Raw genomic sequence first — 72,089 nt, 5'->3', positions numbered from 1 at the left:
TGTCAAGCAATTCAATATCAAAAATCAGTATGTGGTAGATATGTATTTGTGGAGTAGTACTGTATATGTTTGGCTCGTATCTAAAAATTTAATAATCAATGGTTTATGAAGAATAAGGCTTATGGCTCAAGATCAATCAGAATCAGGGTTCAAAGTTGAATAGTTCAAAGCGCTTGCAATATAAAACAAGAGTTATTTTGAAATAGCAACATGTTATGAGAGAGTTTGAAAATATTTGCAATATATCTTGAACAAAGGTTCAGAAGTACTTGCCATATCACCGATGATTTCCAACTTAACTTGTACCCATCTAACAGTTTTACTTTTCCATCACTTTTTTCTTTTTTTATGCCTTGCTTCTATTCATAAATCACTTGCTTTCTTTTTCCACACTTCAGTTCTATTTATTGATCACTGACTTCCTTTTCTATGTCTCGCTTACTCTGCTAGGTATCACAAGTATCTATCAATACTCAATCTCATATCATTCTAATCGTCACATAGACGTCATAGGTTTTCATCTACCCTTCGTTTTACCCAAATTCGTACGGATTGAAAGTTATGAATAAAATAGTCAAATAATACACGAACGTAAGATATTCAATTACGCATCAATCAGATCACATATAACATGTAGAATGTAAGATATTCAATTAAAATAATTATTCAAAGAAGATTCGGGGTTAAAATAATTTTCCAGATATTTATTACAAATTTTTGAACATTTTTCGGAATTAAAATTGGACTCCGAATCATTTTATAATTAAATAATAGGGTTCCAACACCCGAATCTGACTTTAATATAATTTTAAAATAATTATCGAGGCTAAATAATATTTTAAATCTCGAAACTATTTTTCGGAATTTTTAAATCAAAATAAATAATTAAATCTAATTAATTAATCAATTAAAATTAATTAATGACTAATTACATTAACTAATAAATTAATATTTAAATTAATTGAATAATTAAATAATTAATTATCAATTAAAATAAATTAATTAAATAATGAAGATTTATTTTTAAATTAAAAATAATATTCAGAAATTAAAAATATTGATTTTTATAATTTAAAATAAATAAAAACATTTTCTGAAAATAATTATATAAAGGGAATACCATTCTTGTAAATAATTAGAACAGCAATATAGTTTTTGAATTTTCTGGAAAAGCTAGGGATAAAAATGTAAAGTTTTGCAATATAGGGGGGTGAAATGCTAATTCACCGTCCCCCCCTTCTTCTCCACCAGCCGATCGGAACTCCATGGCCGCCGCCATGGAGCTTTTCCGGCAACTCCCCGGATTGCCCAGAAACACACCCTAGCAACAGGAAACGCTCCTTGGCGATCCAGAAGAACGATTCTACCATTTATTCGTCCAAATCACCAACGATAAGCCCGGAAAACAGGCCGGAACTCTCCGCCGCCGCCATGCCCGACTTCCCGGCCGACAGGAACCATTCACCCTCCGGTTAATTCATTTACACCAATGAATTGTTGGTTCAACGATCTATCTAATAACATGAACGAATTAAACTAATAATCCTTATTTCAAAAATATCCAAAAATTATTCAAGAACAATCAAGAACATAAACCTTAGTTTTTAATCCCGAGAATCAATCCACAATTTGGACATGTTATTGAACTCGGTTTTTGACATATAATATACCAAAATGACCAGGAATAAAATATCTACATGATTATGCCCTCAAATCACATCAAAAACATCAAGAACAAAAATTAATATTTTAATTCATAAATAATTTGATATAAAATAATTAAATCAGAAAAATACCTTGATTTGTGCACCAAATGTGATGGTTGATTCAGAAAGGTCTTTTTGAGAGCTTAGATTTGATATATTACACGCCCGAATCGGAGTTCGATAACGCCTTCGTTCGTGCGTTTGATTTTCAAGAACGCGGTTTTAATTCGATGTCTTCTCTGTATTTTACGGGATTTTACTGACTGATTATGATTATACGAATCAAATGAAATAATAAAAGGGTTATATATTTATGGAATATTGGTTCATGTTGGATCATTTTGGATCGATAAATTAGTTACTTAGCCACTAAGTGCAAAAACGATCCGATTTGATACCCGTATTGGATAATTATCCAAACCGGGCTTCTTATAAAACACTTTATATGAAAATAATGTAATAATATCTCGTATTTCGAGAATACGGGTTTTGTTGATTCACCGATATGATTATCGTATCGAAAATCTTGCGCCGGGCCGCGCACGGCTCAAACCGTAATCCGGATTCAAAAAGTCAAAACACGGAAAATGTCTGGAATTACCAAATTATGTTAGGAAGGAATTTTCGGAAGAGTTTCGGGTTGTAAAAACGTAAAAACGGTTGAAGTCGGACGATTCCCGGCTTTATAAAATAATTTTGTAATTATTCTGAAAATAATTAATAAATTCATAAATCAATATAAAATCCGCTAATACTTCAAAAATTACTAAAAAAACTTTAATTATCTGTATTTTATTCTGGACATAATAAAATTAACATACGTATACTTTACCACATATCAACATCCACAAAATAACACCAATCTTCAAATAATTCACCAAAAATCACATAATAATCATATAATAAATATTTATCGATAAAAATAATTTCACGCAATATCCCGGATATTACAACTAGGCACAAAGTCCCCTAAGAACTTAATAACTCGAGTGTTAAAGAGCCCACTCGTGATCAACTATGCACAAACACATTACTTTTTTTCCTTTTTTCTTTTCTTTTTTTTTTAATTTTTTCACAAATTTCTGAACGAGTGTGTTTCGCTCCATCTCGCTCAACGCTAGACTACTCATATAAAATGAGCTGGCTACTACTCATTTGACACCTAGCCATAACAACTAGCAATGAAAATATGGTATAATAAACGTAGTCTTTATACTGAATAAATAATAAACCAAATATGTAACAAGAGTATAGGTTCACAAATAAGAAAACTAGCATCCAAGATTACTACTTAGAACAAAGAATCACGAGAATAAACTAAGGTTTCTTTGCCTTCGTTGAATTGTGCTATACGGTTTTCTTACGCCTTCTCCTTAAGCTCTGGAACGTCTTGTTATTGAAAAACGATCATAAGTCATCAATATATAGCAGTCCAATTAATCCAGGAGTCCAGGAAACAGAATTATAGTAGACTCGGGATTTTATTATCCCGACACGGTGCGGCCGCGCGCTTCACCACTACGGGCGCGCTGTCTTCCTGCTCTCTGGCGCGGTCGCGCGCTACCACAACGCGGGCGCGCTGACCTTCTAGAAAATCTTCTTTTTTATTTTCTTTCATGGTTTGAGATGACAATCCTCGAGCAATAATCCTGAGCACCATCCTAATACCAATTTAGCACCGAAATAATGTTAAATCTCCCGATTCTTTTATATATGCCTGAAATGCAAAAACACTACAAAAATACATAAAATACACAAATAACTCGAGTACAAAACATCAATTCAAACCTTTATAGAGCATTCTAAGTGGACATAAATGCCACTTAACAGTGTGTTGCTCTATTATTAATTATGTGCAGCTTATTGGTGTTCGAAAATTATTGGTATAATTAAATTACTGAGCTCTATTGTTTTGTTTTCGCTTATACAGGTGATTTTATTGAAGATCTATTTTTATAAATATTGTAATTGTCTCTAAAATTATTTTTATGATTTTATAATGTCAATAATTATTTTTTGGGAATTTATAAAATTTAGAAATCAATATTTTATCAAATATTTACCCCAAAATATTTTTATGATTGCATTTAAGTGTAAATTCAATATTAAATTCCATAATGCTTCAAAAATTATGAAATTTATATTTTTTTTTAAGTTTGGAAAATTTAGAGAATTTTAAAATTATTTCGGAGATTTTTCGGATTAAATTCACCCGCACGTTTGTTCGTTAAATCGTAAAATGTAATACTTTAAAAATCCTGAAAATTTTATTTTATTGGTTTTTAATTATTCCTAGAATTTTAAAATTATTTTGATAATTTTCTAAGGTTTATTCAATTGCAAATCTATTCGTTAAATTGCGAAATGCGGAACAAAAATTAGGCTATTCGAGTGGAAAGTGTATGTGTCAAATTTTCATATCATTTCATCCACATGTTAGTTGCTGGGATTTTTCGGTAAAAAAAAAACAAAACACAAAAAAAATATACTACATACCCCTGTACCCCTTTCCCCTCTCATCTCTCTCATTTTCTCTCTCATATCTCTCTCGTCTTCTCTCTCTCTATTTTCTCTCTCTTGCATCTCTCTTTCTCTCCCTTTCTCTCCCTTTCTCTCTTTTCTCACCCTCCCACTCCGTCTCATTCCTGCATCTCTTCCCCTGTGTTCCCGATTTCTCCCCCGTTACCCCTGTTTTGGTGCCACTGGTTGTTTTCCGGTAATGGTCGCCTTGATTCCTTGTTTCGTGGCCTATTATCTACTTGTAATTGTATTATTTACGGATGTTATTGTGCTGCGTTTCTTTTCTGGTTGTTACCTTATTTTTTGATTGCATGTTCGGTTGGTCCGTGCGTGTAATAATTTGGAATTGTTGGGATTTTTCTGCCATAAATTATTTGATTAATTTTCATGAAATAAATTTATTTTCAGATAGGAAAATTTTTATTTTATTGGTGAAACCCGTGACTGGAATCCAAGTCGGGTACCTCCGGGAATTACCGTCGTCAGCGATGAATTTTGATGAGCTGACGGTAGATGGTGATGAATTATTTCTGAGTCCTACAATTATTAAAATAATATTTATATGTAAAATTAATTTTCAAAACGAAAATTTGTTATGTTATATCGAAGTCGGGTAGATAATTTGGATTGTGAATTGTGATAGTTGGGTTGATTGCGTCGATTATGTTTCGACTGGTAGTCTGATAAATAGAAGAAACGCTGCCCGATTTTTGAGAAAATTTATTTCGGAAATACGGGAACGCATCCTGTAATTATTGGGAATATAAATCAGATATATAATTGAGTATTTATGTTAGGTCACACACACTGTAGAGGGGGTGAATACAGTGTATAATACAATCAAATCGAACTTTAATATCTTAAGTAACAGAAAACAAACTTTATTGAAACAATAAACTCTGTTACAGTATGGAACTGTTACCTCTCAGTGATGAACAAATATCACGAGAGCTGCTAGGGTTACAATGAATAATCTTCTCGAATATTATAACACTTATAGTGTAAACCCTATGTCTGTGTTTATATACTACACAGTTACAAGATAATCGCTAATTGATATGGAATATAATTCTGCTTCCTAAAATATATCAATCAGATATCTTTTCTTCCAAGTATTCCATTCTTCACGGAACTCCTTCTTCATGCATATCTCTTCTTATGTTTATCTTGATCTTCTTTCCTTTAATCAGCTACTGTCCTTATCTGATCGTCCTTCAGCACTTAAGTTCTGATATCTAACTTTTGATGATTATCTCCTGATAATATAAAAACTGATATCCTTAAGTCCTGACTTCCAGTATAAGTACTGATCAATGGTTAAGTACTGATTTGTCCTGTTAAGTAAGATCTGAAATCTAAACATAAATTATATTAGCCATGACATTATCAAATATATCTAACAATCTCCCCCAACTTGTAAATTAGCATAATATACAAGTTTAACAGATATTTGATGATGTCAAAAACATTAAGTACAAATGCATGAGAATTAGACTAGATAACTACAACTTACAGTCCTTAAAGCTTTACCAATATTCAACTTCTGATAACAACTTCAGTCTGTACAAATATCAGAATTTAAGCAGTTATAGATCTTCGACTTGGCTTCATCATCTGATCTCTCTGATGTCAGGAGTTGTTCTGAGATAATTCTTCAACAAACATCTCTCAGCATATCTGAGTTCATCAATCATTCTCCTTTTGGCATCTTTAAGCTCTGCAGTATCTTCACCAATTTGAAAGATTGCAGCTCTGAGATCATTGATCTTTGCTTTTCTTATATCCTGATCCAGTCTGATCAAATAAGCTTTATCAGACTCAAGATTGAATTCAACAGCCCTGTACCCCAGAAAGGTAGTTATAATCTTAGCAGTGTTGGGCTTCATTTCAACTATATCACCATTGTGATCTATGTACTTTGGAACGTATGTGCTGTCAGACTTAATAGAATAAAGCCTTTTCTGTCTCTGAATCTGTTCTTTCAAATAGTTTGCAGCAGTTCCTGTTATTCTGTCATCCACTTGAAGTAAGAATAGTACATGCTCCAATTCTTCAAAATACTTCAATGGAATGGCATTTTGTCTTATATGATAAACCCTACCATCTGTCATGAAATACAACAAGATGTATTCTTTCAAGTAGGTATGGTAAACCATCTGTACAGATTCCAGTTGATTCAATCTCTCAGGAGTTGCTCCAATACCTGGTTCACTCAAGGAAGTTGGATCATTGGTAGTGTTATGTATTCTTCTTTCATCAGCACTTCCCAATCCAGTTTTATCTCTTGCTTCCTTTCCAGTAACTACTCTTGCTTCAAAACCACTTGCAGTAGTCTTCAAAGATTGAGTCTATTTTACTTTAGTGAATCCTGGTAATAGTGTCTTTGGTCTATCTTCTGATATCAAGTTAACTTGAGCTATGTCAGAGGTTACTTGCTTCTTCTGAATATCAGAACTTACAATTTCTTGACTCTAAACAACTTGAGCCATGTCAGAGGTTGTTTTAAGAACTTTTCTTGAAGTCAGAGCAAGATTATCCTTTTCATCAGTAATTTCTTCATCCTTAGGAGGCACATAAACCTTGATAGGTTCACCAACCTTTTCTTTACCCTTGGATCTTGGATCTATCTGCGGTTGTGATCTAGCCAATGTTGCTTCAGAATGTGTCCTTTCTTTGATCACAATGCCTTTAAGTTTTGGAAGTGGCTTTTTACTAGAAGCTTCAGATTTAGATGTGACTTTCTCTGATTTAAGCCTGGCTTCTTCTTCCATTAAACTTTCCAAGTCCATTCCTGGATTTTCCTGAAGAAATAACTGTCTTGACATTTCCTCATCAAGATCTAAAAGTTCATCAGAACTTATCCTTTTACCAGTAGCAGAACTTATTATTCTCCCGGTATCAGAACTTGTCCTGTGACTAGCTTGTCTTGATGTGAATCCTCTACCTTGACTATGACCTCTACCCATTCCAGGGTTTCCTTGATCATCTTTTTCATCATCCTTCCCTGTCAGTGTCTTGTCAGTCTTGCATTTGGACTTAATTACTTTCTCCCCCTTTTTGGCATTAGCAGGTAGTAGAAGAGAGATAAGCAATTCCACTGAGGATTGGATTTGAGTCAGTTGTGATTGCTGAGAAGCTTGATTTTTCAGAATATCATCAATCTGAGCTTGTTGATGATCTTGAGTCTTCTCAATATAAGCAATCCTGTCAAAGGTAGGTTGGAAGAACTTTTTCTTATCAATTTTCCAAACTTGTTCATGTTTGATAAATTCTTCCTGAATCTTGTGTAGCTCTGCATGAGTAGTTGAGTGAAGACCTTGTAGATGTTTAGTACTCAATGCAGTGACTCTAAGCTGGGTTTTAAAATCATCAGAATTTAACATTTCATCAGCTTTAGTCAAGTGCTCAGCAAGATGCTTTTCAGTTGGAACACATGAAACTGAATTCCATTCCTTAGTCCACTCCTGTCTTGCAGGAGTTTCACTCCAAGGTACTGGTGCTTCTCTGGTAACAAACTTCTTAATAAGTTCAGACTTAAGAATAGTTTGTTGAGGAACATGTCCTGAAGGACCTGCTGCATCAGCATCCGCAGGTGGAGCAGCATCACCAGTATCTCCAGCATTTGCAGCATCAGAACTTACAGAATCAGTATCCTCTGATAAAATAACAATGTGAGTAGTAATGGAGGCTTCAGCATCCTCTAATTGCTGATCTGGTTCTAAGTTCTGATCAACAGCCATATCCTGATGCTCACCTAAAGTCTGATCATCAGTATCTTGATGCAGAGAAGGTGTTGTAGATAACTCTGGAGTTTGAACAGCATCAGTAACAGGTGTTGTGGAAGGATTAGTTGTTGTTGGAGCTTCTAAGAGAATTACTTCAGGCACAACCAAGTTTTGAACATCAATATCAGCACTTGTGCCTGGATGAACAGGAGACACAGAAGGTGTGTTAGCCTTTTCAGAAACAGCTTTCTTAGATGGAGTTGATGGAGAAGAAGTGACTGGAGCAAATTCCTTTTCTTGTGAGATCAGAGATTCCTGATCCCCTTCCTTAGCTGCTTCCTCTGCATCATCTGAAACTGGCCTTTTTGCCCTCTGTTTCTTGTATCTCGTTGTTGATTTGGATTCCTTGGGAGTTTCAGGAACTGTCATTCTTCTAAGCCTTTTGAGAAGCCTAGATCCCCCAATTCCAGAATCCTTCTGAGAAGTCTCTTTCTTAGCTTCACCTACAACAGGTTCTGAAGAAGGAACCTAGTCCTCAGTATCAGATTCATCTCTCAAGGCAATCCTCCTTCTCTTTTGAGGTGTTTGAGGAACAGTCTTTATCCTCTTTGGCTTGGAGTATGAAGGCTTCACAGTAGGTGCTGAGGATGAGGGTTGATCAGTCTGTGAAGTGGAGAGATATGATTTGAGATATTTCCTGAGGGTAGGTTGAGTAGAATGAGTGGTGGGTGCTGAGGATGATGGGTTTTGAGTGTTTGTTGTTGGTTGGACATCAGAGTAAACAGATCTATAAGTATCAGGATCAGCATTTACTACGATCTGTTTTACAGACTGAGGAATCTGTAATGGTCTAACCACTGATTTCTTAGTGTCAGCATTTACCAGGTCATTAAAGTAGCGTTTTGCAACTTTAAAAGGTGGGGTTGAGGAACTGACTAATTGAGGTTCATCAGTACAAAAAGTATAAATAAGTTGACAGAATCTAGCAAAATAGACAACATTCCTATCCTCTGTCATCCTATCCCCAATAAAACCAATTATACCAGTTGCTAAATCAAAATGAGTTTGATGTATAATAGCATACCCGATGTGCTGACTCAGAATTGGGATAGCATCAAAATTCGAACATTTATTCCCAAAAGCTTTAGTGATGCAGTCGAAGAAGAAGCTCCATTCTCGTCTGATATGAGCCCGTTTCAACTGCCCAAGTTTTTCCAAACTCTTTTCATACTCCAAATTTGCCATTAACTCCTGAAGAGCTGATTCTTCTGGAATTAAAAAGGTGCAACCTTCTGGGAGATGTAGAGCCTTGCGTATTGTACCAGGAGTAACTGTATAAGAAGAATCACCCACTTCAAAAACAATACTAGGAGTGCCATGTCTACCACCATCATCAAAGTGCCCAGTCCGCCAAAACGTCAGAACTTGTTGGCTCGAAAAGACTGAAGGCTGAGTTAATGTATACCCAATCTCACTGTGTGCAAGAAGATCTTGCACAAAATGCAATTCAGATGGAGCTTCAGCATGATCAAGAATTGCAGCATAGTTGTTTGGAACAAACTTAGCTCCATCAATGATTAAATCCTTAGGTGCCATGTGAAAAATTGAGATAAATACGGTTGCCTGTATTGTGTTTGATAAAATGTTTGTATGAAAAATTGTCAGTAGATGAGAAAGGATGAAAGTAAAGAGAGAAAGATAAAAGAGAAAAGTAAATAAAAGATTTGACAATCTTTTCTCTCTGTTACTTATACACAAAAAGTAACCGTTGGGACACCTGTCAGACATGCAGTAATAACGGATAGTTACTGGGCGCGAGAAAACAGTAATCATTACTTGCCCACTTGCCTGTTGTCAAGGAAAAACCCTTCCACTTACCCAGATATTCCATTAATCAAGGTGAAACAGTTGTAATTCAAAATTGAAACCGTTCCCACTGATTTAATTAATTTTCACTGTAACATTAATATTCTAAGAATATGCAACCAGAACTTGTCCTCAGAATTAGTGCAAGGTGACACAATGACTGTTTATCTAAAACAACATAGACCACCACAGTAATTTTCATCATTCAGATGGAGTGATTAGTGTGTGCATCAAGCTAAATTTCAAACAAGGAGTAAAGTCTGATTCACTTCAGTACATCTTAGAAATAAACCATAACTAAAATTTTGCTAAAGAGCTGTCATTATCCTGAAACCTAATGATGAATGAGTTCATGTTTGAGTCAACCTCAACTGTTTTGTGCTAATTTTATGCATCTTTTTAAATTCTATTTTACAGTGGCTTCTCAGTGTAAGTGAGTCACGACTGCTTATCAGAATTGATGCTATTATCAGAGTATTTCTCCAGTAATCATAGAGTGTGAAAAGTCACCAAGAAAATATTTTGCTTTTCTAATGCATATTTACTTAATACCAGCAATGCACTTGGGTCGTCCATTCCACATGTTTACTCTAGATCTCAAAAGAGTACCTGATTTTATTCTTTGATCTTTTTGCTTTTTCTTTTGATAATTGAGGTTTATCAGCACTTAGTACATTCAGCAGATTTACTAGTATCAGAACTTAACAGATGAGTAGCATTATTTTAATTTGTGACCTAGTAATAAGATAAACGAAGTAAACTCAACTAAGCTCAATTATCAGAATTTGCTTGTGTCATAAGATTTCCACAGAAATAATTACTTCTTACATGGGATCATTTGTTTATTGAAGACTACTAGGTCAGTATCTAGCACAGTTATCCTCATAGGATTGAATAGTTACTTAAACAGACATATCACTTATCAGAGTTTAGAAATATATATTAGACAACAATCAGTACTTGAACGCATATTTCAATTAATCACAGAATACACAAAGAGATTACATTCTGTAAATACTGATCATAAAGTCTAATGGAACAGAACAAAACTAGACAGATTTAGAAAAAGAACCTGAAACCATTCCAAGTTCATTTACCAATCTTGTAAAAGTGGCTTCACACAGTGGTTTTATGAAGATATCTGCTAGTTGTTGATCTGTTGGAACAAAGTGCAATTCCACTGTACCTTCATCCACATGTTCCCTTATGAAGTGGTACCTGATGCTGATGTGCTTTGTCATAGAGTGTTGAACTGGATTACCTGTCATAGCAATAGCACTTTGATTATCACAGTAAATAGGGATTTTGAAATATGTTAACCCATAATCCAGTAACTGATTCTTCATCCAAAGAATCTGTGCACAACAGCTTCCTTCAGCAATATACTCTGCTTCTGTAGTTGATGTGGAAATTGACTTTTGTTTCTTGCTGAACCAAGAAACCAATCTGCCTCCAAGAAATTGGCAGCTTCCACTTGTGCTTTTTCTGTCAATTTTGCAACCTGCAAAATCTGCATCTGAGTAACCTATTAGTTTAAAATCTGATTCTCTAGGATACCACAATCCCAGATCAGCTGTTCCTTTAAGATACTTAAAAAAAAAATTCACAGCTGTTAAGTGAGGTTCTCTTGGATCTGCTTGAAATCTTGCACAAAGACAGGTAGCATACATGATATCAGGTCTACTAGCAGTTAGATAGAGTAGAGAGCCAATCATACCTCTGTAATCAGTAATATCTACTGATTTACCAGTATCCTTATCCAGTTTTGTTGCAGTGGCCATGGGAGTGGATGCACTTGAACAATCTTGCATTCCGAATTTCTTTAGCAAGTTTCTGGTGTACTTAGTTTGACAAATAAAAGTGCCTTCTTCATTCTGCTTGACTTGAAGGCCCAGAAAATAGCTAAGTTCCCCCATCATACTCATCTGATATCTTGACTGCATCAGTTTGGAAAACTTCTTGCAAAGTCTGTCATTTGTAGACCCAAAAATGATATCATCAACATAAATCTGGACGAGAAGTAAGTCTTTTCCATGGTTGAGGTAGAACAGTGTTTTGTCTATTGTTCCTCTGTTGAATCCACTTTCCAGAAGAAACTGAGCTAAAGTCTCATACCATGCTCTAGGAGCTTGCTTAAGTCCATAAAGTGCTTTATCAAGCCTGTAGACATAATCTGGATGTTTGGAATCTACAAAGCCTGGAGGTTGTTCAACATATACTTCCTCCTCCAATTCTCCATTGAGAAAAGCACTTTTCACATCCATTTGAAAGACAGTAAACTTTTTGTGAGCAACATAAGCCAAAAATATCCTTATGGCTTCTAACCTAGCAACTGGTGCAAATGTTTCATCATAGTCAATTCCCTCCTGTTGAGAATATCCTTTTGCAACCAGCCTTGCCTTATTCCTTGTAATTATGCCATCATTGTCATTTTTGTTTCTGAATACCCACTTTGTACCAACAACAGATCTATTCTTTGGTCTTGGCACTAGGGTCCAGACTTTGTTTCTTTCAAATTCATTTAACTCTTCCTGCATTGCTTGCACCCAATTAGCATCTTGAAGAGCTTCTTCCACTTTCTTTGGCTCAGTCTGAGAGAGAAAAGAATTGTAAAGACATTCATTTGAAGTACTTGTTCTAGTTCTGACACCTGCATCAGGATTTGCAATTATCAAATCAGGTGTATATGACTTTGTCCACTTCCTTACAGATGGAAGGTTTTCTCTAGAACTGGATGCTCCCCCATGATCCATGTTGTCTTCATTTTCATTTTCTGATGCTCCCCCTGAAACTATGCTCTCTGAGTTGGATTCTTCAGAATTTAGATTTTCAGCACTATCAGAACTTGGCTTATCAGAACTTGACGAATCAGAACTTGAAGAGCCAGATGTATGTTCTGATGTTTCTTGAGATGTGGTAGGATCTTGAGTATGCTCCCCCTGCATTGGTGCATCTTCCTTTGACGTAGTCACCACAGTTTCAATAACATCAGAGTTTAATCCATCAGAGTTTACAGTATCAGGACTTAGACTGTCAGGATTTTCAGTATCAGAATTTGAGTCTTCATTTTCAAATCTCAGTTGATCATGATCAATGAAATCTTCAAGACTAGTAATCTTCTTGTCATCAAAAGAGACATTGATAGATTCCATGACCACTTTTGTTCTCAAATTATAGACTCTGAAGGCTTTTGTGGAAAGTGGATATCCAACAAAGATTCCTTCATCAGCTTTTAGATCAAACTTGGATAGCTGTTCAGGATGAGTCTTGAGAACAAAACACTTGCATTCAAATACATGAAAGTACTTCAGATTTGGCTTCTTTTTCTTCACCATCTCATATGGTGTTTTTCCATGCTTGTTAATAAGTGTTGCATTTTGAGTAAAACAAGCAGTCTGCACAGCTTCAGCCCAGAAATAAGTTGGAAGCTTTGCTTCTTCAAGCATAGTTCGTGCAGCTTCAATGAGAGTTCTATTCTTCCTTTCAACAACTCCATTTTGCTGTGGAGTTCCAGGAGCAGAAAATTCCTGCTTTATTCCATGGTTTTTACAGAACTCTTCCATTATCAAATTCTTGAACTCAGTGCCATTATCACTCCTTAAGATTTTCACAGAATCTTTGACCAATTTATCCAGATGTTTGACATGATCAATCAAGATAGATGCAGTTTCACTTTTTGTGTGCAAGAAATACACCCATGTGTATCTGGTGAACTCATCCACTATGTCCAACGCATATTTTTTCTTTGCAATAGACATGACATTTACTGGACCAAATAGATCAACATGTAGTAGATGATAAGGCTCAAGAATTGATGATTCAGTCTTGCTCTTGAAGGAAGATTTTCTTTGTTTGGCCTTCTGACATGAATCACAAAGACCATCAGGAGCAAATACTGACTTTGGCAATCCTCTCACAAGATCTTTCTCGACCAGTTCATTTATATTGTTGAAATTTAAATGAGAGAGTTTCTTGTGCCAATTCCAGCTTTCTTCAATTGATGCTCTACTCATCAGACAAATTGCAGAACCATCAGTACTTGTTGAAAGCTTAGCTTCATAAATGTTACCACGCCTGTATCCTTTCAGAACAACTTTGCCTTTAGATTTACTCACAATTTCACAGTATTCTTCAAAGAAATCAACATGATAACCTCTGTCACAGATTTGACTTATACTCAGCAGATTGTGTTTAAGTCCTGAGACCAGAGCTACATCTTTAATCATGACATTCCCAAGATTGATATTGTCATATCCCAATGTTTTTCCAATATTTCCATCTCCATAGGAAACACTTGGGCCAGCTTTCTCCACAAAGTCTGATAGCAGGGCCTTATTTCCAGTCATATATCCTGAACATCCATTGTCCAGAACTAGAATATTTTTCCTGTTGCCCTGCAATCACAAAGACCACTAATTATTAGTTTTAAGGACCCAGACTTGCTTGGATCCATTGGTCTTATTAAGTTTGTTAACATTTGCAGCGGATTTAGCATCAGAGTTTATGTTAACATTTTTCTCTGAAACTTCCGTTCTTCCCAGAATTTGTTAGAATTTACATTGTCAGACTTTGAATCAGAATTTACACTAGAAGGAACAATGGAAACTTTCTTCAAAGAAGGTTTTATTTGATAATAATCATAGTACAAGCTATGATATTCCTTACAAGTATAAATGGAATGCCATAAACTACCACAATGAAAACAAGGATTTTGTGGTTTTTATCTAATAGACTGACTCTTAACTCCTGATTTTGAAGGTAAGGAGTTAATATTCTTATTCTTCCTGCAAAAAGAAGCCAGATGATTAGAACTTCCACAGTTATGACATGTTTTCCTAGGAGCATCAGGAATAGGTTTATAATCATTGCTTTTATTCACACCTTCCTTTCCATTCCTATTTTTCCTAGGTGATTTTACCTTGTTTGCATTCTTAACATCTTTCAGCTTATGCTTAAGCTGCTTCTTTGTCATTAAGCCTATGTTTACTTCAGCTGTCTTTTCCTGTTTTAGTTTGTCAGAAGTTAATTCCTCTTTAACTTCTGATTTCTTATTTTCAGACTTTACAGTTACAAACTTAACAGGTTTTAACTTTGGCTTTTGCTTAACAACAGGCTTAATTTCTTCAGTTCCTTTATCATTCTTATCATCTCCATATCCTAAGCCCTCTTTCCAGTTTCCACTACTTAGCAGATTTTGAGTTATTTAGCCAGAGTTAGTCCAAGTCCTGATAATTTCTCTTTCCTTTTCTATCTCAGTTTGTAGAGATTCATTCATTTTTAGCACTTCATCCCTAACAGAAAATGCATCATCTCTATCCTTCTGAGTTTGATGGAACATGACTAACTCTTTTTCTAAGAAATCATTTCTTTTCTTAAAAGCAAGATTTTCAGAAGTTAATCTTTCACATGTTAAAGTTTGATCTCTATAACTAATAAACATGGTTTTAAGATATCTTCTCAACTCATTAATATCATCAGTATGAAAAGCATAAGTAGTCTGAGGTACCTTTGTTTCAGCAGCTTCAGAACTGCTCTCAGTACTTTCTTTATCAGCATTTGCCATCAATGCATAGTTTTCCTCACTTTCAGAGTCTGAGGTGTCTGTCCAGCTTTTCTGCTTTGTGACAAGAGCCTTGCCTTTGTCACCCTTTACCTTCTTGCAATCAGGAGATATGTGGCCTTTCTCAGCACAGTTATAGCATTTAACATTGGTATAATCTCCTCTGTCAGACTTTCCTCCTCTGCCTTCAGATCTTCTGAAATTCTTCTTATCAGAACTTATGCCTTTCTTGGAAAACTTCTTTCCCTTCCTGAACTTCCTGTATGCAATCTTTGTGATTCGTTTCACCATAAGAGCACATAGCTTCATCATCTCCTCATCAGCATCAGTCTCAGGCAAGCTTTCAGAATCTGAGTCATCATCACTTTCAGAACTTGATGACTCAGTATCAGACTTTATGAAAAGAGCTTTACCCTTGTCTTTCCTTGAGGAAGCTGCTTTGGGGGATTCTTCTTCAGCCTTAAGAGCAACTGTCCTTGACTTTCCTCCTTTCCTCTTGCTTCTTTGTTCCATCTCAAGTTCATGAGTCTTGAGCATTCCATAGATTTCATCAAGAGTTGTTTCATCAAGATTGTAGTTGTCTCTTATTGTCGTTGCCTTCAAATCCCAGCATTCAGGAAGAGCTAACAGGAATTTAAGGTTTGAATCTTCAAGATCATACTCTTTATCAACCAATGACAAATCATTCAAAAGTTTGACAAATCTATCATATAAATCATTCAATGACTCATTAGCCTTTGAGTCAATGTGTTCATACTCTTGAGTGAGTATTGTCTTCATGTTCTTCTTAATTGTGTCAGTTCCCTGACACCTTGTTTCCAGAGCATCCCATATCTCCTTAGCAGTCCTGCAGTTGATTACCCTGTTTGACATTACATTATCAATGGCACTATGCAGTAAGTGTCGTACCTTAGCATCCTTAGCAATTGATGCTATATCTTCAGCAGTATAATCACTCTTTTCCTTTGGTACAGTCTTTGCTGCTTCACCTGCAACTGCAACAGCAAGCTTGGTTGGTTTGTGAGGCCCTTCCTTGATTCTATCAAGGTATTCTGGATCTGTTGCTTCCAGGAACATGGTCATTCTCACCTTCCATATGGGATATTCAGATGGTCTCAGTATGGGAACTCTGATGGTCTCATACCGACTCTGAATTTGTGTCTTTGGTGGTTCCTCAGTTTTGGTAGGCTTAGTTGGAGTTTCTGTGTCAGACATGATTGTGTTTGGATCTTTAACTGTATGTGTGTTAACAGATAGGCTCTGATACCACTTATTAGGTCACACACACTGTAGAGGGGGTGAATACAGTGTATAATACAATCAAATCGAACTTTAATATCTTAAGTAACTGAAAACAAACTTTATTGAAACAATAAACTCTGTTACAGTATGGAATTGTTACCTCTCAGTGATGAACAAATATCACGAGAGCTGCTAGGGTTATAATGAATAATCTTCTCGAATATTATAACACTTATAGTGTAAACCCTATGTCTGTGTTTATATACTACACAGTTACAAGATAATCGCTAATTGATATGGAATATAATTCTGCTTCCTAAAATATATCAATCAGATATCTTTTCTTCCAAGTATTCCATTCTTCACGGAACTCCTTCTTCATGCATAACTCTTCTTATGTTTATCTTGATCTTCTTTCCTTTAATCAGCTACTGTCCTTATATAATCGTCCTTCAGCACTTAAGTTCTGATATCTAACTTCTGATGATTATCTCCTGATAATATAAGTACTGATATCCTTAAGTCCTGACTTCCAGTATAAGTATTGATCAACGGTTAAGTACCGATTTGTCCTGTTAAGTAAGATCTGAAATCTAAACATAAATTATATTAGCCATGACATTATCAAATATATCTAACAATTTATAAATAGTTACGGGAAACTACTTTCATATCGTGGTGAGGTATTTTGTAGAATAATTCAGTGAACCTACTTTCCTAAAACGACGATTATACGTATTTTATGAAAACAGATACCAAACCGAGTTTTGAGTATGTGGACCTTAGCTGTTATGTGTATTATTGTAATATGTATAGTTACGAGTCGAGAATCGTGATCGTCGGGGTAAAGCAAATAGTGATGATATGTCAAGCATAGCGGGTCTTCTAACGTAGGGTATTTCTAATCTGTAGGTTATAGTCAGAGGACCCGAGGGTTGACGTCAGACTAAAGATAGCCTATTGGTCAGTCGACAAGCTCAACAAGGTTCCAATAGAAGGGCCTGAGTGTTAAAGTCGGTTCCAGGATTATCTAAGAGTAAGGTGATAAAGCCCGAGCATCCAGATCGGTCCAAGGTCAATCAGTAATAGTTGTAAAGCTCTGCAAGGCAAGTACCCCTAGCCATTCTTTTATGGTTCAGCGTATATGAATAAACTGTTATTTTATTTTTCGAACAGGAACCGAAATGTTTTAAGTTACGTATCCACCGTAGTTATAACTAATTGTTTTAAATCTGTTTTGGGGAAAAGTAACTTCGAAAAGGTACCTATCTCCAAATGAAAATGATTGTGAACCAACTTCATGTGTGCTGTTAAATGAACAGTTTTAAACTAAGATAGGTACAAGTGATTTGAAAACTGGATAAAAATGATCAGATATTGGATACATAAGGGCCAGAGTGGCCTATTGAGGTTGCGTAAGCGGCTAACTCGGTTGCGTGCACTATTTAACCGATTAGTCCAGCAGGTCAGAGACCTAGCTAGTCTATGAGATAGCCTATTGGTCAGTCGACAAGCTCAGCAAGGTTCCAATAGAAGGGCCTGAGTGTTAAAGTCGGATCCAGGATTATCTAATAGTAAGGCGATAAAGCCCGAGCGTCCAGATCGGTCCAAGGTCAATCAGTAATAGTTGTAAAGCTCTGCAAGGCAAGTACCCCTGACCATTCTTTTATGGTTCAGCTTATATGAATAAACTGTTATTTTATTTTTCGAATAGGAATCGAAACGTTTTAAGTTACGTATCCACCGTAGTTATAACTAACTATTTTAAATCTGTTTTGGGGAAAAGTAACTTCAAAAAGGTACCTATCTCCGAATGAATTGTGAACCAACTTCATGTGTGATGTTAAATGAACGGTTTTAAACTAAGATAGGTACATGTGATTTGAAAACTGGATAAAAATGATCAGATATTGGATACATAAGGGCCAGAGTGGCCTATTGAGGTTGCGTAAGCGGCTAACTCGGTTGCGCACACTATTTAACCGATTAGTCCAGCAGGTCAGAGACCTAGCTAGTCTATGAGTTCCGGAACAGGTTTATGGGATGGAAGATGGAGTCATCTGGTATTGATAGCCTAATCAGCTGTCTTCACATATCCATTACATATCTAATTTGGTTTTGTGATTTCCGTAATGGAACAGGTGATTTTATACAGTTGAATTACAAATGTAAATAGCAATGCTAAAATTGGACTCTGGTATTTACACAGCACACAACTACGTTATTTTATTAAGAGCATGCTAGTCAGTGATATCCAGTTTTAATGTTGTTTTATTTTGGCAGAGAGTTGCCATGATTTACAGATTCCTGCTTTATAATTCTATTCCTGTAACTGTTTTATCATAAACTGTTTTCCTTGTTATTCATATAGTGGTACTGCTGAGCAATTGCTCACCCTTACAGAATATTTTTTATATATGTTACAGATGCCTAGGAGACAATTATGTCATAGTCAGGGCAGAGTTCTAGTTCCTTCTGTACCAGGCTCCTCTAAGATAGTTGTGTTCAGACCAGATGTGGTCTGTTGAGTTGTTATATAAAGTTAGTTGTGTCAGGATTGTTTGAATTAAGTTGGTTTGTAATAAAAGTTGTAGCCTAAATCATACTTAAACCTAGAAAATATTTTGGGAAGAAAGGGCTCGTGTTTATGTATTAATATTGACTTGGAATATATTATGTTTGTTGATATAGTTGTTAGTGACGTCAACTCCTGACCCCGGGGTTGAGGCTGTCACAATGTCCATTATCTTCATTAATATAATTTCATGCCTCGCTATCATGTCTTGCCTCATCATCAGCCTCTACAACCACTAGGTCTTTAGTGTGCTCCCCATTAATTCCCTCAAACTCTAATTAATTTTTTAGTTCTTCCTTTTCAAACTCTGCACTCTTAGGGTCCAAGAAATCAAAATTGAACCAATTTGAATTGGGAACATACTCAACACTCTCTTGGCTCTCTATGGGCTTATTATCACAATACACATACATGATCCTACTACTGTTAATATGGCCACACATTGCCACTACATCAGAATCAGACACAAAAGGAAATAAAGCTACATCCATTTTAAAACAGGGCCTTTTGTTGAACATCTAACCTAGACTAAGTTCTCTAGCCTCATTAAGCATGCTACAACACCTAATACATTTAAACTCGTTGCCCTTCTATTATGCTCGGTTGATCTACATCATAGTTATCAACATATCTAACTTATCCATCCACGTAAACTTTAGGATATGTTTCAAATTGACCATTAATATATAGTTTAATGGTAAAATTATCGGGGGCACCTGCATAATTAATGACATTTAAAGTGACTTGCATGTAAACAAAACTATCTCATGCATACTAGCATAACCAAACACAAAAATAGAACATCACTATAATTTTAGGTCAAGAAACATGAAACAAATTGAAAACAATTATAATATAATACAAACATATACCAAGAACATACACCTTTAACATCTAAACACAACAAAAACATTAATGGACATTATGTATGTATGAATAAGGAAGAATAATGCACGACTATAATCTAGATATTCATTCGGTAAATATTCAAGGTGATCTGCGAAATCTCTCAACAAATGAGGTATCCTTTTAACATAAGATCAAGAACAGTTAAGTATGTCAAGTTTAAGATATACACATGAGTTGTATGTGAGGGAGAGAAGAAATAACACTTACATTAAGACATTAATTGATTGAATTGGAGGGAGGTTGGGGGTGTTAATGGCCCCTGATTTCCAAGTAATGAAAAGATAAGAAAGCCCCACATGTTAGCTTTTTTAACAGCCAGGGGAGGAACCACGAATCTAATATGGGGGGGCAAATTGATAAAAGTAGAAAATATACCGGTCTATTTGATGTGCGAGTGCCTTTCTTTTATCAACAAACCTAAAAACAATGGCCAGTTGCTCCCTTTTAGAGATATCTCTAGATTCATCCACAATCAAACAATATTTGGCATCATCAATCTCTCCACGAATTAAACTTTGCGCTTCCAGGCAAAAACATGTAAAAGTTCTTTTTGGATTTTTGGTGAAGTATATTTGACATTTTTTGGGACTTTGTCTAAAATGATTTCTTCTACTTGAGAATTGTAAGAAGCCAAAAGTCTAAGCATCTCAAGAAAATTACCTTGATTTTTTGAGTTGTAATTTTATCATGCCCTTAGAATGCACAAGCTTGGAATGTCAACCACTTGATTGCATCTATTGATGTTTTAAAACGCATTCGTTTTTGTATGATTTCTTTTACACTTTATTTCTGTACTATCTTCTCCAAGTGACATGGCTGATTTTTGAGATTATAATAACATTTGGCCGCAATATTATGAGCTTAATTGGGACCATCTCCTTCCCAACATGACATCTAAAAGCACAATCTTTTCCATTATTTACTTTCCTCCAAGTGTTAAACCCCTTGACAGTAAATGTATTGGAACCACACCTTCCTGATGGATATTTAGCCAAAAAACAATAAAAATAGTATGCTGCATCTTTTTCTGTTGAGTACTCTAACCAAGGAAATTTCTCAAACCAACATTTATAAAATCGACGAGGATGATGTTCTGGACCGAGAAAGGATAAACTTGCACAGGTTAATATAGACCAAGATCAATATATGCCCTCCTAAATCTTTTTTATTTGGATCATAAGTCTCAATTTATTTTCGCAAACCAGGATCACGTTACAATGAACTAAAATCAATATTTTCATCAATATTCTTAGAATTAATACCTTTATTAACATCATGGTGCTTAGAGCTCTTGTTTGTCCGGGGAAAAATTTGAGGCTCAACTCCATAATATACATCTCTAATGACTTCAACCGAGATAGCAGTAGAAGTAGGTTGTGTTTTATTTTCGCAAATAGTTTGCTTCTTCTTGGGTTGAAAATATGATCGTGATTTCTTTTCTCTTGCTCATATCTCCTGATCAGATTCAAAGGGAGAGAAGAGATAGAGAGGTGAAATTAGGGATTGTAAATATGTGTCTATTAGGGATTTTTGGGGTTCAAAGAAGGTGTTTTGTTTTTGATACTTAATCGATATATTTTTTTTATCTCAAATTGTACTATCTTACATGTTTATTTTATTTACAATTAAGTAACTAAGATTAAATGAATAAATTCACTAATTTCCATGTAACGCATATTATTTTAGATAAAATATTTAACAAAATCAATAAAATTTGTTTAGCCAATTCTCAATTTCAATTTTTTTATATTTAGGGGAACCGAAAGAAAAAATCTTAATAATTTTAAAAAAATTATATTGAAAATTTGGGATAATTTCGGATTTGGCCGATATCGGGGCTCCCTTTGGCCCCCAAGTTCCTCCCATGTTAACAACAACTTCATAATTATACATATCTTGCATTATTTCTTAAAGCAGGCACATGTTTTACATTGTTAAAACTTCAGGTACACACATTGCGGATTGTTAAAACTACGTGTACACACCTTTCATTTTACTCTCTTATAAGCCATTGGTCTTCCGTTAAACAAGGCAAAGGGGTTGGTATGTCAAGCAATTCATTATCAGGAATCAGTATGTGTTAGATATGTATTTATGGAGTAGTATCGTATATGTCTGGCTCGTATCTGAGAATTCAACAATCAATGATTTATGAAGAATAAGGCTTATGGCTCAAGATCAATAAGAATCAGGGTTCAAGGTTGAATATTTTAGAGCGCTTGCAATATAAAACAGGATTTATTTTAAATACTAGCAACATGTTATGAGAAAGCTTAGATATATTTGCAATATATCTCGAAGAAAAGTTCAGAAGGACTTGCCTTATCACAGATGATTTCCAACTTTACTTGTATTCATCTAACAGATTTACTTTTCAATCACTTTCCTTCTTTTTCTATGCCTTGCTTCTATTCGTCAATCACTTGCCTTCTCTTTCTACGCTTCAATTCTATTTACGGATCACTGACTTTCTTTTTCTATGCCTCGCTTACTCTTCTAGGCATCACAAGTATCTATCAATGCTCAATCTCATATCATTCTAATCGTCACATAGACGTCGTAAACTTTTATCTACCCTCCGTTCTACCCAAATCCGATCTACGGATTAAAAGTTACAGCAAAAACCGTCAAACAATAACTACATGGACATATAACACATCAATCAGATAGCACATAGCACAACCCACGCAAGATATTCGATTAAAATAATTTTTCAAAGAAGATTTGGGGTCAAAATGATTTTTCAAGTATTTAATACGAATTTTTGAACATTTTTCGGAATTAAAATGGGCCTCTGAATCATTTTATAATTAAATAACAGGATTCGAACACCCGAATCTGACTTTAAAACCACTTAATAATAATTATCGAGTCTTGAAAATAATTTAAAATAATATTTAAAAGCTCGATACTATTTTTTAGAATTTTTATATCAAAATAAATAATTAAATCAAATTATTAAATCAATTAAAATTAATTAATAACTAATTAATTTTTTTAATCAATTAATATTTTAATTAATTAACTAATTATATAATTAATTATCAATTAAAATTAATTAATTAAATAATTAAGATTTAATTTTAAATAAAAATATTTTCAGAAATTAAATAATGAATTTTTGGAATTTTTAAATAATTAAAAAAATTCTGAAAATAAAAATAAGCAGAATATCATTTTTATAATTTTTATTAACAGGAATCTAATATTTATAAAGTTTTGAAACTACAGGGACTAAAACATAAATTTTGCAAAAGTTCAGGGGATTCTGCCGTCGTCCCCGACCGACGCCGGCCAGTCGTCATTGCCGGCGACCCTGAGCTCTCCGGAAAATCTCATTCGAGCCCAGATCAGTCTAAAAACATGCAGAATCATAAAGTATCATGCTAAGAATCTATATCATATTTTGGAATCAACAAACAACGTATAGTTTGCTTGGAAAATTCATCTGAAACTTCGCCGGCGGCGAAGTCGAACCTTTTTTCGGCGAAGTCGATTAAGCTGTTCCAGGAATCATCTGTAAATTTCCAATATACTAATCGAATCGTTGTTCAACGATCTACAACCTAGTGCAATCAATTTCAAGTAATAACCCCAAACACATAAATTCCTAAATTTCAATTGAAATTATTCAAGAACATAAACCCTAATTTTAATTCCGAGAATCAAATATCAATTTGAACATGTTATTGAACTCCAAATTAGTCATATAATATACCAAAATGACCAGGAAGAAAAGATCTACATGATTCTAACATCAAATCACACAAACAACATCAAGAACAAAAATTCCTATATTAATTACTAAATAATTTAAATTAAATTAATTAAATAAGAAAATCACCTTGATTTCTGCACTGAAATGGATGATTGATTATGAAAGAACTTTTCGAGGGCTTCGATTTGATATATTGCACGCCCAAATCGGAGTTTGTTAACGCCTTCGTTTGTGCGTTTGATTATGAAGAACGTGATGAATTTTAAGATTTTTCTCTGGAAACTATATAGTTTTACTGTTTACAAATGATTATCTGTACAAAATACAATACTGTATTGGCTATTTATATTTACGGAATATTAGTACATTCTGGATCGTGCTGGATCGATAAATACGTTTCTTAGCCGCTAAATAATTATAAAAACGATCATATCGGATAACGTTTTGGATAAACATTATCCTGTTTTGGATAAGCATTATCCTATTTTGGAGAAGAATCAAAGGTTTTGGATAATTATCAAAACCGGGCTTTTATAAAATACTTTGTATGAAGATAATGTTATCGAAAAGGGTTATCGTATCAAAAATTTTGTGTCGGGCCGCACACGGGTCAAACCGTAATCTGGATCGAAAAAGTCAAAACACGGAAAATGTCTGGAATTATCAGATAGGATTGAAAGGAGTTTTCGGAAGAGTTTCGGGTTGTAAAAACGTAAAAACGGTTGAGGTTGAATGATTCCCTGCTTTATAAAATAGTTTTGTAATTATTCAGAAAATATTAATAAATTCAAAAATCAATATAAAATCATATAACAGTCCAAAAATTACCAGAAAAATACCGTAATTATCTATATTTTATTATGGTCGTAATAAAATTAACATACTTATACTTTACCACGTATAAATATCCACATATCAGCACCAATCATAAAATAATTCACCAAAAATCACATAATAATCATATAATAATCATTCATCAATAAAAATAATTACACGCTATGTCCCGGATATTACATCCTTCCCCCCTTAAAAGGATTATGTCCTCAGAATCACACTAAGGATCAGATAATGATATATTCAAGTATCTCACATCCATTTTCTCAGGTTGATCCCTCAACCTTACAACTTTTCATAAACTTTACTCACAACACCACTCATTACCTATCAGCCTCTTGCTGATATCATATTCTATTAGTTTCTCATATAACTCAACTTAAGTCCCCATTTTATATATATAATGGAGCTTAATTACTTTTCCTGAATATACACACATAAACACCTTATGAACCAGCTATACGTGTGGTGGTGAAACTAACTCACTTACACTTATCGTGCTTATTTTACTGTTTCAAAAGAACCGGCATATTGCCTATTAATTCTCTTTTCTTTCTAATTCTAGTAATTCGTGCTCATGAACGTTTCCAATAGTTACTGGTTATTGAACCTCATTCCACATGTTTCTCTGTTCAATCAACGTAGTTCATAATCGCTCCTAATCGCATTTGAGACTCTTTAATCGTCCCCTTAATCTTCTTGTCCATCTGCGAATGATATATTGAAACCAGGGTATATTTCAGAGAGCCAGAACGCTGAATTGCTAAGGCCAGTATCGAAGGAAGAGGTGAAAAATGATTTGTTCAGTATGCACCCGGATAAATCTCCCGGACCGGATGGAATGACACCAGCATTCTACCAAAAATATTGGTCAGTGGTGGGTAATGATGTGGTCAAAAGAGTGGATAAATTTTTCAAGGAAGGTATAATTGAAGCAGAGTTGAACGAAACAAACAGCGTGCTAATTCCAAAAAAGAAAATCCGACAAGTGTGGGAGACCTAAGGCCAATTTCGCTATGCAATGTAATTATGAAAGTCATTACGAAAGTGTTGGCTAATCGTATGAAGCTCTTCCTCAATAGTGTTGTATCGGAGAATCAAAGTGCATTCATTCCGGGACGATTGATTTCAGACAATATAATGGTGTTCTATGAAATAATGCATTACTTGAAGAAGAAGAGAGTGGGAAAAGATGGCTTTATGGCGCTCAAACTTGACATGAGCAAGGCTTACGATCGAATTGAATGGGAATTTTTAAGGGAGATTTTGTTGAAAATGGGGTTTAGTAACTGGTGGGTTCATCTGGTATTACAATGTGTGAGTACAGTATCTTATTCGATTGTCCATGAAAATAAAGAGATGGACCCTATAAATCCAAGTCGGGGGATTCGACAAGGAGATCCGATTTCGCCTTATTTATTCATAATATGTGCGGAGGGCCTCTCTTCACTGATTAGAAAGTATGAGGAGAAGCGGTGGATCCATGGTATAAAAATTTGTAGAAAAGCCCCGGTGGTCTCACACATGCTATTTGCAGACGACAGTTATGTTTACTGTAAAGCAAATGCAGCCGAAGGATTAAAAGTTATGGAGTTGCTTAATATCTATGAATCGGCATTAGGTCAAAAGGTAAATTCGTGTAAATCCTCTATCTTTTTTAGCTCCAATGTCATACAGTATAACAGAGATGAGGTGTGTCATACATTAGCCATGGACGAGGCTGATGAAAGGAGTAAATACCTGGGTCTGCCAAATATGTTGGGAAGAAAAAAGGCAGTGCTCTTGGGCTTCTTAAAAGAAAAAGTGCAAAATAGAATTAGAAGTTAGAAGGATAAATCTTTCTCAAAGCCAGGTAAAGAGGTGCTGATAAAATCAATGGTACATTCTCTCCCAACTTTTGCTATGAGTGTGTTTCTTCTTTCTCAGGAAATAACTAAGGATATTGAGAGAAGTTTAGCGAAATTTTGGTGGGATGATCCAAAAACGGGAAAGAAAATTCACTGGTTAAGGTGGGAGCGTCTCTGTAACCATAAATCTGCTAGATGTATGGGGTTTCGGAATTTCCGAGATTTCAATGTGGCCATGTTAAGAAAACAGGCTTGGCGAATGATCACAATGCCAGATGCTTTGGTCACAAAAATGCACAGTGCTCGCTACTTTGATAATGGGAGTTTCTTTTATGCTAAGCTTGGTCACAATCCAAGCTTCATATGGCGTAGTATATGGGAATCTAGAGATTTAATCATGGTTGGGATTCGATGGAGGGTATACTCAGGGGAGGGTATAAACATAAAAGGCCAACCTTGGTTAAATGATCATTTGAATCCATATCTGGAAATTGAGAACCAAGGTCTAGAGAATCAGAAAGTTGAATCTCTCTTGTGTGTGAATCGAAGGGATTGGGATGTGGACCTGATTCGTGATATGTTTTATGCCAGAGACCAATATTGTATTTTGAACACGAAGCTGGATACAGAGTCAGATAGGGATGTTGTTTATTGGCACAAGGAAACCACAGGGGTATATTCTGTCAAGAGTGCTTATAAACTTATGCATGTGTTGAAGGGCCACTAGGACTCGACTGATAATGATGCAATATGGAGTAAATTGTGGAAAATTAGAACTCTTACAAAATCTTTGAATATGGTTTGGAGAGCTATTAATAATTGTCTTCCCACAATGATACAGCTTCGATCAAACATGTTCAAGTTCCCGATTTGTCAAGAAGGCGATGAAACTATCTTTCATAGTCTTGTAACCTGCAATTTTGCAACAAGGTGTTGGAGAATTCTTTTGGAAGAAAATCACAGGGTCTTTGAGAGTTCTTTTGCAGAATGGTTAAATAATACGTTGAGCATGGGTAATAGGGATGAAAAGGCAGAAGTTATCGTTGTTTGTTGGTCAATCTGGAAAGCAAGGAACGATATTGTTTGGAACAAAAAGCCAATCTCGGTTAATAGAGTGGTGGCATTGGTAAAGCAACACCTTTTTCAATGGAAAGCAGCCCAAATTATATCGACAAGTGCTCTTCTTCAGCCTAGTTATGATGAAGATGGAGCAAGTAATTGGGTAAAACTAAAGAGAGGTATTATTAAGGTGACAGTTGATGCAGCCATTTTTGAAGATCGAGAAGAGATTGTTGTTGGGATAGTGGCTAGAGATTGCTCTGGTGACCTGTTACAGGCTCAAACAAAAGTGTACAAAGGGTTGAAATATGCAGAATGGACGGAGGCTATGGCAGTGAAGGAAGCTTTGAGTTGGAGTGACAGGAGTGAATGGAAGCAAATCGAGATAGAGTCTGATTGTCTGCTATCAGAAGTAGAGTCCCTCTTAGATCTCCTTTTGGAAAGGAAATTGAAAGTTGTAGGAGGCTCCTTGGTCAAATAAACAACGGTAAGTTGCATTTTATTAAACGGTCTGCAAATAGTGCCGCCCACCATTTAGGTAGGGTAGCATATTTATATCCAGATCGTAGTTTTGATAGAATTTCTATTCCTAGTATTGTGATGAATTGTATCGTGGAAGATTGCGCAAGTTAATAAAATCTTTTCTTTTCCGTCAAAAAAAATATATTACAGGGATTTTGTCAAAAAAAATATATTACAGGGATTTTTTTTGTACTTTGTTGATTTTAGCATCAGTTGCAATTGATGCTGGTGTAAATGATACTCTTATTCTTTTGGCGTTTTGGATGTTATATTTTTCTAAAGAAAACATAGAACTATATAAGTCATGTTTTTTAGTTACAATTACAGAGAGAAATTATTGGTTTTATTGATTGTCTTATTATCATCTATTTAGTTTTTTTATCAAATAAAAAAATCAAACGAAAACTAAGTCAAATTTTATTAAATTACTGCAATTTTGATATGATAAATATAATAACATGCGATCATAAATACACCTAAATAATTATAAAGTTGTACCACTATAGTTCAATTTGACTAGGATCAATTCCACTGCCACAGGCACAAGATGAATTTTAGGAAAAGTTTGCCTGATGTTAAATAGAGTAAATTTAACATCTCTTTTGAAGGAATTTATTTTTCAGAAATTCGTTATCTTTATTAAAAAATCTTAAAAGTATTTTTTTTCCCAAAACCAAACAGAAGAACATGGAAGATAATTTCATTTTTCCAGAAACCAACCAAAAGGGGGGGGGGAACATTTTCTTGAAGCGAAAATTGTGAAACAAACAGAGCTTGATCTCAGTTCAACACTAGTTTGAATACACTATGGTCACATTTAATCTTTTTGTTCCATTTTCCGGAGAAATTGCTTCGGAGTCTGGAACTTAATTCAATTATATGAGGTTGTCTACAATAGTTAAAAGCATATTCAAACAAACAAAGCTTTGGGAGATACGGACACTAACTGCTAGTAGACTAGTAGTCAAACGGAAAAAGAAATATTGAGAGGGGAAGTATAGCATGTATATTAACTCTTGAGGAGGCTCTCGAGGGCTTCAAAGAAAAGAGAAGCCATTTCAGGGTTAGGTGTTTTGATCGCACACTTGAGACCCGGAATTCCGACCACTGTTGTCAGCTCAATCAGAAAGGGAATTGCTCTAGGGATCTTGGCAGAGAGATACAAGACCTCCTGGTTGGCATTCTTACGCTTTGCAATAAAAAACATATTTGACGAAGCCAACTGGTATAGTGTACTTTCCACACTATTTATCACGATACCTGAAAATTCCTTCAAGACCTCGTTCGAGTCGGGTAATGACTTCCATGTCTGTAATGTAGGGAAAAAAAGATATCAATTTCAAAAAATCAACAGTATATGAGATGTTAAATAGTTGCAAACTTATCTCACGAAAGATATAGGCAGATAATAAGTACAACCCCAGAAAACAATAATATACAAGAATGTTACTTGGTGGTAATTCCATCTTTTAGGCAGTAGAATATTATTAGTTGAGGATAGAAATAAACTTGAAACCGTATACGAACATCAAGTACTATATGTCCAAGAAAGAACATAGGCAGCTTTAAATGGAGCACCGAAAAACAAGAATGTTACTTGGTGGCGATATTCTAAAGCTGTCCATCTTTTAGACAGTAGAATATTATTAATTACTACAAATAAACTTGAACCATATCCTAACATCAAGTACTATATTTCCGAATATAATAATGAAAATCATTCAGTATTACAACATGGTTTCCATTATTAGGCATTCAAAGAGCATATTTTTGTTACCTCAAGAAAGGATGTGCGCTCCATCCTCCCATCCTCCATAAAAAGAACCAGTAATGAAATTTTATCATTATAGTACCACACAGGTTGCTGAGAATTTTTCACAGCAACCTGTAAAAGAGTGTTTGGTGGACCAGGAGTTACATTTTGGAACAAAACCATAGGAAGAAGAGTTCTGGCTGATGACCCGGGTTGCACTTGAGGGACCTGAACAACAGCAATATATGAAATTACAAGAACTTTTTGATAGTGAAACCCATGTTCCAGTTGAAAATGATGGTACCTGAAGTGGCCCAGCAGCCGCAAGGCCAAATGTATTCTTGTTGAACTGAATCATGAACCCGTCAAGGGGACCTTGTGAATTGTTCTCAAATAATATGCTGTAGAATATCTGGCCATCTTTCCGTATCAGTTGTGCGCTAATTTGTAAACCTTGACCAGTTGAGGCAGGCAACACAATTGGCAGAGTGGGGCTGCAAGCAACAGAAGAATATTATGCGGGTAAAACATTCTGACCAATATTCTGAATTGAAATATCATACTATAGATCCGATTTATCCAGTAGTTTGGAATCTGGTGCAACAATTAAAATGGTAGTAAGAACTTACGCATCAGCCAGAGCTACAACAGCATTACTACTACTATTTCCATCCCCCATTAGATCAAGTAAATCTGGTACCGGTGCTGCTTGGACAGGTTGTCGTGCTGCAGCATGAGCAATGCTTGAGGAAGGTGGTGGTGATGCTCCACTCTCGATCCCTTGAGAAGGTGCCTCTGAATATCCTGTCTCACCTCTGGTGTAATCATCTTCTTCGGGTCTTTGAGTATTTCTCACACGAGTTACAAATGCATCTGGGGGCTTGTGATACACAGAGGACAATGTGGCAATGTTGGCAAGAAGCTCATCGAGAAGGGATGGATCAAGGACATTTGAGTCATCACTTATCACAGGCTTTTCAGCTAACACCACATCCTTGGCTGCCTGAGTCATAAAACAAAACTCTTACATGGAGACTGAAGAATCATACAATAATTCCGACTTTTCATGGCTAGAGTCTAACAGTTGTGAGAGACATGATGATACATAAAGGCCTCTCTGCCTCCCTTTATAAAATGATTCCGAGTTTTCATGACTAGAGCCTAACAGTGCGAGAGACATGATATGATACAAAAAGGCCTCCCTCCCTCCCTCTCTGTAATTTATCTATTCTTGGATTTTTATAGGATTTTTCTCACCTCTGGATCAGTTGAAAGAAGGCGCCAGTATATGTATGCACGATCTCGTAAATCTGGATTGTCAGTCTCCACTGTAGCATTATTTAATACAACCTTCAAAATAATTATAAATGTTACATATATAACAAAACTAAGTGACAAGCAAGCACCTCCACGCTGCCTGTTACTTAAAAGCAAAAAACAGAAACATCAAATAGAGCCTGAAAGAACAGATTTAAACACCATCATGTATTATTTCAATACCTGAATCATCTGCTGGGGACCTTCAGTTGGTTTTTTAAGAAATAGTTTCACTGTCGCTGTCAGCAATTGTAACTGAACTTGAGCAGGTTCTTCAGGGAAGGTCTCTAAAAAGCTTTCGAGGAGTTCATCAGCATTGTCAATTCTTTCCGCATATTCACCAATGATCCAGATCATTGATGCCTATGAATAATAGAATATAAGAGTGCGTAGACGATTAAAACAATCACTTTCTATCAAACACTAGTATTGCTTTAATTACCTTGGCTTCTGGCTCGTCTAAAGTATCTAAACTCTCACATAGCGTAGCAATGATGGACTCATAACTGCAAGGCAATATTAAAATTAAATTACATTTTTCCAGAAGAGAAGCCGACAAGAGCTCTACCTCATACAACCCTAAAGCCATCATTTATTCAAAGGAAAAAGAGTGATAAACTTACGTATTAGGATATCTCCTAAAGATATCTTTGATGACTATAATAGCCTCCTGTACCACATAGTTCACTTTGATCTTGATCAGCTCGAGTAGAACACTAATGCACCGCTCAGCCGCTCTCTCTAACTTGATAGCACAGCGTCCAATAGCACGCACAGCTCTCCGGACAAAATCGACATCAACTTCTGTAGCATATTCTTTGAACTCCAATAGAACCTGGTAAAAACAGAATTTATCTTGAAAAAATTCCTAATGGGTTGATCATAAATAAACAAAATATATAAAAATACCAGGCTCTATTTACCTGGTCTATATTTCTGTCTGAAGCAAGTTTTATCATAATTTCCAACTTTTCCATCTTTACATAAATTGGATCATTGTACTTGCAGAAAAATACCTAGCCGGTTACACATTTTATAATACACCCCATCAATATTCAAATAAATGTTAGATTAAGCAAAAGATGAGTTACAAAAAATCACTTATATGTGCCTTGGATAGGCAAACAAATCCCGTTTTATTACCTTGATTTCATGAGCAAGAATTGTAGGCCGTCTTTGTACAATAAGGTTTATGTTTCGCAGTGCAACATACTGAATCTCAGGTTCTGCAGACAGTAATGTCACAAGAGGTGGAGCCATTTTCTTACAAAGGTTACGAACCACATCCGAACTGCTTATAAGTTCCATTTTTTGAAGAATCATCTGAACAGAAAAATAATGACTAATTGAACTACAGTCTACGAGTAATAGCAATACAGAGAGTAACAATACGAAAAACATTAATTTGAAGGACATCGACTTGCCTTAATAGCTGAAAGGACAACAGCACAATTCGCATGTTGTAAACGTGGAGTAACACGCTCCACAATACTTTCAGCTTCACGAGCATCAGCAGCCTTGTACTTCGAAAGTGCATCCAATATGAAAACTTGACCCCACCTGAACAAATATAATAAAAGTTAAGACAAAAGAGACACATACAATTACTGATACAACCAACCAATTATGAATGCACGATGTATAATTTTCTAATTTTAGAAACCAAAACAATAACAGACTAGTGGAAAATTTTAAGCATCAACTTGTGTTCATTCTCATCTAATATAGGCTTGTTGATTCATATAAATTTACACCTGAGGCTGATTTCTGGAAATACATGACTTGAAGTCGCAAAGTTATAATTGCAGACAGAGATGTTGTAAATAGTGTCAATTACCTAAAACTGTGATGCCTCGTCCTGAAACAGGCCTAATTTCATACTCAAGGAAACAGAGCAAGGGTAAAAAAGGGATTCAACAATAAAAGTCAATTCAGGACGTCAAAGGGTAAAAGAGGAAAAGAACAACTAAAGTAAAAGGAAAGTATTAGAGAAGGGAAGAAGGGGAATTAGGGCATCGAATATATTGTATTGTCTTTTCATTTCAAAACCCTAGGAGAGCACTGGCCTCTCAAAAATCCAGATATCCTTGTAATCGTTTAATTCGTACATCAATCCAGCTTGTTTATGCTTGTTTCAGTCAATTTATCTCTGATTATTAAGTAAAAGCATCTCAAGTTGTATCAGAGCATTAGAGCTGATGGGACCTCCAACTGCGGCGCAAAGAATGGATACGATTGAAGAGAAGTTTGCAAATATGGAAGAGGAGATAAAAGATCTAGTAACGAAAACAGTGGATAAGGCGATTGAGGCCATGAAGCAGTCGTTGACGAAGGTTGTGATGGAAGGCAAACGATGGTGGCGAAGAAGTTTGGGGCAGAGTTTGAATCAATGTCGGGGCGACTGGAAGGACGAATTAATCGAAGCAGGGAATATCATGAATCGTTGATAAACACGATGAGGAATGAACAGCTATAGTTTCAAGCAGAGGTGCGAACGGCATTGGCCAGAAAGAAGGTGGGTCAAGGAGAGAAGATGGAGCGAAGTACCTCACAAGTGATTAGTCAAATGATTTCAATGCCGATGGGCCAAGGTTCGCAGATGTAGGGGGTCTCAAGTATATGGGGGGTACGATTTAGGGTGCGGTGGAGGCAGAACGATAGGAGGTGGTAGTGTTATTGGAGGCGGTACTGGGGTAGGAACCGGAAATTGAAGGTACCGTAAGTTGGATATACCTATCCTTGATGGGAGTGATCCTGATGGTTGGGTGTTGCAAGTAGAACGCTACTTCAATTTCTACCATCTATCGGAGGAGGAGATGTTGGAAGCGGCTGCGGTGGCAATGGTAGGGGAGGCCTTGAGGTGGTATCAATGGGAGAATAAATGTCACCCCATTCGAAGGTGGGCAGATCTGCGTATGTTTATTTTAAGACATTTTAGATCAGCAAGTGGAGGATCTTTATACGAGCAGTGGTTGGCTCCGGTGCAAACAACTTCAGTGACGGAGTATAAACGGAGGTTTATCGAAACTGCAGCACCCTTGGAGGGCCTTCTCGAAGTTGTGTGCTTGGACAGTTTATAAACGGGTTAAGGGAGGAGGTTAAAGTGGAAGTGCGTGCCCGTTTGAGAAATCTTAAAATAAGTAACTTATGACTTAAAATAATTAAGTGCGAAATAAGTGATAAGTTGATAAATACTTATAAGTTCTATAAGTGTTTGGATAAATTTACTTATAAGTCAGAATTTTTTTTACTTAAATGAATTAAAACAAATAATTATTAAATATAATTATCTTAGTTCATGAATCTTAAATTAGAAAATATTTAAAAATTTATATTTTAAAATCAAAACTTTAGAAAAAAGTGAAAAAATGAAAATAAGTTGGAAAAAAGTACGTCACTGCTAACTTTCAACTTATCAGCTTATAAGTTGTAAATTCAGCTTATAAGTTGGGTCGACAAACACTCGTCGATAAGCTGTTAAGGGCTTATAAGCCATAAGTGGCTTATAAGTAGCGTGCCAAACAGGCCCTGCGTATGTTACACCCCGTAAGCCTGGAACAAGCAATGGAACTTGCAGTCAGGGTGAAGGAGAAAAACCAGGTGACAAGCCCGCGAAGAGGTGGGGGGACTTTGTTTCGCAGTGGGGCATATTCAGTATATAGGGGTCCTCCACTGTTAGATATATTTGTGATGTCATGACTAATCTGATGTGTTTAGTTTCAGAACTTAATATTAGGACTTATCAGGACTCAGCTGGAAATCAGGATTTACTGAAGACAGGAAGATATCACAACTTAAGGTATCAGAACTTGTGATATCAGAACTTAAGGAAGGATATGCTTCAGAAGTAAAGTGCGGCTGATTTCTAGGAGAGGATCTGGACTAAACAAAGGAAGATATGCTTTAGGAGTTGGACGACTAAAAGACTCGTAAAAAGATAATATCTGATTGATATATTTTAGGAAGAGATATATTTCATATCAATTAGAATATATCTTGTAACTGTGTACTATATAAACACAGCTTAGGGTTTACACTATAGGTGTTATCATTCACGAGAATATTATTCTTTGTAATCCTAGCAGCTCTTAGTGATAACATACATCACTGAGAGAGTAGATTAACCTACTGTAACAGAGTTTGATATATTGAATAAACTTGTTTTCTGTTACATACTTATGTTCATAATCGAAATGATTGTAGATACTATATTCAACCTCCTTCTATAGTATCATTGAGGCCTAACAAGTGATATCAGAGTCAATCTGTTGAGCTTACAAACAGTTAAGATCCAAACAAACAATCAATCATGTCTGAACAAGCAAGAATACCAGACCCTCAAGAACTTCCAAAGGTTCAACCCATTCATAACACCAGTAGTTATGAATCCATCAGGGTTCCTATGCTCAGGGTGTCTGAGTACCCTGTATGGAGTGTGAAGATGGCCATGTTTCTGGAAGCTACAGATCCATAATATTTAGACAGAATTAATGATGGTCCATACAAGCCCACAAAGCTTTCTGTTGCAGTTGAGAATAAGCCACAGAGGATGATTCCCAAAGAAAAGAGAGAATACACCACTGAAGACATCTCTTCACTAGGCAAGGATGCAAAAGTAAGACACTTGCTTCATAGTGCACTTGACAATGTCATGTCAAACAGGGTGATTGGATGCAAGACTGCAAAAGAAATCTAAAATGCATTGGAAGTGAGATGTCAAGGAACCAATGCCATCAGAAAGAACAAAAAGACAATACTCACACAGGAGTATGAGCACTTTGACTCAAAATCTGATGAGTCACTAACAGATACATATGACAGATTCACAAAGCTGTTGAATGATCTGTCACTAGTAGATAAGGAATATGATCAAGAAGATTCAAATCTGAAATTCCTACTAGCTCTTCCTGAAAAGTGGGATTTGAAAGCTACTACAATAAGAGACAATTATCAACTTGCTGATATGTCTCTTGATAAAATCTATGGAATGCTCAACACTCATGAACTTGAAATGGAGCAAAGAAAGAAGAGCCATGGAGGGAAGTCTAAGACAGTTGCTTTAAAGCCTGAAGAAAAAGCCAATTGTCTCTAGGAAGGCAAAAGGAAAGGCTCTCATTATACAGTCTGATTCAGAGTCATCAGATTCTGATGATGATGATTCAGAACCTGAAAATTTATCTGAAGTGGATGTTGATGCAGAGATGATGCAACTATGTGCTCTTATGGTGAAGGGTATCACAAAGATTGCCTACAAGAAATTCAGAAAGGATAATAAGTTTTTCAGGAAAGGTGAAAGTTCTGACAAGAAAGGGTTCAGAAAGTCTGAAGGCAAAGGAGGAAAGTCTGACAGAGGAGACAACTCAAATGTGAAATGCTATAATTGTGGAAACTGTAACCATCTTGCTTCTTTTTGCAGGAAAAATAAAGATATAAATTCTTTACCTTCTAAATCAGGAGTTAAGAGTCGGTCTGTTAGATTTAAACCACAAAATCCTTGTTCTTCACAGTCTGATATAAACTCTGATAAAAAACATGTTAGCATAAACTCTGAAACTAAATCCGCTGCAAATGCTAACAAACTTAATAAGGCCAAAGGATCCAAGCAAGTTTGGGTCCTTAAAACTAATCAATAGTGGTCTTTGTGATTGCAGGGCAACAAGAAAAACATCCTGGTTCTGGACAGTGGATGTTCAGGACATATAACTGGAAATAAAGCCCTGTTATCAGACTTTGTGGATAAAGCTGGCCCAGGAGTTTCAAATTAATGTTTTTCGTATTGTTACTCTCTGTATTGCTATTACTCGTAGACTGTAGTTCAATTAGTCATTATTTTTCTGTTCAGATGATTCTTCAAAAAATGGAACTTATAAGCAGTCCGTATGTGGTTCGTAACCTTTGTAAGAAAATGGCTCCACCTCTTGTGACATTACTGTTTGCAGAACCTGAGATTAAGTATGTTGCACTGCGAAACATAAACCTTATTGTACAAAGACGGCCTACAATTCTTGCTCATGAAATCAAGGTAATAAAACGGGATTTGTTTGCCTATCCAAGGCCCATATAAGTGATTTTTTGTAACTCATCTTTTGCTTAATCTAACATTTATTTGAATATTGATGGGGTGTATTATAAAATGTGTAACCGGCTAGGTGTTTTTCTGCAAGTACAATGATCCAATTTATGTAAAGATGGAAAAGTTGGAAATTATGATAAAACTTGCTTCAGACAGAAATATAGACCAGGTAAATAGAGCCTGGTATTTTTATATATTTTGTTTATTTATGATCAACCCATTAGGAATTTTTTCAAGATAAATTCTGTGTTTACCAGGTTCTATTGGAGTTTAAAGAATATGCTAAGTGTGAGTCAAATCTGTGACAGAGGTTATGATGTGGATTTCTTTGAAGAACACTGTGAAGTTGTAAGTAATTCTACAGGCAAAGTGGTTCTGAAAGGTTATAGACATGGTAACATATATGAAGCCAGACTTTCAACAAATTCTGATGGTTCTGCAATTTGTCTGTTAAGCAGAGCATCAATTGAAGAAAACTGGAATTGGCACAAGAGACTCTCTCATTTAAATTTCAACAACATAAATGAGCTAGTACAGAAAGATCTTGTGAGAGGACTGTCAAAATCAATATTTGCTCCTGATGGTCTTTGTGACTCATGTCAAAAGGCAAAACAAAGAAAATCTGCATTCAAGAGTAAAACTGAATCCTCAATTCTTGAGCCTTATCACTTACTGCATGTTGATCTATTTGGTCCAGTCAATGTCATGTCTATTGCAAAGAAGAAATATGCTATGGTTATAGTGGATGAGTTCACAAGATACACTTGGGTGAATTTCTTGCACAAGAAGAATGAAACTGCATCTACTCTAACTGATCATGTCAGACAGCTGGATAAGTTAGTCAAAGATTCTGTTAAAATAATAATAAGTGATAATGGCACTGAGTTCAAGAATTTAATCATTGAAGAGTTCTGCAAAGAGCATGGAATAAAGCAGGATTTTTCTGCACCTGGAACTCCACAGCAGAATGGAGTTGTAGAAAGAAAGAACAGGACTCTTATTGAAACTGTACGAACTATGTTTGATGAAGCAAAGCTACCAACCTACTTTTGGGCTGAAGCTGTGCAGACTGTTTGTTTTACACAGAATACTATACTCATAAACAAGCATGGAAAAACACCATATGAGATGGTGGAGAAAAAGAAGCCAAATCTGAAATACTTTCATGTATTTGGATGCAAGTGTTTTGTTCTTAAGACTCATCCTGAACAGCTGTCAAAATTTGATCTAAAAGCTAATGAAGGAATTTTTGTTGGATATCCACTTTCCACAAAAGTTTTCAAAGTGTACAATTTTAGAATAAGGGTTGTCATGGAATCTATTAATGTATCTTTAGATGATAAAAAGATTACTGGACTTGAAGATTTCAATGAACATGATCAGCTGAGATTTGAAAATGATGTAAATTCTGATTCTGTAAATTCTGATGACCTAAATCCTGATCCTGTAAGTTCTGATGGGTTAAATTCTGATGTCATTGAAACTGTGGTAATTGCTCCAAAGTAAAATGCCCCTGTTCAGGGGGTGCAAGCTGATGATCATACCACATCTCAAGACTCTCAAGAAGCATCAGAACCAGCCACTGGCTCTTCAAAATCTGATTCATCAAGTGCTGATGAGTCAAATTCTGACAATTCTGGAAACTCTGATTCTTCAATTCCTGAAGGATCCAACTCAAATTCTGGAATCTCAGAGAGCATAAATTCAGGGGGGCATCAGAAAATGCTGTTGGAGACAGCATGGATCATGGGGGAGGATCCAGTTCTAGAGATCAACTTCCATCTGTAAGGAAGTGGACTAAATCACATAGACCTGATTAAATAATTGGAGATCCTGAAGCAGATGTCAGAACTAGAACAGCAACAACAAATGAATGTCTCTATCATTCAATTCTATCTCAGACTGAACCAAAGAAAGTGGAAGAAACTCTTCAAGATGCTGATTGGGTGCAAGCAATGCAGGAAGAGTTAAATGAATTTGAAAGAAATAAAGTCTGGACCCTAGTGCCAAGACCAAAGAACAGGTCTATTGTTGGCACAAAATGGGTGTTCAGAAACAAAACTGACAGTGATGGCATAGTTACAAGAAACAAAGCAAGGTTGGTTGCTAAAGGTTACTCTCAACCGGAGGGTATTGACTATGATGAAACATTTGCTCCAGTTGCTAGATTGGAAGCCATAAGAATCTTTTTGGCTTATGCTGCTCACAAGAAATTTAAAGTCTTTCAAATGAATGTGAAAAGTGCTTTTCTCAATGGAGAATTGGAAGAAGAGGTATATGTTGAACAACCTCCAGGCTTTACAGATCCAAAATTTCCAAATCAGGTCTACAGGCTTGACAAAACACTTTATGGTCTTAAGCAAGCTCCTAGAGTATGGTATGAGACTCCGACTCAATTTCTTCTGGAAAGTGGATTTCACAGAGGCACATTTGACAAGACTTTATTCTACCTCAACCATGTAAAGGACTTACTTTTGGTACAGATATATGTTGATGATATCATTTTTGGCTCTACAAATATAAAACTTTGTGAAAGATTTTCAAAGCTAATGCAGTCAAAATATCAAATGCGTATGATGGGAGAACTTAGCTATTTTCTGGGACTTCAAGTTAAGCAAACTGAAGAAGGTACTTTCATAAATCAATCTAAGTACACCAGAAATTTACTCAAGAAATTTGAAATGCAAGACATTTCAACTACATCCACTTCCATGGCCACAGCCACAAAGTTTGATAAAGACACTGGAGCATCAGTAGATATTAATAACTATAGAGGTATGATTGGCTCACTTCTATATTTGACTGCAAGTAGACCTGATATCATGTATTCCACATGTCTTTATGCAAGATTTCAGGCTAATTCAAGAGAACCTCATCTAATAGCTGTGAAAAGAATTTTCAAGTACCTCAAGGGTACAGCTGATCTAGGATTGTGGTATCATAGGGAATCAGATTTTAAGCTAATAGGTTACTCAAATGCAGATTTTGCAGGATGCAAAATAGACAGGAAAAGCACTAGTGAAAACTGCCAATTTTTTGGAGGCGGATTAGTTTCTTGGTTTAGCAAGAAACAGAAATCAATTTTCACATCAACTGCAGAAGCAGAATATATTGCTGCAGGAAGCTGTTGTGCACAGATTTTTTGGGTGAAGAATCAGTTACTGGACTATGGGTTAGAATTAACTAAAATACCTATTTACTGTGATAATCAAAGTGCTATTGCTATGAAAGGAAATCCAGTTCAACACTCAATGACAAAGCACATCAGCATTAGGTACCATTTCATAAGGGAACATGTGATGGATGGTACAGTGGAATTGCATTTTGTTCCAATAGATCAACAACTAGCAGATATCTTCACAAAACCACTATGTGAAGCTACCTTTACAAGACTGGTAAATGAACTTGGAATGGTTTCAGGTTTTTTCTCAAAATCTGTTTAGTTTTTGTTCTCATGCATCAGACTTTATGATCAGTGTTTACAGATTTTCTTATCTCCATGTAATCTGTGCTTAAATTGTAACATATTAAACACTGCTTATTATCTGATGTGATTCTATAAACTCTGAAAGTGTTTTGAATATCTGTGACTATTCAATCCAATGAGGATTATCTTGTTGGATGCTGACTTAGTAGTCTTTAACAAACTATGTATCTCATTTTTGAATTAGTTATTTATGTGGAAATCAATAACACAAGCAAATTCTGATTTTGATCTTAGTCAAATTTACTTTGTGTATCTTATTACTAAGTCACAAACTAGATTATTGTTTCTTATCTATCAAATTCTGATATCAGTAAATCTTAAGGATGAACTACATGTTTAATAAGCCTCACTTATCTGAAGAAAATAAAAGAAAAGAAAAATTGAAATCAGGTACTCCTTTGAGATCTAGAGTAAATATGTGAAAGGGAAGACCCAAGTGCATTGCTGGTATTAAGTAATATGCATTAGAAAAACAATTTTTTCTTGGTGACTTTTCACATTCTCTAAATACTGGAGAAATATTCTGATAACAGCATAAATTCTGAAGGTAGTTGTAACTCATTTACACTGAGAAGCAATTGTCAAAAGAATTTCAAAAGATGCATAAAATAAGCGCAAACAGTTGAGGTGAATTCTTGCATAACTTTATTCTATAGTAGACTTCACAATTCATGACAGATTTTAAGCATTTTTCTTAGTTATGCTTTATTTTTAAGATATACTGAAGTTTGTTAGACTTTAATCTTTATCTAATCATTTGCACATACACACTCTCACTCCATATGAATGCTTAGTTCAAGAATTCAACCATGAAGATGTTCTGTGAAGAAAATGGGATCATGCATGAGTTCTCAGCTCCAAGGACTCCACAACAAAATGGTGTGGTGGAAAGGAAGAACAGATCACTAATTGAAGCTGCAAGGACAATGCTTGAGGAGTCAAAACTCCCAACTTATTTTTGGGCTGAGGCTGTTAACTGTGCATGTTACACTCAGAATATTTCTCTAATCAATCAAGCAAAATGCATGACTCCCTATCAATTATTCAAGAGAAGAAAACCAACTTTAAACTTTCTACATGTCTTTGATTGCAAATGCTACATCTTAAGGAATCAATCTGATCACAAAGGAAAGTTTGATGCAAAGGCTGATGAAGGAATATTTGTTGGTTATTCTGCTGGAAAATCATATAGGGTCTACAATCTAAGAACCAACATTGTCATGGAATCTGTACATGTTGTGTTTGATGATAAAAAGATTGATGGACTAACAGATGAGGGACATCATGAAGGACTCAAATTTGACAATATTGAGATATATTGTGATGATAGTGAAGATGAGAATGATGAAGAAGCCATCTCAAGAAGAAACCAGAGTCTGCCTTTGGATAATGCACAGAATGCTGCATCCATTGAAAGTCATAATTCAGCTTCCGTTGAAAGAAGCAATGCAGCATCCGTTGAAAGACAAAGTGCATCATCCGTTGAAGTTCATAACGAAGCATTCGTTGATCACAGTCTGTCAACGGATAATCAATTCACCTCATCAGTTGATAGAACTCCCAATTCCTTTTAAAGGATCAGCAACTCAGGGGGAGTTTCAACAAATCAACATTCTATCTCATATCATGACAATACTGAGGCAACCTCATCAAGGGCTAATCTACCACCTCAAAGGAAATGGACCAAGAATCACCCTTTTGAACTGATCATTGGTGATGCTACATCAAAAGTACAAACTAGAAGGGCTACTCAAGATGAATGTCTGTATAGTAGCTTTCTATCACAGGAGGAACCTAAGCGAGTGGAAGAAGCTCTTTTGGATCCAGATTGGATTTTAGCAATGCAAGAGGAGCTAAACCAATTTGAGAGGAACAAAGTATGGAAGCTGGTACCCAAGCCAAAAAACAAGAGTTCTATTGACACAAAATGGGTATTCAGAAACAAGATGGATGAAAATGGCATTGTCATAAGGAATAAAGCCAGATTGGTTGCCAAAGGCTATTCTCAACAAGAGGGAATAGATTTTGATGAAACATTTGCTCCAGTTGCCAGACTTGAAGCCATCAGAATCTTTCTAGCCTATGCAGCTAATGCCAATTTCAAAGTCTATCAGATGGATGTCAAGAGTGCATTTCTTAATGGATTGTTCACCTGCAAAAACTCTCATGGCCACTGCCACCAAGCTTGAATTAAACAAGGCTGAAAAGTCTGTGGATATTATAAGTTATAGAGACATGGTTGGCTCACTTTTATATTTAACTGCCAGTAGACCTGATATTATGTTTTCTACATGTCTCTGTGCTAGATTTCAAGCTGACCCTAAAGAATCTCACTCAGTGGCTATTAAAAGAATTTTCAGATATCTCAAGGGGACTCCAAATCTAGGAATTTGGTACCCTAGAGAGTCTGGTTTTGATCTAATTGGCTAATCAGATGCAGATTATGCAGGTTGCAAAATAGACAGGAAAAGCACAACAGGCACCTGTCAATTTCTAGGGAACAAGCTTATATCATGGTTCAGCAAGAAGCAGAATTCTGTTTCCACATCAACAGCTGAATCTGAGTACATTGCAGCTGGTAGTTGCTGTGCACAAATACTATGGATGAGGAACCAGTTATTTGACTATGGTATAACTGTTGACAAAATTCCAATATTTTGTGACAACACAAGTGCCATTGCCATTACTGAAAATCCAGTGCAGCACTCAAGAACCAAGCACATTGATATCAAGTACCACTTCATTAGGGAACATGTGATGAAAGGTACAGTGGAACTTCACTTTGTTCCAAGTGAAAAGCAAATTGCAGACATATTTACCAAGCCACTTGATGAATCAACATTCACAAGATTAGTATGTGAGTTAGGTATGCTTAACTATTCATAATCTATGTCATCTATGTAATCTGTCTTGTAGCCTGAAATGAATTTGCTGCAAGAAAAAAGTTGGCTTTAATCAAGACTTATCCTGTCAACGGATATTCCCTGTCCGTTGAAAGCCAAAATTGTTCTATCAACGGATATTCGTCATCCGTTGAAAGACAAATACATTTCTGGTAATTTTATCCTTCAACGGATAAAATGGTGTTGTTCATCAACGGATAACTATTTACCTTATCCGTTGATGTGTCACGTCAGTGAGTCACAGCCGTTGATTCTTTTACTCAACCGTTGATACAGATATACAGTGTTGTATGTATTTGTATTTACGGTAGTTTTCAGAATTTCTACAGTTTTATTTATTCCTGAACGGCAACCCCAATGTTTCTTTGCCTTCTAGTGTGGCTATGGAACCTGTGTCATTGTCCAAACAGGCTCCTACCAAAGCCACCAAATCTAAAGTTTCCAAAGTCAAGTCAAAGAAACCTACCTCTGTTGTTTCTCAAAAGACAACAGTTGTAACAACTACCATAAACCCTGAAGGGAGTGAACAGGGTGTGAGTGGTGAGGGGATGGGTGAACATCAAAAAGCCCCCCAAGATAAGGTGGGAGAGGTGAGTGGTACCCAAACCAGCCAAGCCACAGTCTCTCAAAAGACTGTGGTGGTTCAAAAGGAGTCCAGCACATCCCTAGTTGCATCCTCCCAAAAGGATGTAACTATTGAAAATAGTCCTCAACCAGGGACAAAGAACAAAACCCTAGTTTCAAGGGTTTGGTAGGACACTGAAACTACACATTCACCAATTCAAGCCTTTTCAAGGAAGAAGAAGGCCAAAACCCTAGTTTCCACACAAGGGACACACACAGCACAGATACATCCACCAGTATCTGTGCCTTCTCAAATTCAGCTTGATTTGGTTCCAGCAAATGTGGAATCACAGCCCCATTCTCTCAATATAGAAACACACCATTCATCAAACTCTCCAACACCCTCTCTGGATGTGGATATGATATTCACATCAATTCCTGATTCTCCCTCATTAAAACTCAGGGAGAAGCCCCACTCAAAACCTGGTGATCATCATCTTTTAGATGATTTGTTGGATCATCAGCCAATTCTTTCAGATGTAGTTGCAGAATCTGTGTCACCACACTTAAAATCAATCCACACAGATTCAACAATTATGTCACTTTCTATATCTACATCTTTTCCTTCTTCAACGGATATCTCTCATCCGTTAACAAGTGGTTGTTCTTCAACGGATAAGCTTAACAACAGTTATCCGTTGATACCATCAGTTTCCACTTCAACGGATATTCCCTATCCGTTGATGGTCTCTACACACTTAACAGAAACAATTTCAACTGTAGAGGACATGGCAACTGTACAATCACTTTTAGGTTTGAGGGAAAGGAGTGATTTTTTGAGTGAGAGGCTGGGTTGCTCCCAGGCAAAAGGAGAGGTTGAGAGTCACCATATGCATGCTATTTCTTCCAGCATGGCAAAAGTGAGTGAGAGGAGTGCCACCTTAGAAGGTGAGGGTGAGGGTGTGAGGGTGTGTGTGAGCCAGGGGGAGCCCCTGATGCAAGAACAGAGAGAAATTGAGAGAAAGGCAGGTACAGAAGCTATAAGGGTGGATCCAGCCATTGCTAGTGAGTTAATGAAAGTGGATGATGCAGATAAGGAAAGACAATTTCAGCAACATTACAAAGCTGTTATTGATAACATTTCCTTGGATGCTGACACTTTTACTCACCCTGTTTCAGCCTTTCAATTTTTGGATGCTCAGGGCAATGTGTAGGCAGAACAGACACTACACATTGTACACACTTCAGAATCTCTTCTCAGAGACAAAGCTGCTGTCAACAGGCTGCCTTCTCAAGCTGGTGAGCCATCTGAAGAATTTGGAGTAAATTCTAATGATGATGACTCTAATTTTTTGAATGAGAGCATGAACTTAGGGGGAGTAGAAGGCCCAAGTTCTGCTCCTGCTCTTCCTGAATGGGCACTGGCCAAATCACCAACACCAGGAGAATTTGGTGTCACTTTGGTCAGACAAGTCATGACAATTCAGAAGGCCTTTCAGGAGACTCAAGATGCTGGTACCAAGGCAATTCTTCAAGCTCATCTGGAATCTCTGCATCTCTTGCAGTTGCAGCATTACCAGCAAAATCTAAGTGTGGATGAGCTCAAGCAGGACATTGCTGATCTGAAATCCTACAATGCTGAGAAATTGGATTCAGTTATACCCTATGGTACTATGCAAGATTTGTTGGGGAGACTGAGGAAAGCATCTGATGCTGACAAGAGGCTGGCCAGATTGGAAGATAGGGTTCAAATCATTGAAGACTCTATGGTCACCATTCTTCAGAATCAACAAACTCAAACAAATCTACTGATGCAGCTGGCAAAAGCACAAGGCTTGACCCCTACCCTTGATGATAACAAAAAGGGGGAGAATAAAGGGGAAGGGGAAGGAGAGCCATCTACAACAACAACAGTTCAGATTTCTCAAGTGCTAGTTCCTGTCATCACAACTTCTCCACCAATTCAAGTCTAAGGAAAGCTAGATGGAATTGATCTAATCCAGATAGCAGCAGCTGAATTGCAATGCAAAGAGCAAAGGAAGAAGATTGATGAAAAGATGCAACTAATATTTGGTTCTACAACTTCTCAATCACAATCTGTGAAGCATAGCACAAAAGTGGAATCAATTATTATGGAACTCAAGCCAGTAGGGAGGCATAAGGATGGAGAAACTTCTTTCAAAGATCTGCAACCTATGGTTCTCAAGCCCAACAACAGCTTCAACAAGGACTCTACAAAGAATCCTCTAAGCCTTGCTCAAATGAAAGGAGTGGATTTTCCTCTTCCAAAGCCTGATGAAGACAAGCTTTTGGGTAGAAGTATCATAAAGCTCAAAGAGAACATGGATGAGGCTGTAAGGAGGAACAAGGTTGTTATCTTTAGAGAGGGAAAGAGCATCTATGTGATGCAAGGACATCCCAAATTCTCAATAGCCAAGAGGGAAGAAACCAAGAGGTTGAAGGAAGAAGCCAAACAGCTAAAGGCTAACAAAAGAGCACAAGCAAAGCTTAAAAAACAGCTAAAGTTAAGTCAGGCTGAAGAACAGAAAGAAACTGAAGACAAAGGTGAAGATAGAGCTATGGGGGACATGGTTAGTACTGCGATGGAGGAAAGAAGTAAGGAAGAATGGCAGAAAGGGAATAGAAAGAAGGTCAATGCAAAGAGAAAGATGGTAGATGAGACTGAAGAAAACCAATCAATATCCAAACCACTACCCTCTATTCCTGAACCCATTGTACCTGACCCCTTCATAAACATTCATGGTGAAACAATCATTCCCAAAGAGGAACCAATTGATTGGGACACCATCAAATTGTCCACCTTCCTAACCTCTTTTACACCACCAAAGAAGCAGAAAAGAAGAACTAAATCAACACCCTCTAAAGCCTCAATCAAATTCACACAGAAGCCTAAGCCTAAACCTCAAACCTCTAAAGATGATTATGTTCACATCTGTGACATAAAAGAATTTTCAGACATTGAACTCTATCTGGATGAGCTGGAAGATGTAAGGGGAATAGCTGCCTACAGACAGCTACCAGAAAGACTAGTGTTCAAATACAAAGGAGCTGGGGAAAGAACATGGCCTCTTCACAGAATTCTGAATGAAGGCTACTCTACCTTGATTAGAGTCTACTCAGCCATACAAAAGGATTCTGGCTTTACCAGGACTGCCAGGACTGAGATTCTCAACAAGATTGCCAACATAAGGAAAACTTGGAGGAAGCCAAATGCCTTGCCTAGAACTTTACTCATTCAAGAGAGAGGTATTACAATTCACAAATCACCTCATTGGTTGATGGAGTTCAGAGACAACAAAGGAGTCAGAAGATTTTTCAGAATTGAAGATCAGCTAAAGATTGTCAGTAATGAAACTCTCAAGGATATGCAGTCTAAGTTAGATATCAATGAAGAAGATGAAGCTGAATTCTACAGACAACTTCAACTTCAAATAGAGGAGAATGACAGGAGGCTAGGAAAGAAAACCAGGGATCAAAGGAAAAGAAAGTAATTTGCTCAGGCTAAAGGAGCACCCTTGGAAACAATGTATTTCTTCAATTTCATCTCAGCATATACACTTTTGTAGCACTTTTGAATTTCTGCTTTGTTACAGTTTATATATTTGTTAAGTGTTTTGTTATCATCAAGCTAAACCCAAATTTATACCTACAGTTCTAGTAGACATAAATAGGGGGAGATTGTTAGGAATATGTGTATTAGTTTGATGATAAGTTAAGCAAAACACTTAAGTAGAAATCTAGTGTTTGTAGCCTCAACGGATAAGACCATCTTGGCTATCCGTTGAAGGAGTAGCCTTACTTAGCAATAAGTTTGGTATTGTAGCACATTTCACTCTCTGGTTTCAAGCTGTAATTCTTAGATGTTGTTAGGAAATAATCAGTCATGTTGACTACTAATGGATGTACAAATAGGAGGGCTAATTGTAAATATTTCATGCCTTGTAATTTTGTATAAGTGAAGAAGTGTCAACGGATATTGAAGACCTTCAACGGATAAAAAACAAAGCTTCAACGGATGTCTCTAATGCTTCAACGGATAATATCCATCAACGGATAAGTGCTTCAACGGATAAAGCTTCAACTGCTAGAGCATCAACGGATAAAGCCATCAATGGATGAAAGCTTCAACGGATGCTCAGTCTCATAGCAGTTGATAGTGACAGTTAACAAAGCTGACAGAGGCACATGGATTGACAGAGATGTGGTAGCCTATTTCAGGAACAGCAGAAAAAGCAGCCGTTTTTAGTCTGGTTCAAAATGGAAAGTCAACAGATAATTCCATATTACACTGGATAAAAATGGAATAGAAACAAGTGGAGAACTATTGTCTTATTGTACTTTATCTTTGTCTTCACTTGTAAACTTGGTGATATATAAACCAAGTAGTAGCTAGTAATTAGATGTGAATTTTTCCCTGAGCTGTTTAGAAATATCAAGAGAGAAAATCATCTAGTTTGTACTAGGAAGCAGCTGTGATTTAATTTTGAATCACAGATTTTCTGAAATAACACATCTCTGGTGGAACAACAAATCCACCAGAAAAGTTTTAAGTTCTTTGTGTTCATTACATTTGTGTTTGAATATATATCTGTCTGCATCAGCTCCAAGCAATTCACACACATTTGATCACTCAAACACTTAACCTTACAAACTGCTCAAAACTTGAAAAAGTTTTGAGATTTACATTCAACCCCCCTTCTGTAAATCTCATTGTTAGTCCACTGGGAATAACAACAAGTTCTGATTATGTTCTGATGATTAAACTGTGAAGAAACCAGTCAGTATTTGTGTGAAGAATCACAGAAACAGTAATTCATTTTTCCGAGTACAGAAGCCATATTCTGATGACCGTTAAATTCTGATAATAGTCAAGTTCTGATGCAAACTCTGATGCTTACGTGTCACATTTTAATTGCTTGACTTATTTTAAGTATTTATTGTAACGGTTATATTTCACAGGAAAATAATTAAGTGAGATAAAAACAGTGATAATGATTTGGTTAATGGGTTGCGTGTTTGTTTTGGTAACCGCATGTGAGCAATAATTACTGCACGTTTACCGTGCCCACTAATAATGTTTTGAATGTTTACATGCTGCCAGGTGTAAAATGTCTGTTTTACTTCCAAAAATAGTCGTTGAATGGGAAGAGTATAAATATTAGAGATAAAAGATTATACAAATCTTTTAACTTCTCTCTTATCTTATCTCTTATTTCTTTTACTCTCTCTCTTTTTCTCTCTATTTTCTGACGGACTTTCTTACAGGCATTTTATCAAACACCTTGTGAACACACAACTTCTCACTTAATTTCTCACAAAAATGGCACCAAAGGACGTTATCTTTAATGGAGCCAAGTTCGTCCCCAACAACTACATGGCTATTCTCAGCAAGGACGATACTCCTTCAGATCTTCACTTCATTCAAGACTTTCTTGCTCGCAGTGAGATTGGGTATGCTTTGACCCAACCATAAGCACTCTCATGAACACAAATACTGGAGTTTTGGAGGACTGCAGTCTATGATGATGGTGGTGAAGATGGGTCTCCAAGCATCATTTTCACAACTGGGGAAGATGAGCACCTGATTCCCCTGTCTACTGTTCGACAAGCTCTCCATTTGCCAGAAAATTGTACTTTCAATGCTCAGATTGAGGATACACTTTTACAGAGTATGATGGTCAAACTTGGCTATGAGAAAAGTCTGTCCAAGCTGGGACAACTGAAGAGGCCATACACTAGAAGGGAGTGGAGCTTCTTTTTCGACTGCATCACCAGAGCCTTTGCCAACAAATGCTCAAATTTTGATGTTATTCCAATTCTGAGTCAGCAAATAGGGTATGCACTTAATCAAACTCATTTTGATTATGCTACTGCTATTTTGGGTTTTATTGGGGATAGGTTGAAAGAGGACCCAAATACTGTTTACTTTGCTAGGTTCTGTCAGCTTATTTATAGTTTTTGTTGTTCTGATAAGCCCCAAGCCTTTAGTGACTTGATTCAACCCTTTAAACTTCATAAAAGGGCTTTCACAGACTTATTATCTGCTGATAATAAGAAGGATATACTAAGACCCCTTCAAATTCCTCTATCTGTAAAACAGTTCTTAGTAAATTCTGATCCTCACACATACACAACCATATATCCTAATGTTGCACCAACACAGCCTACTACTTCTCAACCTCCACCAACCTAGACTTCCAATACTCAACCACAGCCTACCATCAGAACCTACTATCAACCAGCACAATCCTCTCAACCACAATCATCAGCACCTACTATCAGAACCTCACCTCTCAAATCCAAACCAACCTCTGGTACTTCTCAAAAGGTGTCAGTTGTAAAATCTGACACATCCTCTAGGCCCAAAACCAAAAGAACTATCTATGTGCCTAAATCTCTACCAAGGAGAAGAAGAAGGATGATTTTGAGAGATGAATCTGATGAGGAAGAACAAGTCTAGGTTCCTACATCAGAATCTGAGACAGTAGAAGCTGAAGAGTCAACTCTTCAGAAGGAGAATGAAGCTGAGGGTTCTGGAATTTTGAAAAGGAAAAGACCATCAAGTTCTGATACAGATAAAGTCACTCCTCCATCTAGAAGATCAAGGAAGACTAGAGCGGGTGTGAAAATTACACAATCTCAATATGAAGATACTGAGGAAGGGGATCAGGAATCTCTGATCTCATCAGAACCTATTGTAATTGAAGCCCTTCCAGCACCTGAAGACACTGTTCAAGAGACAGTGATCACACCTGCTATCTCTCCATTCAAAGAAACAGCTACGGTTGAAGATTCAGGGTTAAGTCCTGAAACTGACATTCACAAGCTGAATATTCCAACTGTTTTGTATCTGGAAGCACCACCAGCAACAGAGTCAACTCCACCTGTTTCTCCAATGCTAAATGTTGAAGTTCCTACTACACCAATTCTGGATCTGGAACCTGAAACAGATGAAGTTGTTCCAAAATCTCCTTCAGTTACACACACTCTGGTATTATCAGAAGATGATGAGATTTTATCAAGTTCTGGAGACAGTGCTCCAGCAAGTGCTCCAATCAGTGCTCCAATTCTTGGAAAGGAGGCACTACTTAAGTTTGTTGAAGAAGATGCTCCTGTTCCTTGGGAAGAGACCTTTAGAGGAGTTGAATGGACAAAGAAGTGGAATGAACCTGACTTCATTCTCAGCTCACATGTTCTGTCAGAACATATTTCAAAAGCTGATGAGTTGCTGACAAGTTCTGATTTCAAGCACCAACTAAAAGTCACTGCACTCAGTACTAAAAATCTTCAAGGTCTACACTCCAAGACTCATGAAAAGGTTGATAAACTTCAGGAAGCAGCTGATAAGCTAGACCTGATGCTCAAACTAGACAAGAATAGGTTTATCAGACCAATTCAAGAAAAAGTGGAGGCTATTGAGCTTGTTCAAGAAAAGCAGCAGGCCCAACTGGATGAGGTCCTGCAGAATCAAGCCTCTCAACAAACACAGCTCAATGAAATCCAATCTTCAGTGGAACTCCTTTTTTCTCTACTCCTGTTAGATGATACCAAAAAGGGGGAGAAGGTAGGTAAGTCCAAATGCTCACCAAGCCAAACACTGAAGAAAAAGGATGATTCTGAAGATGACTAGGGAAACCCTTGCAAGGGCAAAGGTCAAAGTCAAGGTAAGCAAAGCAGCAAAGTTTCTTCACAGAAACTAATTTCTGAGTCTAGCAAATTTTCTACACAGAAGAATACAAGTTCTGAAGTTGTGAATGCTCAAACTCTGATATCAAGTTCTGATATTCTGATCCAGTCTGGAAGTCAAGACTCTCAGAAGTTTTTACAAACTCTGAAGCTTAAGGGAAGGGAGACTACTGTCTACTATAAGGATCCCAAGATTCAGACTCTTGATGAAGAAATTGCTAAAAGATTGTTTCTCAAGCATAATCCTGGAATAGATTTAGAGACATTAAAGGAGGAAGAAGCTAGATTTGCTGCTGAGAAGACAAATCCTAAATCTAAAACTTCTAATGCAAAGAAGTCTCCCAGACCTAAGGAGAAAGGTATTGTGACTAAAGAAAGATCTGCCACAGAGATTCCTACATCAAGGACTAGATCTCAAACTATTACTGATCTCAAAGACAAGGGAAAATGAAAAGTTGGGGAGACAGTCAAGAAGCAGAAAATGAAGATTCCTCAAATTCTGATGGATCCTGTGTTCAACATGGTTCAAGTCTTTGATGATACAGCTGCTGAAGATGAAACTGTTGAAACTCTGAAAAGAAAGAAGATGACAGAAGAATCTAAGACAACCTCTGACATAGCTCAAGTTGTTCAGAGTGAAGTTATTTCAGAACAGCAAGTTACAGAAGAATCTGCAAATCCTGAAAAAGTCATCAAGGCATCAACCTCTAACAAAACTCAAGTTGAGTTGAACAAAATGACAATTGCTGATAAGAAGAAACTCCTATGGAAGAATGTTAAACCATCAGATCCTAAGAAAAGTCAACTGCTATCTGATTTCATGACTGTTGGATTGAATGCCAGAGAAGCAAGAGACAGATCTGGGTTAGGATAAAGTGAAGCCAAGATCAAAACAGAAGTGAAGTAACTATCAAAGATCCATTTTTATTAACTGACAAACCACTTGAGGAAGTTACACAGAAACACCTTGACAAGGTTATATCTGCTCAAGTGGTACTGGATACTCATGATAAGAGTAAAGTCAAGGAGAAGCTGATTCTATTTCTTAAAGATGGAAGAACATACAGAATGTCAGAATCAGATGTGCTGAACAAATCTCTTAAAGAACTTCAATTCTTTCATTATCTTTTGGAGATAAAGTCTGAGGCTACCAGAAGATGGTCAAATTTCATGATGAAGACCATAAGGGATAAAGCTAGAATCTCTGGATCAAGGGTTGCAGAATTTATTCCAAAGATAGTAAAAGATGATGGAAGAGAAATTCCAATGAAGAAGAATTCTGCTAAGATTAAAGTTATTCTGAAAGAAAAATGTCTATGCTACAATGAAGACTCCTCTCATCCAAGGGTAATCAGACTTGGTAATGGATTGGAAAGAAATCACACCTCAGCACTTAGGACTGCCATCTACCAGATTGGAAGTCAAGATGAAGAACTGCAGCAAGTCAAGGCTAAATTAGCTCAAGTCCTGAGAAATGCAGAAGAGAAGCTGATATCAAACTTTGTCAAGAATCATTTTGGATTTAGATTGATTCAGTAAAATTGGTAAAAGCTGCAAGGACTGTAAGTTGTAATTAGTTGTCTAAATAAACTCTCATTGCATTTGTACTTCAATGTTTTTGACATCATCAAATCTATTAACTTGTATATTTTTCATAATTTACAAGTTGGGGGAGATTGTTAGATATATTTGTGATGTCATGACTAATCTGATGTGTTTAGTTTCAGAACTTAATATCAGGACTTATCAGGACTCAGCTGGAAATCAGGATTTACTGAAGACGGGAAGATATCAGAACTTAAGGTATCAGAACTTGTAATATCAGAACTTAAGGAAGGATATGCTTCAGAAGTAAAGTGCGGCTGATTTCTAGGAGAGGATCTGGACTAAACATAGGAAGATATGCTTTAGGAGTTGGACAACTAGAAGACTTGTAAAAAGATAATATCTGATTGATATATTTTAGGAAGAGATACATTTCATATCAATTAGAATATATCTTATAACTGTGTACTATATAAACACAGCTTAGGGTTTACACTATAGGTGTTATCATTCACGAGAATATTATTCTTTGTAACCCTAACAGCTCTTAGTGATAACATACATCACTGAGAGAGTAGATTAACCTACTGTAACAGAGTTTGATATATTGAATAAACTTGTTTTCTGTTACATACTTGTGTTCATAATCGAATTGATTGTAAATACTATATTCAACCTCCTTCTATAGTATCATTGAGGCCTAACATCCACCATTCCACCGTATTCTTTAGGCCCGTATAGTGCACCTGTGTCAAGGAAATGGGGGCCAGGATCTCCAGAATCGCACAGCACCGCGCAAAGCCCAAAATCGGTGATAGGCGCTACGGGTTCCACAAGGGAAGTCAAGAGGCTTACGGAAAAGGAGCTGCAAGAGAAAAGGGCGAAGGGGTTATGCTATCGTTGTGATGCGAAATGGACCATGAGTCATAGGTGCAAAAAGAAGGAATTAAGCATGATGCTTATTGAGGAAAAAGATGAAGGAAACCTAGAAACTGACGACGGGGGCTCACCAGTAGACCTAACAATACTGGTCTACGACAAGTGAACACGATACGAAACAACACAAATAATTAGTGTTTGGGTTCGAAAATTTGGTACACGAACACGAAAAAATACGAATATAATTAGTGTCGGGTTTGGGTTTTCGATATAGGTACACGACACGGAACGAAAGTATACGGAATAAATAAATAATTACATTTTTTAAAATATATAATATATATATACTAAATACCAAATATGAATTTTACCTATTCTAAATAACATATACTCCCTCAGTCCCTTTCAATTGTTTACATTTCTGAGGAAGTATCCGGCACACATTTTAAGGTGCATAAAAAGATAGTTATGTAACTTATTTTTACAATTTTCTTTTTCTGAATAAAAGTTGAATGTTTTAATTTTTATTCGGAAAAACAAAATTGTAAAAAAAAATTACAAAACTCTGCTTTACATGCACCTTAAAATGCGTGTCGGACACTCTCTAAAATATGTAAACAATTGAAAGGGACAGAGGGAGTATATAATTGTAAATACTAAAATATATTTTATTGTTCCTTAACTACGTGAGTGAGCACTTCACCATTAAAATATCTATTGCATTTTTTAATAATTAATATTTTTTGTATATAATCCGTGTACTTTAGTGTACTAAAGCGGGTAAAAACGAATATATTAGTTCCGGGTTAGTGTCACCAAATTAGTACACGAACGTAAATCCGGGTCGGGTTCGGGTTTAAGGTTTGGTACACGAAAGTACACGAAACGTTTGTACACGACACCAAACGTTGTCAGGTCTACTCACCAGTCACGCGAACAAACGAAGCAATTACCGAGGTATCCTTAAACTCAGTCATGGTTATCACTAATCCTAAGACAATAAAACTTAGGGGCTTAATTGGTGAACATGAAGTGATAGTGATGATTGATCCCAGGGCCACATAATTTTATCTCATTGAGTACCGAGGCCTCGGTAGGAATCCCGATCTGGGGATTTGGGGTGCACTGTGAAACGGTGAGGCAATTAGAGGCGAAAGGTTGTGTCGTGGAGTTTGTGTGCAACTAGATGGATGTGTTCAAGTGGTAGAGGATTTTTTACCATTAAAGTTGGGAGGATCGGATATCATTTTGGGAATTCATTGGCTTCAGAAGTTGGGAAATGATTATGACAATTGGAAAACTCAAGTGATGAAATTTGAGTTTAAAAATTTGAGTTTAAAGGGGAGGCAGTGACACTAGTGGGGGATCCAACATTAGTTAAGGCCCAGGTATCCTTAAAGGCCATGCTAAAGATGCTGCGAAAAGGAGGAGGTATTGGGTTGAATGTAACAAGATGGAGATAAATTCAGGGAACCACACAGAGCAGGAGCAAAAGTCAAGGATCCCTAGTTTTTTAGCATGGTTATACAGCAAAATGAGAGGGTTTTTTGGTAGCCCACGAGCCTGCCACCGGTCGGAAATCACGAACACTCAATTGTTCTTAATGAAGGAAGTAATCCGGTAGGGGTACGGCCCCATCGCTACCCCCAATGACAAAAGAACGAGATTGAAAGGTTGATAGAGGAGATGCTCATGGCTGGAATTATAAAACCTTCAACCAATCCCTATTCCAGCCCTGTGCTCTTGGTGAAGAAAAAGGACAGGTCCTGGATTATCGGGCACTTAACAGTAAAACCGTGCCCGATAAATACCCGATTCCTATTACCGACGAGCTGCTAAATGAGCTCCATGGAGCTACGGAGTTCTCCAAGATAGATTTGCATTCGGGCTACCACCAAATTCGAGTAAAATCAGAGGACACACACAAGACAGCGTTTCCGGATGCACGATAGGCATTACGAGTTCTTAGTAATGCCCTTCGGATTATCAAACGCCCCGGCCACGTTCCAATCCCTAATGAATGACGTGTTTCGCCCTGATCTAAGAAAATTCGTGCTGGTTTTTTCCGATGACATTCTTGTGTACAGCCCAAGCGAGGAAGCTCATGAAACTCACCTGTTTCATCTGAAATGTGAAATGTGTGCTAGACAAACTGGAAGAGCATTCATTCTTTGCAAACTTCAAAGTGTGCCTACGGACAGGCCAAAGTTGCGTATTTAGGCCATATGATTTCTCGATAAGGGATGGTTGTGGACATGGAGAAGGTACAGGCCATACTCGATTGGCCCACATCGAGAAATCTGAAGGAGCTAAGGGGATCTCTTGGTCTTACCGGGTATTACTGCAAATTTGTGGCAAAGTATGCCCAAATTGCTGGCTCATTAACTGTGCAGCTTCGAAAGGATAATTTTGGATAGACAGACATGGCGACGGTGGCATTTGAAAACTTAAAAACAGCAATGGTTAAACCTCTGGTCCTACTTATGCCAGACTTCAATCAAGTGTTCATCGTCGAGAAAGATGGCTCGGGGTATGGCATTGGGGCCGTCTTGATGCAACACAAATGTTCCATAGCTTTCTTTAGCAAGCTATCAGACCCAAGAACACAGCAAAAATCCATTTATGAAAAAAGAACTAATTGCAATCTGCCTGGCAATACAAAAATGGAAATATCATTTGTTGGGGCGCCATTTCGTGGTTCGCTCTGATCAGCAAAGCCTGCGATTTCTAACACAACAACGAGAAATAAATCCTGAATATAAAAAATGGGTCACAAAACTGTTAAGATACGACTTTGAAATTCAAATCAAGACGGGGGCAGCGAATCGAGTTACTGATGCCTTATCAAGGAAAACAACGGGAGAGGTGGTACTAAATTTTTTGGTATCAAAACATTGCATGTCGTATGTCATGGGAGACCTTGGAAAAGGAAATTGCAACGGACAAGGAGATTCAACAAATGATTCAGGAGCTGCAAGCTAATTCAAAAGACCATTTGGGGTTCACCGTCAATGGAGGCAAATTAATGTAGAAGGGATGGGTGGTGATACCCCGAAAGTCATTAATAATTCCAAATAATTTCAGCCCTACTTCATGAATATCACAGTTCAGCAATTGGAGGAACGCAGGGGAACTCAAAACGTATCTGCGTATGGCTGCAGAATGGTACTGGAAGGGGATAAGAAAGGATGTCGCCTTGTATGTGCAGCGTAGTATAATTTGCCAACAGAAGGTCTCACGGCAGAGCCCGGCGGGGTTACTCCAATCCCAGCCAATTCCAATGTTAGTTTGTGTAGATATCTCTCTCGATTTTGTGGAAGGACTTCCATTGTCAAAGGGTATTGACACTATGTTCGTTGTCGTGGACCGATTGTCGAAGTATGCTCACTTCATCGGCCTTCGTCACCCATTTGATGCATTTACTGTGGTTGGGGTTTTTGTCAAGGAGGTTGTGAGACTGCATAGATTTTCAGCCTTAATTGTATCGGACATGGACCGAATATTTCGTAGTACATTTTGGAGAGAAATATTTAAGATCTCAGGCACAACATTGAAACAGAGTACAGCCTACCATCCCCAAACGGACGGCCAAACAGAGATAGTCAACAAGGCCTTGGAATCCTATTAAGATGTTTTGTGGAGGGAAACAAAAAACTTGGGCACATTAGTTTCATGGGTTGATATTCCTACAATACCTCCCTTCATTGTTCGACAAAAATGAGTCCATTCAAGGCGATATATGGTCGTGACCCACCTCCGTTGAGGAGATTGGAACAAGGGCAGTTGGCTATCGACAGTGTGGAAGAGTTATTGAAAGAGCGGGATGCCATACTTATAGAACTCCATTTTAACATGGTGCGAGCCCAGCATAGAATGAGACAAGTGGCCAACTTAAAACGAAGGGAAGACTCATTTGCAGAAAACAATCTGGTGTACCTCAGGTTGCAACCGTATCGCCAGAAATTGTTGGCTAAACGGCCGTATGAGAAGTTAGCTGCAAGATTCTATGGTCCATTTCAAGTTAAAAAGAGAGTGGGAATGGTGGCCTACGAATTGGAATTACCAAAAGGAAGTAAAATACATCATGTGGTTCATATTTCACAACTAAAAAGGAGCATTGGCATGACCCATGTTTCGCCAACAATCCCTCCACAATTGTCCAGTGACATGGAAATGGTGGTGGAGCCTGAGTCACTCGAGAGGTCAGACAAGTGAAACATGGGTCGTCTGTTAAAACTGTAGTGTTGATCAAGTGGAAAGAATTTCCACCTTTCGAAGCCAGGTGGGAAAAAGTTGCAACTCTCGGTCACCAATTTCCTAACTTTCACCTTGAGGACAAGGTGAGTAATTGGGGTGGGGGTATTGTGATGCCTCGTCCTGAAAAAGGCCTAATTACATACTCAAGGAAACAAAGCAACGGTAAAAAAGGGATTCAAATAAAAGTCAATTCCGGACATCAAAGGGTAGAAGAGGAAAAGAACAACTAAAGTAAAAGGAGAGTATTCGAGAACGGAAGAAGGGGGATAAGGGGCATCGAATATATTGTATTGAGTTTTTATTTCAAAACACTAGGAGAGCACTGGCCTCTCGAAAGTCCAGATATCCTTGTAATCATTCAATTCGTAAATCAATCCAACTTGTTTATGCTTGTTACAGTCAATTTATCTCTGATTATTAAGTAAAAGCATCTCAAAAATATCCTCTAAATCAGGCAAATGAAATTTTCAATACGAGGGTTAGGTCAATTAGATGATAACTTAAAAGGAAATACTGACGATCCAATTATAAACCATTCCAAAACAGGACCCATGATACGATTCAATCCATGTTTCTATTAATAGCATGGCAAAGCCTGCCATTCACCCGCGGGGTGGATGAGGACAAAGTCAGATAAGAAATACACACACAGACAAAACATGTGCTTCTGCATCATAGAGTAACTGATCGTTATGATCGTTATAGCTACCAATCTACAGAACAGAGCTACCTGAGACATGGTAATAAAAAAGGTAATATAAACTATGTACAAACAAATCAATGCCTAATGGATACTACTTACATTGTTTTACACTTCTACATGCAACATCTTGGTAAAGTTTGTACCTTTTAGTAGCTAAGACATGACATATAACAATCCCATTTGAAAAATGTGATAAGTTTACACTTACATATACAATTCATGCTTACTAATATTATAGTAGAAGAAAAGAACTATATGAACACTTCAATACTAATAATCACAGCCCAGTCCCACATTAAAACATTGGCAGCAAACAAAGGCAACTAGTTTAGAGTATAAGCTTAAGTATGTACTACCATGTGCAGGTGGGTTTTGTAGATAACCCGAGTTGGCTGTATTTGGGCCAATTCACTTTAAACTTAGGTTAAATCCAAATTCAGCATAGACCCAGATTTTTGACTTAGGCTCGGAAATAACCATGGGTGTCAGTTGTCACACTACATATATACTACATATATAGGAAGAAAACATTTAGGGATCATTCGACAAATTTGAAAGAATTTCTCCATGAGTACTGAAGTATTTGTTCATCAATGAAAACTTATGAACAATTAAAAATAAATAAAAATACAAATGTATATATGATAAATGAATATATTTAAAAAAAGATTAATTATTATTAAATACATATGGTTTGGAAAATTAGGCATTTAACAAGAATATTCTACTTTTTTTAAGAGACCAAGAACAAAATGTTCACAGTATGTTCATGCATTAACATACAATAAAAACAAAAAAAAAATATAGCAAGGCACTAATAAGAATTTTTAGCAATATAAAGCTATTACTACTACTAAACAGTACATATCTAATTATAATACAAATAACCAAAAAAATGATCTTAATTTTCGTAAATGTAACTTAAAAATTTTATCAATATAATTAGATAAACTCAAAATTAATAGCTACCTTCGTGAAATTATAATTTTAAATAATTGAAAATTTAAACAATCATAAAGAAAAAAAAGAACCACGCTGTTCATATCAGAAAACGCTAAGAGGAATTTCACTGTGTTATGTGTTCTCAATGGTTCAACCAAATATTTATTGGCCAAATTTCATAGTGGTAACCGGTACCCGTCCTCAATGGTCCAGTAATTTTTTTCATTAAGAAATCAAAGTATAACAAACAGTCTTAACCACCTACATTCATTCCTCCAGTTCAAATGGATTGGTTTACTCGATATCAAAAAAGCCCTTAATCATTATTTACCAATATTAGTCACGAAAAACAACAAAAACATTTTTTTGTCAATCAGAGTACAAGATCACCATTCAATCCATGCATGTCTAGTATAGCATCTCAAAAATCTGTAAAAATTAGGCCAACTTTAGGTCACGAACTTACTCGGTGCACTCATTTAGAGCTGTAAGAAGCTTCGTAAGTGTCTGACTGGTGATCTCAAATACAGGCCTGCTGCTGTTATCTTGAATTTCTGCAAGAGCTGCAACAGCATTTGCCACAACCATGGGATTATTGTCCGATATCAAATCTTTAAGAGAGTCAAGAAACCCTCTATCTTCAACTAGCTCGGCGTTAATGTCATACAGTTTAGCAACACATATTGCAGCTGTCTTGCGAACATATGGATCATCATCCTGATAGATGGATAAATTAACTCATAAGATAAAAGAAAGTATATAAAAACAGTTATTTTCATAAGCGCCAAGACGCATTAACTTAAAACTGGATATCTAATACTGTATATAAAGAAGATATAGGTGTATTCAGCCAATAAACAGAAACCTTGAGACATCTCTGAAGGGGATCACAAAGATACTCAGTGATTTTATCAACACGAATGCATCCCATTGTTCGTACAGCCAGTGCACGAATTAGAGGATTTGGATCTTGTGAGTCCTGCAGAAATACAAAACAAAACCCATAAGAATTTAGAGACTAGCATGATTAGATTGTAGAACGCTTTTTATAATAATTACTTTCACAAAAGTGTTAACCGCAAGTATTGCGAGATCAGGCTGGCTTTTGGCATAATTTATGAGATATAGATAAACAAGCTTTTTGAGCTCCAGGTTTTCAGTCTGCATGCAATTTACAACATCAGTAAATAGTGATGAAACATCTTTCCCGACAGTCATGGCAGCAATAACTTTACGAACAGCATCTTTTCTCTTGTCCTGCATACCATTGGAATAGGCCATTAGGATGCAATGAAAAAGAAATAAAAATTGACATAAGTCACAACACTGAGAGCTAAATAAAATATAGATTCCATCACCATCAATTTAGTTAAGAATTCACTTAAGAAACATTAAATACCCCACCCTCCCTCCCCACATCATGAAAAAAATAAAAGTAGCAAAATCCTCGGTCTTTGAATCATTTGCAAACAAACACGGACAAGACAAAACATAGGTGATTTAAAATTGCACACTCTTAGATTACATGGAATTCACTTCACACAAAAAAATAGTCCTCCATTTTTATTGCTTAACAAGTGGTATATTAAACTACATCTAATATCGGCTACCTTAGTGAAATATATTTCAACATTGAGAAAATTGAATATATAATCCTTCAACAAGATCATATCCCAGCTATAAACATATCCAAAGCTAACATACTTCAATCATATATGTATAAAACTCTAAATCCTCGATACAAGTGTTACAAGCATGCTTATAGTACCTACTCCTTTACCTCCATCCCCTCCCGTATATAACGCAACCTAAGCTAACTAATTACAATCGCACCTACTTGTATTCTATCAAGGTCTAGCTCGTAACTCGCAAAAATAAACCTACATTGCTGAATTACGCAATAATAAACCTACATTCCTAAATTATTCTCATGTCTATAACAAATCAAAATCCGTAGCCCTAAAATCGCATCCACGATACAAAATCCGATACGTAAAATACACACACCAAAACAAATAAAAAGGTGAAAATGAACACGCAGATCTGCAATAGCAAATGCATACAGGACAATTGAATGGAAAGAGATCAAGTGTGAGGTTAGATACATATATGTGTGTAGTGAAGGATATAAATATATATATATATATACCTTGTACTGTGAATTGAGTTCCTCTTTGAGCTCGGGGATTTCTCCTTTTTTAGTGGTGGAGAAATACTTGGAGTCGTGGCCGGTCATGTTTCCCGGCGAGATCAAAAGATGAATTGTGTGGGGAAATAGTGGTGTGTTGGAAATGGCGATGGAGAATGTCTGGTTTAAAGCTAAACTTAAAACCCGGGCCAACTGAAAGTGTTTCTTCTGAACCGCTTTTTAAGATTAGACCGCCTTCGGTTTTGTTTGCCGTTTTCGGAGCATCCTCATTCCAGGGCTCAATTTATTAATTTGTTTGTCACTTTATTTATTTATTATTCCTCCAAAAGAACGAAACTGTAATTTATATTCAGAATTTAAATTTGTATTCATTTTGAAAATATTAATCTAATTTTACATTTAAATTTTCATGTGATTTGAATTTCAATATTTTTTGGGTATGTTATGTAATACAATTATAGCTCTTATAACTAAATACTACTCCCTCCGTCTCAACCATTTCTATACGAATGGTTTGGGCACGGAGGACAAGAAATTCATTAAAATAATATTTATTTTGGTAAGTTAGTGGGATGAAAGAAAAAGAAAAAGTGTAATTTAATGAGATAAAGTATAAAGTTGGGTAAAGTGGTGGGACCAATCAATATTTAATGAATAAATTGAGTGTAGTGGGAGAAAGTAGTGGATGTGTTTGATTTTTATATTATTAAATTTTTACTATTTTTGGTAAGTTTGAAATGTATAGAATTGAATGGGACATCCAAAAAAGGAAATTATATAAAAATGAATGAGACAGAGGGAGTAATTTATAACCCGTCCTATGCACGGTTTTTTTTTAAAAAAATATACGATTTTTTTAATTTAATTTTAATTAAATTAAATATAATTTCTTGTATTATTTCGAAAAAATAGTAAATCTGATATTTAAGATAATAAGGATAATGGTTTTAGATTAAAAAAAACGATTAAACCGTTGTAGTTGTTTCATTACACTTGAGCACTGAGCACTGTTTCTTTTTCTTGAAATTTTTTAGAGCGTGTTTTATATTTTGTGTTAAGCTACATTGTCAAGCAACCTTTTTATGGGTATCTTCATGCCATCATAAAATAATTTATCATATTACATTATGAGACTTTTGATATAACGTTATGTTTGCCTAAAGATCTAGAAACATGGTTTCACAGGTGACTTAGGTGACATCAAGCAGGGAGTCTTTACTATGTTACTGTCATCAATATAGGAAATCGACTTCTTTAGAAATCGGTGATAGAATTTGTCTAAGATTATCTGATCTTTCAATATCACGGTTTGGATCTTCTGAAAAAATAATGAGTTATTGGGTACCAAGCCAACTTATATTTATTGGGTTATGATGTAAATTTGTTTAATGCGGTAATCCAAATAATGAGTTAAATGGTTGAACAAGTTTTTTGGGTAGGGATCATTTGCAGTAGTATTTCAGGTTTGTTTCTTCTTTTCAATGTTGCACTAAGTATTATTGTGTTTTCCTTTTAATGAGAGATGCTCCTTGGTTGTTTATTTTAGTTAGTTATTATTACTATAAACTAAATTTAGTTTGTGCAGGAAAAATGTCTAGAGACCGGTGAGGCTTTCAGAGGCAATAGATTTCCTCACCTCATGTAAACTGTTTGGCTTTTCTAGAGTTTTTACACATGCCAAGATTGTCCAATTCAACCGAGTCTGACCCATATGTGTAAGTAGCACTATGTTATTCTCAAGTTTCCGAACTGGAATTCGTTAACTTCCTAAAATAACTCTCTTATCTCCCATAAGCATGGAAACTACTACATCCCTGCCTTATCTCAGGATCATTGTCCATTTTTTCATTGACTATTGTATTATCCAATTTTTCACTTAGAGGCAAAGCAAAAGCATTGTAATTTTTTGTTTCTATTGATTTGATAAAGTGATACTCAATGGACAAATTAGCGATGGCTTCATCTCATGTTCGATACACATTTTATTTACCGTGTCTCCGAATTCTGGCTCAACCTTTGTCTCTCCTTTGTTGTAATATCCGAAACGAATAGCGCTAAGTCCATTGTCTCCTTCTTCCTAAGAATGGTCAGCCTACATGATTACATATAAAGAATGTATTGTTAAATATTTGTATCTCCATATTGATTTTATTATCTTATTGCAGATTTAAAGTGACAAGGTTAGTCACAATAATGACTTCAAAAAATGTCGGACAGTCCTCTGAATCGAAAGGAATTTACGATCTTTACAATTGACTAACCAAGAATTGCTCAGCATTTTCTAAAGGATATAATAATCTCAATGTTTTGAAGGCGACATTTTCTGCTAGAGGTATTTAATTTTTCTTTTCTATGTTAGTACAGAGCAATATGAATTGTTGTCGAGTGCATTGAAGTGTATAGACTAGAGGATGAATTTATTCTGAAACATTGAAGAAACACCCTCATCAGTTTGGAAAAGTGAAGTCAGGGAAGAAAAGTGCAGCAGCACAACCTACTAACAAATACCAACAATGTAGGTTCCGTGCCTCCAGCCAAGGCACGCCGTTTGACAAGTGCATACATGTGATGGTATGATCTTTCCATGCAGTTCTTACATTGGTGATGCTTCTTTCTCATACGTTGTATCCTGCAACAGGTCACATGGCCATTGTACAAGTACGGAAGTATGAGTTCACCGGACATTATGCTTATTTATCTAAAGCATCAGCTACTCATTTAGCAGCCTCATATCTAAGAGTTTCAGCGGGTAATCCCTTCGTGTGAACAAAATTTAGAGAAGTCACTTATATCTTCGATAGAAAAATCTTTAAATGTTGCAAATTGTACTAAATAAGAAACTGTAGATACACATTGTCAAGATCTTAAATGTCAGTAGCTAAAACTTGATGTGGATAAAAACTGTAATTTTCTCCTTTCCTTTCAACGGTGAGGTGTGGTTAGTGTAACCACAGAGTGATTTTCTTTTTCTAAACATTATTATCATTTAATATAAATTTGGAATGTGTTTCTAAAAAAATTGATCACTAGGCAATGGCGATACATACTATCAATCAATTTTCAAAATTCAAAATTGTAACTAATTCTCACATATCTCTCAAGAATGGCGATACACACTACCAATTAATTTCCTCTTCTTTTTTCTCCTTCTCCTTTCATCTTTATTCTATCTCAATTTTCGCCGTCTACTTTAATATATATTTATATGTGTATACGTTATTTGTTTAATTTGTTTAATTTTAAAAGTTTGTGCAAGATGAAGGGATAATCGATCGTACACCCATTATTTCAAAATTTATAGTTCAGGTTTGTGATATGATATTCTCTCTACATTCTTATTCGTTTTTGATTTATTATAGTATTTTGATTTTTAAATGATGTTGTTGTGTGAATATAAGTTTGATTTTTAACTGATATTTTTCATCATGTATGAATAAAAGTTTGTATATGTGTATATATATATATGTATGTGCGTATAAATTTGTGTTTGGATCTTGAATTTAAGATTTACGTGGTTATGTGAGACTATTCTTTAAGTTACCGAGGAGGATTTGAAGCTTCTCAAGAGGAGGATAAATGAAAGGCGATGGAAGTAGTTGATGAAGGTATTACACTATTTTCCATTTTTGTTTGTGTTAGTGTACTTAGTGGATTGTTTGACACAAAAAATTGTGAACAGAACATATTTTTAGAACATCAGGTGTCATGTCCTATACATACATACAAATCAAAGTTTTCTTGAAGAAATTTATGATTTTTCTTATATATATTGGTGATACAGAATGTGAAGAAAATGATGGAGATTAAAAGCCAAATATGCACCTCCGTAGAAGGCAGTATATGATAGAGTTAGACTACTTGATAAATTGATAAACCAATTAGTCATCTGGTAGCCTTGGTTTACAATCTGTGAATTCTGCAGGAATGCATGATCAATTTTACAATCTCCAAATGCTTGAATCTGCATATTACAAAGTCATACTGCTATTATTCAAATTTATACCTCTAATTATGCAACATTATTCCTCTAATCACATTTTTCCACCATCTAATGCAATTTTTTTTACTTAGCAATATTAGTAGTTCCTAACTATACTTTCTGAAATCTGGTGTCAAAGCTACTATAGTATCATATTATGTTCATAGACTGTTGTGTGACCTTTATCTCCCAAATAGTTGAGATATAATCATTAAAAGTTTTCTCAAAGTATTCTGCTGAATTCTAATATAGTAGAAGGCGTGGTTTATTTTATTAATAGGTGGTTAGTTAATATAATGGAAGCCCTGGTGTGATATAATCATTTAGTATTTAGTAATTGTACTCGGTAAAAGTTTTGAACTATCATACTTATCATGCATACTTGATAATTTTTCTGAAATATATACAAGTATATACTCTTCTTTGCATTTTGTTGGTCTGAATATAATTTGGTGGATTGAGAATAATCAGATACTATCGTATACAGTTATGTTAACTTTTCATTTTCATACTGATTACATTTCAAGGTTACCTATTAATTCTCATTATTTCTCACATTGATGATATATATTGAAAGTTCATCAGTTTTTGTTTGCACTTTATCTCCTCTTCATTCTTATCTCCTGTAATTATGTCCCTGGACATTTTTTTTATGCATCTAACTTTCTAGGTACTTTCTTTCCTTCTACCCCCTTTCGAGCCAACTAACCACAATGTTACTTTTGCTGCAAGTACTTTATATTTGGCCATTTTTATAAGAAGATGTCTATACTGGTATGCTTGATCCTAATAAGTAAACAAGGTTGTACATGTAAGTTGTGATTTTTGTTGTTTCGAAAGTTTTGCCATACTTGAGTTAATAGCCCCAAATTATAAGACAAACTAACATTGAAAAGCTCTATTTGTTCCAATCATTCATAGGTAATATTTACCCCGTAACCTCCCTATCATATTTTTGTTCTTGCCTTGCACGTCAGACTAGGTGAGGTTAAATTACTTATGGAAGCAGTCTTTTAAGAAGAACTTAACCATATGTTAAGGATCCCAAATTTTTTTTTTCAGAATAGAATTCCAAGTTCCAACCACTGTGTAGCGCAGTGCAGAGGAGAACACGTTTGGAACATTATGATTTTTTTAGAAATGTTAACAAATTTATTGATGCAAACTGTTCTATTTTTTGTCATGATATTATTTTCCATAAGTATTTTTGAATTTAGTTAGTAGTTTGGGTGATTTAAAATTTGAACTCCGATGTAAATTTGAAAATTTACAAAGTTTATAATTTCTCATTTTACATATAAAAATTTCTAATTATGATTTTTCCTATAACTTATTATATCATTGTTTATTAACTTTTTTTATTAAAAGATTGACACAAATATATCCATAAAATTTTAAAGTAATTTTGATATTAAAATATGAAAGCAAATATATTTATTCAATAAAAGTAAAAATATAACATAGAACACATTAAAATTGGATAACTTTAGATATATACATATATTTTTGGAGTTATGATAATTAACATTGACCATATAATGGCATAATAATATTTACGGTTTGAATATTAATAATTTTCAGTGTGAAATTGCTATCCACATACTTATTACCTACTAATCACATAGAGTATTATTTACGTGAAATTATAAGAATAAACAAAATTTAACATCCCATTTTAATTCGATATATTTTGAAATTATAAGAGTAAACAATTAAATGTATAAATATTTTGTCCTTTAATGGATTTTATTAAAGAATTAAAAAATATATATTATTCACACGTTTAACGAAAAATATGACTGTCTTATTTTTTTCTAAACAAAAAATACTTTTAATTTTTTTATCTTAACTATCATATAACACAATAAAATATTGTGTAATGATATCAGTACTACTAAACTACATAATTTATATAATTATTACTAGGTTAAAAGAGCTATATAAAAAGAACAATAATATTAATTGAAAATATAGTTATTGATATTTCTATCTCTATTTAGAAAAAATAATAAATATTCACTTATAAGTTAAATTTTAGTAAGATAATTGTATACAAAAGATGCTGATATGAATTTTGTTTTATCCGCATCAATAAATTACATTATCGTGTGTATATAATTTGTTTTAGTTGGTCTAATTATATTTTGATTTTAATTTTGTTTAGTATTTTTTTGTCAAGGATGACTTTTCTCAGAATCTTTATTTTTATTTTTTTAGTTTAAATCAGTTGTATAATATTTATTTATCCTGAATTAATAGTATATATTATTTTATTTTAAGCTGGTTTAATAATGTAATTTTTTATAACCGGATCAATAATATTTATCATTTTATCTTAGACAAAGGCACTGATAGGGAAGAAAATAAGGCATGGGTATGTAATTAATGTTGCATTAATCATATCAGAATTGGGCCAACAACAAAGCCCATTTGAGAAGGTCCAAAACCCTGAATATTAATTAATTTCGTAGTTAATTAATAAAGGATAAGTCAGCTGATAGGATGAGTCCTAATGGAGAAATAAATCCTTGTAGATTGGCCTCCAAGGAACCTGGTGGGATAAGGAATCAGCTTCCTACTTCTTAGAACTCCAAAATTCATTCTAATTCTGAGACTTGACCACCAAGTCTCCTAACCCAAGTTCAATTCAAGGACTTCCAACATCTATATAAGGGGCCTCACCCCACAAATCAAAATTACGTTTTTTGACTTGATCCTTGGCACAACAAGGTACGTAGGCATCTTGTAAGGCAGATCGAGCCTCGAAGCTCACGTTCTCTAGTAATAAGCACAACAATTAATATACCTTAGTTTTTGATCCATAACATTTGGCGCCGTCTGTGGGAAAGCACAACAACAACCATGGCGAGAACACGGAGAACAAGCAGCGTCCTTGAAGGAGGAACACCCGCGGGGACAACCCAAACGATTTCGTCAACCGTGGAGGTACCTCCGCATTCAACCTATGTCGTCACCCAAGGAGGAGCCCAGGTAGGGGCAACTGAACCTCAACCTCAAGGGACGATTCCCCCGGCTCCTCAAGGTACGAATCCCCAACTTCAATAACTATACACCTGTGAATTCTCGACCCATTGGGTATGAGCATTCAACTATTGTGACCACTAACCCCCCTTATGGGATGCCCCTTTACCCCGAGGTTGGAGGAAGTGGACATGTTGGACGGAGTGAAGCAGGGGGCAAACACCCCCTACATACAAGGTTTGGCTCCTATCCCGGAGGATCGGGAATTTTCTGGTCCTTATACTGAGAGAGACTCCAAATCTTCGGATGATGAAATGGCCCCAAGAAGGAGACGTGGTGGCAAAGAGCCGATGGCTGATGGTAACCAACATCCTAGGAGCACCCGAGGGGTAAATCCCCAAGAAGTGCAGGAGAGAATCAAGGCCCATGTGGCTAAGATTCAAAGGCTGAAGCGCGACTTGGAGGCGCACCAGGTACCCAGGTCCCCATTACCACCTATGGGGAGAAATCATCCTCCAATCATAGACCTGGATGGTTCGTCACAAAGAAGGGTTGTAGTCCCAAGAGCTGATCCAAGCAATCTTCTTCCCCTTGGAGATCCGGATGATCCTACTCCACTATTCACTGAAGAGATAATGAATGCCCATATCTCAAGGATGTTCAAGATGCCCACTATCAAAGCTTATGATGGCACGGGAGATCCCGTTAATCATGTCAGGACATTCTCCAATGCACTGTTGTTGCAGCCCATGAATGGCGCTATTAAGTGTCGGGCCTTTCCTCAAACCCTATCGGGTATGGCTCAAAGATGGTATAGTCGTTTGCCCCCGAACTCTATTGGGTCCTTCAGAGAATTAAGTCAGGCTTTTATTAAACAGTTCATCAGCGGGAGAGTGTATGAGAAAAGTTCAGCATCCCTCATGAGCATTGTGCAGGGAGCGAAGGAATCCTTGAGAGACTACCTGAATCATTTCACGAAGGAAGCTTTAAATGTCCCGGACCTTGATGACAAGGTATCCATGATAGCACTGCAACTGGGAACTAGGGATGAGTTCTTTAAGATGTCCTTGGCTAAGCGCCCCCCTGAGAGCATGTTGCAGCTCCAAGATAGGACCGGGAAGTACATCAAGGTGGAAGAGAGCATGAGGAAGACCGTAGTGAGCAACGAGCCCGTTGGAGGCAAGAAGCGAAAAACTGATATGGAATATATCGCTAAGGACAAGTATCATAGAACTGAGCAAAACCCTGATTCAACCCCTAAGAAGGGAGGACCTGGGCAAAAGTTCGCTAAATACGCTAAGCTGAATGCTCCTAGAAGCCAGATCTTGATGGAAATCGAGAAAGACCAGGATATTCGTTGGCCTAAACCCTTGAAGGCAGATCCTGCCAAGCTAGACAAGAGAAAATATTGTAGATTTCACAAAGATGTTGGTCATGACACCGATGAGTGTAGGCAACTGAAAGATGAAATAGAGTTCCTCATTCGGAAAGGAAGATTGAACAAGTACACTGGTGAAGGAAGAGATAGGAATAATAATGGGAGAAAGAACTTTGAAGATCATAGGAGGGACCAAGACAATCAGGGGCGGAATCCCCAGCCTAGGGGACCAGTCATAAATGCAATCTTTGGAGGACCACGACCTCGAGTACCTGTGATAAACACGATTTTTGGAGGATCAACTGCTGCTGGATTATCCAAGAACTCCAGGAAAGCTTATGTCAGGGAGGTTATGCATATTGTTGGAGAAGCCCTGAAGAGGGCCAGGACAAGAGTAACAATGGATTTTGATGATTCTGACCTAGAGGGTGTGAAATTTTCTCATGACGACCCGCTGGTCATAACACCTATAATAGGAAACAGCCCGGTTAAGAGGGTCCTTGTGGATAATGGTGCTTCAGTGGATATCTTGCTCCATGACACCTTTTTAAGGATGGGTTATAATGACTCCCAATTGACCCCAACTGACATGCCAATATATGGATTTGCGGGAGTGGAGTGCCCCGTGGAAGGGATAATCAAGTTGCCAACAACCATAGCACAGGAACCAAGGCAAGCAACACAGATGTTGGACTTCGTGGTGGTGAAGGCTAGTTCAACTTACAATGCTATCATGGGGAGAACAGGGATACATTCCTTCAAGGCAGTCCCTTCTTCCTACCATTCAGTTATGAAGTTTCCCACCCGGAATGGGATTGGAGAAGAGAGAGGAGATCAAAAAATGGCTAGAAGTTGTTATGTAGCCTCTCTGAGGGTAGATGGAGTTGGGGGGGGGGCAGGTTCTGCCTATTGAAGATCTAGATATTTGAGAGAATGTTGAGAAAAGAGGGAAGCCAACAGAAGACTTGGTTTTGATTCCTTTAGCTCCCGAGGATCCTGAGAAGGTGACTTTCGTTGGAGTCACACTAGAGGAGCCCCTTAGAGGGAAGTTGGTGAAATTTTTGCAAGAAAATAGTGATGTGTTTGCATGGTCAGCAGCTGATATGCCAGGCATAGACCCGAAACTGATTACTCACAAGCTGAATATGGATCCAAATCGGAAGACAGTGAAGCAAAAGAAAAGAAGTTTTGCTCCAGAGAGGCAAGAAACTATAAAACAGGAAGTAGAGAAGCTCTTAGAGGCTGGTTTCATCGAGGAGATACAATTTCCAGAATGGTTAGCATACCCTGTAATGGTGAAGAAGGCCAATGGAAAATGGAGGATGTGTGTGGACTTCACTGATCTGAATGACGCATTCCCTAAGGACTGTTTCCCGTTGCCAAGAATA

General features: G+C 36.3%; 1 protein-coding gene and 1 long non-coding RNA gene across 3 annotated transcripts; one reads left to right on the top strand and one right to left on the bottom strand.

Annotated features, from left to right (window-relative positions):
• Positions 1–28,863: 28,863 nt before the first annotated feature.
• On the bottom strand, positions 28,864–62,613 carry LOC141697282 (beta-adaptin-like protein B). 2 transcript variants are annotated; one of them, XM_074501576.1, is made up of 15 exons: positions 62,363–62,613; positions 61,291–61,470; positions 61,079–61,192; positions 60,680–60,930; positions 32,578–32,713; positions 32,297–32,476; positions 32,077–32,169; positions 31,777–31,988; positions 31,596–31,659; positions 31,337–31,516; positions 31,094–31,186; positions 30,466–30,839; positions 30,141–30,330; positions 29,861–30,064; positions 28,864–29,392 (listed from the first exon to the last, which is right to left on the bottom strand). In XM_074501576.1, exons 1-15 carry the CDS (start codon positions 62,447–62,449, stop codon positions 29,093–29,095), a joined length of 2,658 nt encoding a protein of 885 aa, XP_074357677.1. In that variant the 5' UTR covers positions 62,450–62,613; the 3' UTR covers positions 28,864–29,092. The 2 variants fall into 2 exon arrangements, with proteins under 2 accessions (XP_074357677.1, XP_074357675.1); XM_074501574.1 differs by having other exon boundaries at positions 61,273–61,470; positions 62,363–62,612.
• Positions 36,970–37,510, top strand: LOC141698621 (uncharacterized). Its single transcript, XR_012565186.1, has 3 exons — positions 36,970–37,175; positions 37,303–37,395; positions 37,484–37,510. It is a non-coding gene; the product is annotated as an uncharacterized LOC141698621 (long non-coding RNA).
• Positions 62,614–72,089: the final 9,476 nt, after the last annotated feature.

This window comes from Apium graveolens, chromosome 11 (assembly GCF_009905375.1).
Source record: "Apium graveolens cultivar Ventura chromosome 11, ASM990537v1, whole genome shotgun sequence".
Lineage (NCBI taxonomy): Eukaryota > Viridiplantae > Streptophyta > Magnoliopsida > Apiales > Apiaceae > Apium > Apium graveolens.
The sequence above is the reverse complement of the archived record's forward strand: the minus strand, read 5'-3'. Positions and strand labels throughout refer to the sequence as shown.

Coding starts and splice junctions, on each gene's coding strand:
- LOC141697282 (XM_074501574.1), bottom strand. CDS start 62,449: ATGACCGGCCACGACTCCAAGTATTTCTCCACCACTAAAAAAGGAGAA. Junction 31,187..31,336: donor GTCCCCAGCAGATGATTCAG/GTATTGAAATAA, acceptor ATTATTTTGAAG/GTTGTATTAAATAATGCTAC. Junction 29,393..29,860: donor AGCGCACATCCTTTCTTGAG/GTAACAAAAATA, acceptor CCTACATTACAG/ACATGGAAGTCATTACCCGA.